This window comes from Bombus huntii, unplaced genomic scaffold (assembly GCF_024542735.1).
Source record: "Bombus huntii isolate Logan2020A unplaced genomic scaffold, iyBomHunt1.1 ctg00000095.1, whole genome shotgun sequence".
NCBI lineage: Eukaryota > Metazoa > Arthropoda > Insecta > Hymenoptera > Apidae > Bombus > Bombus huntii.
In genome coordinates, this window is record NW_026099350.1 from 204,154 (window position 1) to 276,242 (window position 72,089).

At 37.8% G+C, this 72,089-nt stretch overlaps 1 long non-coding RNA gene across 2 annotated transcripts; it reads right to left on the reverse strand.

The window, feature by feature from the left end:
* Positions 1-5,623: 5,623 nt before the first annotated feature.
* LOC126876804 (uncharacterized) lies at positions 5,624-31,943 on the reverse strand. Of its 2 annotated transcripts, none has more exons than XR_007694536.1 (3): positions 31,721-31,943; positions 18,757-19,369; positions 5,624-6,073 (listed from the first exon to the last, which is right to left on the reverse strand). It is a non-coding gene; the product is annotated as an uncharacterized LOC126876804 (long non-coding RNA). The 2 variants fall into 2 exon arrangements; XR_007694535.1 differs by lacking the exon at positions 5,624-6,073 and adding an exon at positions 18,510-18,656.
* Positions 31,944-72,089: the final 40,146 nt, after the last annotated feature.

Here is a 72,089-nt window from a genome sequence, read left to right on the forward strand (position 1 = left end):
ATCACGATATTACATATATATATTATTTATTTTTTTTTATATATATAATTTTCGTTTGGATCTGTTCCTTTGTACGAATACTGTATCCCTGTATATAATATAATATATATAATATGTTATAATTATGTTAGTTGTTATTTATTATATATATTTTCCTTAACTCTCTCCCCCTTTTCCTTGTTTTTTTTTTTTTTTTTTTTTTTTATTAGTACCTAACATTCCTATTATGATGCTGTATTGTATTGCATTGGCTGTTATTTGTATGTGCGCGCGACGAATTTTTCAACATGGTCGCTCGCGTGTCTCTTTGGTATGGCGTTGGTTTAATGTCAACAGTAACGTGTTGTTGAAATAACTAATTAATTGTTAATCACTATAATTTTATTTAGTAGTGTTTTGTAATATTGTTTTGTGTTTCATGATATTGTGTGTGTCAATACCGTGTGCTACTTTAATGTGATAGCATGGATTGTATTGTTACCGAATTTCAATAGTCATTGTTTTGATTATACGTGACTTGCATTTATGTAAGTCTCGTTTAATTTAGTTAATGTTTTGTGTATTGTGTTACCAGTTATTTCGTGTAGCATAACTTTATTCCTTCGCACCGAGGTCAGTTATGTCTTGTCGTTAATATTTAGTTAGTCTATCTTGATTAATATATATATTTAACAAATATTTAAGAAACAATGGCGAGTGTAGTGGAATCGTTGGACGAAGAAATGGTTTTGACATTGTCGGAAAAGCTTAAAGCATGGGATGCGAACTTTCGCGATATGAGTGCAAAACTCGCCGAATTACAAAGCGGCTTATTCGAACTTAAAACAAAACAAGAACCTAAAACACCCGTATCGCCGCCGACAACGCAACAAGAGACGGTCCAGCCGAGTGGACATACCCAGCCAATTAAGCTAAAAGATGCGATCGAATCGGTGCCAGTGTTTGACGGATATCGACCATCGGTATTCCACTTTTTAAGAGCTTGTGAGCGCGCGCGAAATATGATTTCCAGATATCAAGAACCTCAATTGGTAAAATTGTTAGTAAATAAGCTCCGTGGACACGCGCTCCTCGCCATCGAAGACACAGAATTAACGAGTCTAAACGATTTCGGAAACAAATTAAAGGATCTATTCGGCCCAAAGAAATCTCTTAACGAATATAAAGGGGAATTAGGAACGATATTTCAACGACCCGGGGAAGACATATTAGATTATATGGATCGCGTTAGAAATCTTAGATTGGCAATAATGGACGGAGAAAGAGGCGACTACGGCATCATATCCCCCGATATCCAAGATACTATAGATTGGGAAACGAAAGAAGCTTTCGTTAAAGGACTTCCGAACGAGGTATATGTGCGAGTAAAAATAGCAGGGTACCATACTTTAGAAGATGCGTATCGTCAAGCCGTCAAAGCAACACACGAATTGAAACAAATAACCGATAGAACGCGACCCCAACGACCGACACCCTCGAACTATTACAGACGCGACAACGCACATCCTTCGAACACTAACAACAATATCAGGAACAACCGCCAAGATCGAAGATCGCTACCTCCATCGCAGAATTTTTTGAATTCTACAAGACAAAATATCACGTGTAACTATTGCAAAAAACCCGGGCATCTAGTGAAAGACTGTTACAAATTTAAAGCCCGAGTAGATGCCGGATTAATCGTACCCTATGCTTCGAGACCATCGGGAAACCAAACACGTCCTTCGGGAGAATGGGGCGAGCCACGAAGGAACGATACGCCGAATCGCCCAAGAGTACAGGCGGCAACCAGGCGACCGGCGCCGACGGCAACAAACAGAACAAGGACAGCCACCCCCGCGAGATCGACTCCACCACCCATAACGAGAGACAGAGCGAACGCAATGCCGACCATAAGATCGAACGAACAACCACTAAATATTGTGGGGGAGTCATCCCACAACCAAACGAGGTCACAGACAGAGAATCCAGCATCTCAAGGCAAAAGGAAAAGAGTGAAGCACAAGCAACCGGCGAAGGAAAATCATCAGGAGTTGAATTCAGATTCGGAAGGCGACCTCTCCGAATTATTTCAATAAAATTTAACGATTCCCCAACGAACCCAACTGCACGAATAGTTTCCCCAGATCTAAAGACTAAGACGAGTTTATTATTAGACTCTGGATCGGAAATCAACATTATCAAGAAACCTGCTTTACTCGATTCAGCCATCATCGACGAAAAGGAATCAATCGAAGTGCGAGGAATTACGGCAACGAGCCTGGTCTGCCTAGGGCAGACGGTAATACAGGTTGCGGGCCATCCGGTTGGTTTTCATCACAGTCGATGATTCATTGCTAATCGATCAAGACGGAATCCTAGGATCCGAATTTTTTGCAGGTTGTAAGGCTCGTTTAGATTATGAGGGAAAACATATCAGATGGGGAAATATTTATATTCCCTTCGATAGTAAAGAAAAAATAATTATACCGAAGCGAAGTTCAATAACGTGTTCAGTTAATATCGCTAATCCAGAGATAAAAGAGGGATTTATTCCAAGAATCGAGCCGAACAAGGGAATCTATTTTGGTAATGCAGTTGTGAGGAATCATAAAGGAAAAGGTTACATAAGAGTAATAAATACTACTTCGAGAGATTACGTATTTACAACACCAACGATGGTAATTAAAGAATTTGAAAATCCCCCCCGCCCCCCACCCCGCTTCCTAGGACAGCGTGCAATACAGTTCTAAGATCGGAGGAAAGTAGATACGATAAAATAAATGAGTTACTACGACTCGAACATTTGAACGAAGAAGAAAAGGAAAATGCTAAAAAATTGATTCGTAATAATCAAGATAGGTTTCATATTCCAGGAGATACATTGGAAGCAACCGAAGTTCTGGAACATAGGATAATTACAACGGATAATATACCCATCAATACTAAACAGTATCGATATCCACCAATACATCGAGAAGAAATAAATCGACAGGTCCAAGAACTACTAGATACGGACGTAGTGGAACCATCAATATCTCCATATAACTCCCCGTTATGGATTGTGCTCAAAAACCCGATTCGCAAGGAAATAAGCGCTGGAGATTAGTCATCGATTATAGAAAATTGAACGATAAAACGATTGGCGATGCCTTCCCACTACCCAACATTACAGAAATATTGGATCAATTAGGAAGTGCAAAATATTTTTCCACGTTTGACTTGGCATCGGGCTTTCACCAGATCCGTATGTCACAGGAAGATGCCCACAAAACTGCATTTTCGACACCATACGGGCATTTTCAATTCAAAAGAATGCCCTTTGGATTAAAAGATGCCCCAGCAACATTTCAACGTTTGATGAATTCAATATTATCTGGTCTGCAAGGAATAGAACTATTCGTCTATCTGGATGACATAGTGATTTATTCCACGTCTCTCCAAGAACGCGAAATTAAATTTAATAAATTAATGGAAAGACTGAGGAAAGCTAAATTACGATTACAACCTGATAAGTGCGAATTTTTACGACACGAGGTGAATTATTTAGGACATATAATTAGTGAGGATGGCGTGAAACCCGACCCAAAGAAAGTCGAAGCCGTATCAAAATTTCCACGACCAAAGAGGGCGAAAAATATCAAACGATTTCTGGGACTAGCAGGATATTACAGAAGATTTATACCCGATTTCCCCAAGGTCGCGAAACCATTGACACAACTATTAAAGAAAGATACTCCCTTTAAATGGACAGAAAATCAAGAAAACGCATTCAATAATTTAAAGACAGCGTTAGTGACGAAACCCATCCTGCAATATCCAGACTTTTCTAAACCCTTTAACCTTACTACAGACGCATCAGGATATGCAATAAGCGGTGTACTGAGTCAAGGGCCAATCGGAAAGGATTTGCCGATTGCGTATGCCTCAAGGCTATTAAATCCCGCCGAACGAAACTACTCTACCATAGAAAAGGAGTGTCTGGCAATTGTTTACAGCGCAATGCACTTCCGACCGTATCTTTACGGAAGAAAGTTTACCATCGTAACCGATCATAAACCTTTAGCGTGGATGCATTCTATCAAAGATCCTACTTCAAGAATTTGGAAATGGAAATTAAAGTTATCGGACTTCGAATTTGATATTGTATACAAAGAAGGCAGGGCGAACGGAAACGCAGACGCATTATCTAGGAAACCTCCGGAAGTTTGTTTACCAATCAGAAAGAGAGAGGAAGTCTCACCGATTCGCTATCCTGTCTCAAAAAGATTCGAAATAGATACGTCAACCGAAGACTCTCCCATATTCGAAGCTAAACCACACGTCTTGCCTCAATCCAGTGATTCTAAAAATCAAGGAAAGGGTTTTACCCGAAAACATTTTACAATAGAAGAAACCCCCATAAAATATTTAGACCAAGCATTAGCAGAAATCGATGTAAGTACAGATAGAGAAATAACCAATCGAGAAAAAGAAGGCACGGATACAACAAGCGAAAAAGAGACCTCCACTGTAATTCCAGAACTAATTCAACAACGAGAAAAGGACACGAGACCTACGATAATTGCGGAACTAAGAATTTCAGAAACCCGAGACTCAATTGCGAGAGTAAATGACCATAAAGTAGTATTTATAGATATACATGGCAATCCGATAGATAAAGGAGCCTTAGAAATGAAGGAAACGGGAAAGTTACCTCGTTATGAAGATTTAATGTTAGAAAAAGCAAGATTGAATTACGATTCTGGAAAATACATTGTATTCCTACCGATAAAGGAAAATAGAAATATTCCAATAACACCAGAAAATTTATTAAACTCGCTAAGATCTCTATTAGACGCAGTAAATGAGAAACAATACCCTGGCGATATACAATCAGAAAATTAAAGGAAATATTTATGGAAAAAACCTTAACCATCACCATTTGCACTGGGGAAGTAATTACCCCATCTGTGGAAGCGCGGAACAACATAATACGAGAAAAACATGAATCAAGCGTAGCAGGACACAAAGGAATAACAAAAACTTATCAAAGAATACGACAACATTACTATTGGGAAAATATGAAAAAGGAAATTCAAGATTACGTAAGAACATGTAAGGAATGTCAATTGAAGAAACTCACAAGAATAAAAGCAAAGCAACCAATGGTACTTACAGACACACCAGGTAAAGCGTTCGATAAGGTTAGTATGGATATTATAGGTCCATTACCAAAAACCCAAAAGGGAAACGAATATATATTAACTATCCAAGACTTATTAACAAAATACTCAATTGGGATTCCACTAGGAGGAATCTCTTCAGCCTCTCGGCCTGTCTTAGCGGACGTTTTTGTAAAGCGATTTATTTGTCGTTTCGGGTCACCGAGAGCTATTCTCACTGATCAAGGAACGAACTTTACATCCTCACTAATGAAGAAAGTAGCAAAGAGATTCCGCATCAAACAATATACCACGACGGCATATCATCCACAAAGTAACGGTTCAATCGAAAGATCTCACCACGTGCTGATAGAATATCTCAAATTATACATTGAAAATTCCAAAAATTGGGACGAATGGGTAGAATTAGCTATGTTTTCCTATAATACCTCTGTACACGAAGGAACGAAATTCTCCCCGCACAAATTAGTTTTTGGACATCTAGCCAGAGAACCTACTGGTGAAGTAATAATCGAAGAGAACATGGAACCAACTTACGCAGAATATCTCGAAGATCTGTTCGATAAAATTAACACCGTACAACGAATGGCGAGAGAAAATTTGATAAAATCCAAACTAAGATCAAAAGAATATTACGACCGACGAATCAACCCCCAAGATTTTAAAATAGGAGATTCGATATATTTACTAAAAGAACCCAGTAAAGGAAAATTCTCCGATCAATATACTGGACCATACAAAGTGCTAGAAATCTTGCAGAACCAAAACGTCAAGATCGAAGTAAAAGGGATTCCGCGAACGGTGCATTTAAACAAGTTAAAACTAGCGCATAATCGAAATAAGCAATGAATAAAGCGATTTCAGTGGGCAACGTAGTGCGGTAGTATATGTTATAGTGCTGTTCGTCGAATAATACAGATATCGAACACCTAAAAGGAAAAAGGAAAATTATTATACGTGTTTCAATTATTGCTTAAATATAAAACGTGTTAACTTAATGAACAATTAACTAGTGAAAGTGAAAGTTACCTTGTGAACAAGTGATCAACATACAAGAAAGTGTACGTGCAAGTATAGGTTATGGATCGTTGTTCGTGGAACACAATGTATGACAGCTACCTAAAATAAGTGAATAAATTAGTTTCAATTGTCTCAGTGCAAAATACAAGGTTACTAAATGTTATAACTATATTATGGATAAATCAAAAGGAGGTGTAACACTGTCCGTCGAATAATACAGATAGCGAAAACCTAAAAAGAAAAAGGGAAAATTATTATGTGTACTCCAATTATTGTTTGAATATACAACGTGTCGATTCAATAAATAATTAAAAGAGGGGAAGTGAAAGTTACCTTGTAAACAAGTAATCATCAAACAAGAAGGTCTACATGCAAAATATGATATGGCTCCCTGCTTGCGGGACACCATGTACCAGCTGAAAATAAACGAACGAATTAACTTCAATTGCCTTAATGCAAAGAGCAGCATCGCTAAATGTTATAACGGTGCTGTGGAGGCGTGGCAGTGTTCGTCGAATGACACAGATAGCGGAAACTTGGAAAAAGAAAAGAAGTTTATTACGAGTGTTCCAATTACTGTTTGAATGTAAAACGTGTTAGTTCAACGAATAACGAAAACAGTGAAAGTGCAACTTACCTCGTGAACAATCAATCACCATACAAGGAAGTGTACATGCATGGATTTCGCAGATTAACAAGAAGAAATAAAATAGCTGATAAATATAGAAAGTGGTTAGAAAATAATTAAGATAGATTAATTGAGAGTTAGTAATAAATATAACCGGAGTAAAAGGATATTTTATTGTGTATTAATCTACGTAGTATTGTTATATTATTATATCTAACATGTAGAAGTGGATTTTGTACGCATATATGTATATAGTTACAATCCAAGTAGTATTCATAATATTTATTTTCACTGATAACAAGTACGTAAAACCTAAAATAAAACAAAGGTTTTAACAATAAAAAAAAAACAAAAAAAAGGGGGAAGAAGAAAAAAAAGAAGAAAAAAAAAGGAAAGAAAAAAAATATAATATATATAAATATAAAATTTTCTTTTTCTATAAAAGGTTATTCCTATTTCTGATAAACTCGAGAAACGAAAACATTATACCATGATACACTGACACAAAGATACACCACACAGAAGAAACTAATAGAGAACGCTTTAAGCTTGGCAAACTTACCGCCCGACGAATTTGCATACACCATAACCAAAACCCAGGACACATGGCTTTGATTGTTATTTAATAAGGTTTTGGGTTTATAAAATAACGATTCACTTAGATTCGTTTTCTCCAATATATTTCAGTCTTATAACACGTCTTACCACACAGGAATCTCCAAGTCAATAGAACAACGTGGTCGACTTCTAAGACAAAAGAGCGTCGTTAGAAGTCGTACCAACTTAGCTTGTAGTAAGCAGCGATCATACCAACTTAACATTTCTCAACACTCCCCTTTGATCGCTAGTTTCTACAAGCCCCATAGCTTTGGTAAATTGCTGGGTCTTAATCCTAGTTAGGCCTTTGGTGAGAATGTCAGCCACATTCTCAGGACTAGGTACATAAGTATAATCTAGTATCCCCCTCGATACGCAGTTCTTAACGTAAAAGTAGCGCACTTGGACGTGCTTAGAACTCTCAGCAAATATTTCGTCCTTTGACCATGAAATAGCTCCGATATTATCGCAGAATATCTTGCAGGGGCGATGGCAATATGACAGTTGACCCAATTCCTTTAACAGTAAAGAAATCCACACTGTTTCCCTTGCTGCTTCCTGCATTGCCACAAATTCCGCTTCGCACGTCGATTGAACCATAATCGGTTGTTTTTTGGATAGCCAGGATATCGCACCACCAGCGAGTATGAACACATACCCGCTCCTGGATTTCCTGTCTACCGTACAACCCGCAAAATCCGAGTCGCAAAACACCTTCAGAGGTTGCCCGGTCCTTTGGTATACTAACTTCAAGTCTTTGGTCTTTAGTAAATATCTGAATACCCGCTTCGCTGCTTTCCAATCGGATACAGTCGGATTCGCGCATCTTTGGCTTAGTTTCCCTATTGCACACGCAACATCAGGACGACTTACAGTAGCTACATACATTATGTGCCCCACAGCTTGTTCATATAATTTACTGTCGAGAGGCTCATCACGTTCAATATCAAAACCAGCCTCGCATTCTCTAGCTAGCGGTGTCGACACTCCCACCACCCCAACCTCACGAGTAATGTCAAACAGATCCAGCATTTGACCTATCTGTACAGATTGATCGAATACTACAATGGTGCTGTTTGGCTTACTCAGGTGGATGGACAGAAATTGAGTGTCTACGCCTAGCATTCTAACATCTAATTTGTCCTTAATCCTAGTTTTGAATATCTCAATCCACTCATTCGTCCCAAACACGAGGATGTCGTCCACATACACAGCTACAATAAATTTTTTAGACGCATATATACATATAAATATATTTCAATCAATCAATTTGGAGAGTTACATATAAGTATAAACATATATGCCGAACATGTAATAACCTAGTAAATATTAGAGACAGTGCTACCAATACTATGCAATAAATACAATATTATCAATTTATGAAATAAAAGTATACATGAAGTCAAAAACTAATAGTTTAAAGAATACATAAAACATACAATATTGTATTATTAAAGAAATGAAGGTTACATTGTCAGAAATATATATATGTGTGCGAATTCTATCAAATCGATAATCTAAGATACATACTTAAAACTAGCCTACATTCCGGTAAAGGATAAATAAATAATTGACATTTCATTTCGTATGAATACTACACTGCCAAGAGAAATATGCATATGAATACGTATATATATATATATATATATATATAATGTTTTGTAATTCTTCGATTGCGTTATTTATTGTTTTGAGTAGTTTATTTTATAGAGTATTCGATAATATAAAACATACGCGCACACATACATACATACATATATATATATATATGTATATATATACGTATTCATATGCATATTTCTCCTGGCAGTGTAGTATTCATACGAAATGAAATGTCAATTACTTATTAATCCTTTACCGGAATGTATGCTAGTTATAAGTATGTATCTTAGATTATCGATTTGAATCAATAATGTAGAATGCGCATACATTAATAATAGTTTAGTTTAGAATATAATTTATATATTTATATATAGACATGCATGTTCCGTAATATAGTTCTTATTTTATAATTCTTTACCGGAATGTAGGCTAGTTTTAAGTATGTATCTTAGATTATCAATTTGATAGAATGCGCACATATATATATATATATATATATATATATATATATATATATATATATATATATATATATATATATTCCTGGCGTTTCAATTATTTTCCCCTTTTGTAGTTATTCTTATTTCCTGGTTTATTTTGAATTGTGTGTATATGTATTTTGTTTATTGGTTGGATCCGTTAATCGCCCTCGTTTTGTTAATCCTTCCTTTCGTTTCGTAGTGCCGTGTGTTCGTTTGTGCATTCAAATCCTTATTCGCGTGTTTTGTATAGAATGGTTTTCTTGTTCTTGTTACGGCGTGTGCGGAGCGCGGGACGTGACACCCCCGCCCTTGAAGTTCAAATTTCCAAAGGAAATTTGACTGATGGTATCTCTGAGTTCGCTCAAGGCGGACGTAGATGTCGTTGGTAGTTGAGTGACTACCGGTGTTATCGATATCCCTTGAGGTTGTGCTGTTTGATCATCGATATTTCGTCTTCTTTTGAGGTATCGTAGCGGGTGGGTGACTGAGCCGCATATTGCTCCTAATAGGGCGATTCCACATTCGTAAGTTTCACGTAACTGGTATCCGTGTGCGGCTATATCTATTATTGTTTTGATTAGTTTAAATATTGCGAGTATTCCAAATATTGCTGCACTGACAGTTCCAAATTCCATAAAACCAGTCCATAAGCTTGATACGGTATTTTTCGCTATTGTCGTTAATGTGTTTTGTCCATCATTCCCAGGATGTTTACTGTTCCAGGGACGATTGTTTTTCCTGTTGCTCCTCTCGCCAATGCGTTCGAGACTGCAGATTTTCTGCCGGGAACATGACGTGGCTTCCGCTCGTGGCCAACGACGATGGTGCTGAATATCGCCACGTTTGGCGCACGTCCGGGTGGAGTTCCTGTGGTGCGATTCCTTTGCCAAACGGGTAGTTCCGAGTAGCATTTTGTTGTATGTCGTACCTTTACTTGTACCGGAATGCATTTGACTATATGGATCGCTTCTCCTGCGATCAGAGCCATGTGTCCTGGGTTTTGGTTATGGTGTATGCAAATTCGTCGGGCGGTAAGTTTGCCAAGCTTAAAGCGTTCTCTGTTAGTTTCTTCTGTGTGGTGTATCTTTGTGTCAGTGTATCATGGTATAATGTTTTCATTTCTCGAGTTTATCAGAAATAGTAATAACCTTTTATAGAAAAAGAAAATTTTATATTTATATATATTTGTTAAGGAAATTCGAGGATTTGGGAATACAAATTATTGCCTATATTTCCCACACAACAGTTATACATCTATATTACTCTCTGAAGAACGTCTTGCACGCACGCTGGTCGCCAACCGACTATCCTAGATTCTGCTAACATCTGGCAACAGTCTTTTGTCTCCACTAAGCCTTGACGCCCTCTGGCCCTTACACACACACTCTCATGTACAGTGTAAATGTATCACTTCCCTAACAATATTATATTTTTTTTCTTTCCTTTTTTTTCTTCTTTATTTTTCTTCTTCCCCTTTTTCTTTCTTTTTTTTTGTTTTTTTTTTTATTGTTAAAACCTTTGATTTATTTTAGGTTTTACGTACTTGTTATCAGTGAAAATAAATATTATGAATACTACTTGGCTTGTAATTATATACATGTCGGAGATGAAAGGAAAGCTGAAGCCTTTCCTTGGAAATTTTGGGAACATCCTCTAGTACCTTAGCCTAGATTTTATTATAGTTGTAATTGCTTAAGATTTGTAATAAGCGAGATTGGGTTCGAGGTGAGAATCGGTCGCTGAACGTAGCCACGGTCACGGGATGGATGTTTTATCTAACGGAGGTCTGGAGTGGTTGTATGTGTTTTCCGAGAAATGTGGTTGTGGCGGCATGCGGCCTCGAGAGCGGGCCTAGCCACGTGTGATGTTGCCTCGGAGGTGCCGATGCAATGGGACATACATTGTATTAGTAATCAAAACTCCAGGCAGAAACTGCCTAGCAACGGCGTTTGGAACTTTCTCGATGCTTCCAACGAGTGTGCCTAGCAACGGCGTTTGGAACCTTCTCGATGCTTCCAAACGGGTATAGAAAACAAAATGCAATCGTACAGGGAGAAAAATCACCACGAGGCTGGCATTCTTGCGATTGCCTTGGAGAGTGATACATCGAGCATTTTCGACGATCGCATTTGCGTCTAAGTTAGTTTCGCTTAGTAAGGAGTTATCCCGGTGACCGTGGATTCGTTTGAACTCAAACATTGCTAATAGTATTATTTAATTTAATTTAATTATTCGTAGATCGTATTATTCATTAGGCTTAGTGTTTGTTAGACTGATTATTAGTTGTACTTATTATTTGTTAAGCTTAGTGATAGACCTGTATATACGTGTAAATAAAATCTCGGCTTTGTGAAACGATGGCTAGTCCACACGAAGAGTCGTCGCGCGCCCAAAATTCGAATCGTGATCCGACATACATATATGCGTACGTATTGGTAAGTAGTATAAATGAGATTTGTTTTATTGTTATAAATATATAAGTATATATCATCAATAGGAATAAATATCACAAATGTACCTTGTCTTCGAGTATATATATATATATATATATATAGTGGTGAACATAAGTGAAAATTATATGCATAGTTATAAATATTGTTTGTTTACAGGTGGATAGCATCAGTATTTGGTTTCGTACAAATACTTTACAGTTCCACTGTGTGAATTGCTATTCATGTTGTTCCATCCGTCGTTCAGAAAATGGTTGATGAGTTCGCCATCAGTTCTGTACACACATATAAAAATAGTTAATGTATATATGTAGTATCGTGAGTGAGAGGCCTGGGAGTTGGCGGGTGATCCGCGTGGAATGTCGCGAGAGCCGAGGCGTTTGTTTTTGATCGCGTAGTTTTGGAAAGAGGAGACCTACGTGATCTTGGCCACGAGCGGTTGCCAAGGGACGGGAGAAAAGGAATCAACAAACAGAGTTTGCGAGTGGCGTTGCCGAGAGAGTGTTGATTGCATTTTGTGAAAGTCGAGTCGTTATCTAATTATTTAGTTGTGCTGTTTTCTGTACGTTTGGTGTGAATAGTTCAGGTTGAACAACAATCGTCTTTTTCTGTCCGATTAACATCTGTATCATCCATTCCTTGTAAATATATTATATCACGATATTACATATATATATTATTTATTTTTTTTTATATATATAATTTTCGTTTGGATCTGTTCCTTTGTACGAATACTGTATCCCTGTATATAATATAATATATATAATATGTTATAATTATGTTAGTTGTTATTTATTATATATATTTTCCTTAACTCTCTCCCCATTTTCCTTGTTTTTTTTTTTTTTTTTTTTTTTTTTTTTTATTAGTACCTAACATTGCTATTATGATGCTGTATTGTATTGCATTGGCTGTTATTTGTATGTGCGCGCGACGAATTTTTCAACATGGTCGCTCGCGTGTCTCTTTGGTATGGCGTTGGTTTAATGTCAACAGTAACGTGTTGTTGAAATAACTAATTAATTGTTAATCACTATAATTTTATTTAGTAGTGTTTTGTAATATTGTTTTGTGTTTCATGATATTGTGTGTGTCAATACCGTGTGCTACTTTAATGTGATAGCATGGATTGTATTGTTACCGAATTTCAATAGTCATTGTTTTGATTATACGTGACTTGCATTTATGTAAGTCTCGTTTAATTTAGTTAATGTTTTGTGTATTGTGTTACCAGTTATTTCGTGTAGCATAACTTTATTCCTTCGCACCGAGGTCAGTTATGTCTTGTCGTTAATATTTAGTTAGTCTATCTTGATTAATATATATATTTAACAAATATTTAAGAAACAATGGCGAGTGTTGTGGAATCGTTGGACGAAAAAATGGTTTTGACATTGTCGGAAAAGCTTAAAGCATGGGATGCGAACTTTCGCGATATGAGTGCAAAACTCGCCGAATTACAAAGCGGCTTATTCGAACTTAAAACAAAACAAGAACCTAAAACACCCGTATCGCCGCCGACAACGCAACAAGAGACGGTCCAGCCGAGTGGACATACCCAGCCAATTAAGCTAAAAGATGCGATCGAATCGGTGCCAGTGTTTGACGGATATCGACCATCGGTATTCCACTTTTTAAGAGCTTGTGAGCGCGCGCGAAATATGATTTCCAGATATCAAGAACCTCAATTGGTAAAATTGTTAGTAAATAAGCTCCGTGGACACGCGCCCCTCGCCATCGAAGACACAGAATTAACGAGTCTAAACGATTTCGGAAACAAATTAAAGGATCTATTCGGCCCAAAGAAATCTCTTAACGAATATAAAGGGGAATTAGGAACGATATTTCAACGACCCGGGGAAGACATATTAGATTATATGGATCGCGTTAGAAATCTTAGATTGGCAATAATGGACGGAGAAAGAGGCGACTACGGCATCATATCCCCCGATATCCAAGATACTATAGATTGGGAAACGAAAGAAGCTTTCGTTAAAGGACTTCCGAACGAGGTATATGTGCGAGTAAAAATAGCAGGGTACCATACTTTAGAAGATGCGTATCGTCAAGCCGTCAAAGCAACACACGAATTGAAACAAATAACCGATAGAACGCGACCCCAACGACCGACACCCTCGAACTATTACAGACGCGACAACGCACATCCTTCGAACACTAACAACAATATCAGGAACAACCGCCAAGATCGAAGATCGCTACCTCCATCGCAGAATTTTTTGAATTCTACAAGACAAAATATCACGTGTAACTATTGCAAAAAACCCGGGCATCTAGTGAAAGACTGTTACAAATTTAAAGCCCGAGTAGATGCCGGATTAATCGTACCCTATGCTTCGAGACCATCGGGAAACCAAACACGTCCTTCGGGAGAATGGGGCGAGCCACGAAGGAACGATACGCCGAATCGCCCAAGAGTACAGGCGGCAACCAGGCGACCGGCGCCGACGGCAACAAACAGAACAAGGACAGCCACCCCCGCGAGATCGACTCCACCACCCATAACGAGAGACAGAGCGAACGCAATGCCGACCATAAGATCGAACGAACAACCACTAAATATTGTGGGGGAGTCATCCCACAACCAAACGAGGTCACAGACAGAGAATCCAGCATCTCAAGGCAAAAGGAAAAGAGTGAAGCACAAGCAACCGGCGAAGGAAAATCATCAGGAGTTGAATTCAGATTCGGAAGGCGACCTCTCCGAATTATTTCAATAAAATTTAACGATTCCCCAACGAACCCAACTGCACGAATAGTTTCCCCAGATCTAAAGACTAAGACGAGTTTATTATTAGACTCTGGATCGGAAATCAACATTATCAAGAAACCTGCTTTACTCGATTCAGCCATCATCGACGAAAAGGAATCAATCGAAGTGCGAGGAATTACGGCAACGAGCCTGGTCTCCCTAGGGCAGACGGTAATACAGGTTGCGGGCCATCCGGTTGGTTTTCATCATAGTCGATGATTCATTGCTAATCGATCAAGACGGAATCCTAGGATCCGAATTTTTTGCAGGTTGTAAGGCTCGTTTAGATTATGAGGGAAAACATATCAGATGGGGAAATATTTATATTCCCTTCGATAGTAAAGAAAAAATAATTATACCGAAGCGAAGTTCAATAACGTGTTCAGTTAATATCGCTAATCCAGAGATAAAAGAGGGATTTATTCCAAGAATCGAGCCGAACAAGGGAATCTATTTTGGTAATGCAGTTGTGAGGAATCATAAAGGAAAAGGTTACATAAGAGTAATAAATACTACTTCGAGAGATTACGTATTTACAACACCAACGATGGTAATTAAAGAATTTGAAAATCCCCCCCGCCCCCCACCCCGCTTCCTAGGACAGCGTGCAATACAGTTCTAAGATCGGAGGAAAGTAGATACGATAAAATAAATGAGTTACTACGACTCGAACATTTGAACGAAGAAGAAAAGGAAAATGCTAAAAAATTGATTCGTAATAATCAAGATAGGTTTCATATTCCAGGAGATACATTGGAAGCAACCGAAGTTCTGGAACATAGGATAATTACAACGGATAATATACCCATCAATACTAAACAGTATCGATATCCACCAATACATCGAGAAGAAATAAATCGACAGGTCCAAGAACTACTAGATACGGACGTAGTGGAACCATCAATATCTCCATATAACTCCCCGTTATGGATTGTGCTCAAAAACCCGATTCGCAAGGAAATAAGCGCTGGAGATTAGTCATCGATTATAGAAAATTGAACGATAAAACGATTGGCGATGCCTTCCCACTACCCAACATTACAGAAATATTGGATCAATTAGGAAGTGCAAAATATTTTTCCACGTTTGACTTGGCATCGGGCTTTCACCAGATCCGTATGTCACAGGAAGATGCCCACAAAACTGCATTTTCGACACCATACGGGCATTTTCAATTCAAAAGAATGCCCTTTGGATTAAAAGATGCCCCAGCAACATTTCAACGTTTGATGAATTCAATATTATCTGGTCTGCAAGGAATAGAACTATTCGTCTATCTGGATGACATAGTGATTTATTCCACGTCTCTCCAAGAACGCGAAATTAAATTTAATAAATTAATGGAAAGACTGAGGAAAGCTAAATTACGATTACAACCTGATAAGTGCGAATTTTTACGACACGAGGTGAATTATTTAGGACATATAATTAGTGAGGATGGCGTGAAACCCGACCCAAAGAAAGTCGAAGCCGTATCAAAATTTCCACGACCAAAGAGGGCGAAAAATATCAAACGATTTCTGGGACTAGCAGGATATTACAGAAGATTTATACCCGATTTCCCCAAGGTCGCGAAACCATTGACACAACTATTAAAGAAAGATACTCCCTTTAAATGGACAGAAAATCAAGAAAACGCATTCAATAATTTAAAGACAGCGTTAGTGACGAAACCCATCCTGCAATATCCAGACTTTTCTAAACCCTTTAACCTTACTACAGACGCATCAGGATATGCAATAAGCGGTGTACTGAGTCAAGGGCCAATCGGAAAGGATTTGCCGATTGCGTATGCCTCAAGGCTATTAAATCCCGCCGAACGAAACTACTCTACCATAGAAAAGGAGTGTCTGGCAATTGTTTACAGCGCAATGCACTTCCGACCGTATCTTTACGGAAGAAAGTTTACCATCGTAACCGATCATAAACCTTTAGCGTGGATGCATTCTATCAAAGATCCTACTTCAAGAATTTGGAAATGGAAATTAAAGTTATCGGACTTCGAATTTGATATTGTATACAAAGAAGGCAGGGCGAACGGAAACGCAGACGCATTATCTAGGAAACCTCCGGAAGTTTGTTTACCAATCAGAAAGAGAGAGGAAGTCTCACCGATTCGCTATCCTGTCTCAAAAAGATTCGAAATAGATACGTCAACCGAAGACTCTCCCATATTCGAAGCTAAACCACACGTCTTGCCTCAATCCAGTGATTCTAAAAATCAAGGAAAGGGTTTTACCCGAAAACATTTTACAATAGAAGAAACCCCCATAAAATATTTAGACCAAGCATTAGCAGAAATCGATGTAAGTACAGATAGAGAAATAACCAATCGAGAAAAAGAAGGCACGGATACAACAAGCGAAAAAGAGACCTCCACTGTAATTCCAGAACTAATTCAACAACGAGAAAAGGACACGAGACCTACGATAATTGCGGAACTAAGAATTTCAGAAACCCGAGACTCAATTGCGAGAGTAAATGACCATAAAGTAGTATTTATAGATATACATGGCAATCCGATAGATAAAGGAGCCTTAGAAATGAAGGAAACGGGAAAGTTACCTCGTTATGAAGATTTAATGTTAGAAAAAGCAAGATTGAATTACGATTCTGGAAAATACATTGTATTCCTACCGATAAAGGAAAATAGAAATATTCCAATAACACCAGAAAATTTATTAAACTCGCTAAGATCTCTATTAGACGCAGTAAATGAGAAACAATACCCTGGCGATATACAATCAGAAAATTAAAGGAAATATTTATGGAAAAAACCTTAACCATCACCATTTGCACTGGGGAAGTAATTACCCCATCTGTGGAAGCGCGGAACAACATAATACGAGAAAAACATGAATCAAGCGTAGCAGGACACAAAGGAATAACAAAAACTTATCAAAGAATACGACAACATTACTATTGGGAAAATATGAAAAAGGAAATTCAAGATTACGTAAGAACATGTAAGGAATGTCAATTGAAGAAACTCACAAGAATAAAAGCAAAGCAACCAATGGTACTTACAGACACACCAGGTAAAGCGTTCGATAAGGTTAGTATGGATATTATAGGTCCATTACCAAAAACCCAAAAGGGAAACGAATATATATTAACTATCCAAGACTTATTAACAAAATACTCAATTGGGATTCCACTAGGAGGAATCTCTTCAGCCTCTCGGCCTATCTTAGCGGACGTTTTTGTAAAGCGATTTATTTGTCGTTTCGGGTCACCGAGAGCTATTCTCACTGATCAAGGAACGAACTTTACATCCTCACTAATGAAGAAAGTAGCAAAGAGATTCCGCATCAAACAATATACCACGACGGCATATCATCCACAAAGTAACGGTTCAATCGAAAGATCTCACCACGTGCTGATAGAATATCTCAAATTATACATTGAAAATTCCAAAAATTGGGACGAATGGGTAGAATTAGCTATGTTTTCCTATAATACCTCTGTACACGAAGGAACGAAATTCTCCCCGCACGAATTAGTTTTTGGACATCTAGCCAGAGAACCTACTGGTGAAGTAATAATCGAAGAGAACATGGAACCAACTTACGCAGAATATCTCGAAGATCTGTTCGATAAAATTAACACCGTACAACGAATGGCGAGAGAAAATTTGATAAAATCCAAACTAAGATCAAAAGAATATTACGACCGACGAATCAACCCCCAAGATTTTAAAATAGGAGATTCGATATATTTACTAAAAGAACCCAGTAAAGGAAAATTCTCCGATCAATATACTGGACCATACAAAGTGCTAGAAATCTTGCAGAACCAAAACGTCAAGATCGAAGTAAAAGGGATTCCGCGAACGGTGCATTTAAACAAGTTAAAACTAGCGCATAATCGAAATAAGCAATGAATAAAGCGATTTCAGTGGGCAACGTAGTGCGGTAGTATATGTTATAGTGCTGTTCGTCGAATAATACAGATATCGAACACCTAAAAGGAAAAAGGAAAATTATTATACGTGTTTCAATTATTGCTTAAATATAAAACGTGTTAACTTAATGAACAATTAACTAGTGAAAGTGAAAGTTACCTTGTGAACAAGTGATCAACATACAAGAAAGTGTACGTGCAAGTATAGGTTATGGATCGTTGTTCGTGGAACACAATGTATGACAGCTACCTAAAATAAGTGAATAAATTAGTTTCAATTGTCTCAGTGCAAAATACAAGGTTACTAAATGTTATAACTATATTATGGATAAATCAAAAGGAGGTGTAACACTGTCCGTCGAATAATACAGATAGCGAAAACCTAAAAAGAAAAAGGGAAAATTATTATGTGTACTCCAATTATTGTTTGAATATACAACGTGTCGATTCAATAAATAATTAAAAGAGGGGAAGTGAAAGTTACCTTGTAAACAAGTAATCATCAAACAAGAAGGTCTACATGCAAAATATGATATGGCTCCCTGCTTGCGGGACACCATGTACCAGCTGAAAATAAACGAACGAATTAACTTCAATTGCCTTAATGCAAAGAGCAGCATCGCTAAATGTTATAACGGTGCTGTGGAGGCGTGGCAGTGTTCGTCGAATGACACAGATAGCGGAAACTTGGAAAAAGAAAAGAAGTTTATTACGAGTGTTCCAATTACTGTGTTAGTTCAACGAATAACGAAAACAGTGAAAGTGCAACTTACCTCGTGAACAATCAATCATCATACAAGGAAGTGTACATGCATGGATTTCGCAGATTAACAAAAAGAAATAAAATAGCTGATAAATATAGAAAGTGGTTAGAAAATAATTAAGATAGATTAATTGAGAGTTAGTAATAAATATAACCGGAGTAAAAGGATATTTTATTGTGTATTAATCTACGTAGTATTGTTATATTATTATATCTAACATGTAGAAGTGGATTTTGTACGCATATATGTATATAGTTACAATCCAAGTAGTATTCATAATATTTATTTTCACTGATAACAAGTACGTAAAACCTAAAATAAAACAAAGGTTTTAACAATAAAAAAAAAACAAAAAAAAGGGGGAAGAAGAAAAAAAAAGAAGAAAAAAAAAGGAAAGAAAAAAAATATAATATATATAAATATAAAATTTTCTTTTTCTATAAAAGGTTATTCCTATTTCTGATAAACTCGAGAAACGAAAACATTATACCATGATACACTGACACAAAGATACACCACACAGAAGAAACTAATAGAGAACGCTTTAAGCTTGGCAAACTTACCGCCCGACGAATTAGCATACACCATAACCAAAACCCAGGACACATGGCTTTGATTGTTATTTAATAAGGTTTTGGGTTTATAAAATAACGATTCACTTAGATTCGTTTTCTCCAATATATTTCAGTCTTATAACACGTCTTACCACACAGGAATCTCCAAGTCAATAGAACAACGTGGTCGACTTCTAAGACAAAAGAGCGTCGTTAGAAGTCGTACCAACTTAGCTTGTAGTAAGCAGCGATCATACCAACTTAACATTTCTCAACACTCCCCTTTGATCGCTAGTTTCTACAAGCCCCATAGCTTTGGTAAATTGCTGGGTCTTAATCCTAGTTAGGCCTTTGGTGAGAATGTCAGCCACATTCTCAGGACTAGGTACATAAGTATAATCTAGTATCCCCCTCGATACGCAGTTCTTAACGTAAAAGTAGCGCACTTGGACGTGCTTAGAACTCTCAGCAACTATTTCGTCCTTTGACCATGAAATAGCTCCGATATTATCGCAGAATATCTTGCAGGGGCGATGGCAATATGACAGTTGACCCAATTCCTTTAACAGTAAAGAAATCCACACTGTTTCCCTTGCTGCTTCCTGCATTGCCACAAATTCCGCTTCGCACGTCGATTGAGCTATAATCGGTTGTTTTTTGGATAGCCAGGATATCGCACCACCAGCGAGTATGAACACATACCCGCTCCTGGATTTCCTGTCTACCGTACAACCCGCAAAATCCGAGTCGCAAAACACCTTCAGAGGTTGCCCGGTCCTTTGGTATACTAACTTCAAGTCTTTGGTCTTTAGTAAATATCTGAATACCCGCTTCGCTGCTTTCCAATCGGATACAGTCGGATTCGCGCATCTTTGGCTTAGTTTCCCTATTGCACACGCAACATCAGGACGACTTACAGTAGCTACATACATTATGTGCCCCACAGCTTGTTCATATAATTTACTGTCGAGAGGCTCATCACGTTCAATATCAAAACCAGCCTCGCATTCTCTAGCTAGCGGTGTCGACACTCCCACCACCCCAACCTCACGAGTAATGTCAAACAGATCCAGCATTTGACCTATCTGTACAGATTGATCGAATACTACAGTGGTGCTGTTTGGCTTACTCAGGTGGATGGACAGAAATTGAGTGTCTACGCCTAGCATTCTAACATCTAATTTGTCCTTAATCCTAGTTTTGAATATCTCAATCCACTCATTCGTCCCAAACACGAGGATGTCGTCCACATACACAGCTACAATAAATTTTTTAGACGCATATATATATATATATAAATATATTTCAATCAATCAATTTGGAGAGTTACATATAAGTATAAACATATATGCCGAACATGTAATAACCTAGTAAATATTAGAGACAGTGCTTCCAATACTATGCAATAAATACAATATTATCAATTGATGAAATAAAAGTATACATGAAGTCAAAAACTAATAGTTTAACGAATACATAAAACATACAATATTGTATTATTAAAGAAATGAAGGTTACATTGTCAGAAATATATATATGTGTGCGAATTCTATCAAATCGATAATCTAAGATACATACTTAAAACTAGCCTACATTCCGGTAAAGGATAAATAAATAATTGACATTTCATTTCGTATGAATACTACACTGCCTAGAGAAATATGCATATGAATACGTGTATATATATATATATATATATATATATATATATATATATATATATATATATATATATATATATATAATGTTTTGTAATTCTTCGATTGCGTTATTTATTGTTTTGAGTAGTTTATTTTATAGAGTATTCGATAATATAAAACATACGCGCACACATACATATATATATATATATATATATATATATATATATATATATATATATATATATATATATATATATATATATATATATATATATATATATATATATATATATATATATATATATATATATATTCCTGGCGTTTCAATTATTTTCCCCTTTTGTAGTTATTCTTATTTCCTGGTTTATTTTGAATTGTGTGTATATGTATTTTGTTTATTGGTTGGATCCGTTAATCGCCCTCGTTTTGTTAATCCTTCCTTTCGTTTCGTAGTGCCGTGTGTTCGTTTGTGCATTCAAATCCTTATTCGCGTGTTTTGTATAGAATGGTTTTCTTGTTCTTGTTACGGCGTGTGCGGAGCGCGGGACGTGACACCCCCGCCCTTGAAGTTCAAATTTCGAAAGGAAATTTGACTGATGGTATCTCTGAGTTCGCTCAAGGCGGACGTAGATGTCGTTGGTAGTTGAGTGACTACCGGTGTTATCGATATCCCTTGAGGTTGTGCTGTTTGATCATCGATATTTCGTCTTCTTTTGAGGTATCGTAGCGGGTGGGTGACTGAGCCGCATATTGCTCCTAATAGGGCGATTCCACATTCGTAAGTTTCACGTAACTGGTATCCGTGTGCGGCTATATCTATTATTGTTTTGATTAGTTTAAATATTGCGAGTATTCCAAATATTGCTGCACTGACAGTTCCAAATTCCATAAAACCAGTCCATAAGCTTGATACGGTATTTTTCGCTATTGTCGTTAATGTGTTTTGTCCATCATTCCCAGGATGTTTACTGTTCCAGGGACGATTGTTTTTCCTGTTGCTCCTCTCGCCAATGCGTTCGAGACTGCAGATTTTCTGCCGGGAACATGACGTGGCTTCCGCTCGTGGCCAACGACGATGGTGCTGAATATCGCCACGTTTGGCGCACGTCCGGGTGGAGTTCCTGTGGTGCGATTCCTTTGCCAAACGGGTAGTTCCGAGTAGCATTTTGTTGTATGTCGTACCTTTACTTGTACCGGAATGCATTTGACTATATGGATCGCTTCTCCTGCGATCAGAGCCATGTGTCCTGGGTTTTGGTTATGGTGTATGCAAATTCGTCGGGCGGTAAGTTTGCCAAGCTTAAAGCGTTCTCTGTTAGTTTCTTCTGTGTGGTGTATCTTTGTGTCAGTGTATCATGGTATAATGTTTTCATTTCTCGAGTTTATCAGAAATAGTAATAACCTTTTATAGAAAAAGAAAATTTTATATTTATATATATTTGTTAAGGAAATTCGAGGATTTGGGAATACAAATTATTGCCTATATTTCCCACACAACAGTTATACATCTATATTACTCTCTGAAGAACGTCTTGCACGCACGCTGGTCGCCAACCGACTATCCTAGATTCTGCTAACATCTGGCAACAGTCTTTTGTCTCCACTAAGCCTTGACGCCCTCTGGCCCTTACACACACACTCTCATGTACAGTGTAAATGTATCACTTCCCTAACAATATTATATTTTTTTTCTTTCCTTTTTTTTCTTCTTTATTTTTCTTCTTCCCCTTTTTCTTTCTTTTTTTTTGTTTTTTTTTTTATTGTTAAAACCTTTGATTTATTTTAGGTTTTACGTACTTGTTATCAGTGAAAATAAATATTATGAATACTACTTGGCTTGTAATTATATACATGTCGGAGATGAAAGGAAAGCCGAAGCCTTTCCTTGGAAATTTTGGGAACATCCTCTAGTACCTTAGCCTAGATTTTATTATAGTTGTAATTGCTTAAGATTTGTAATAAGCGAGATTGGGTTCGAGGTGAGAATCGGTCGCTGAACGTAGCCACGGTCACGGGATGGATGTTTTATCTAACGGAGGTCTGGAGTGGTTGTATGTGTTTTCCGAGAAATGTGGTTGTGGCGGCATGCGGCCTCGAGAGCGGGCCTAGCCACGTGTGATGTTGCCTCGGAGGTGCCGATGCAATGGGACATACATTGTATTAGTAATCAAAACTCCAGGCAGAAACTGCCTAGCAACGGCGTTTGGAACTTTCTCGATGCTTCCAACGAGTGTGCCTAGCAACGGCGTTTGGAACCTTCTCGATGCTTCCAAACGGGTATAGAAAACAAAATGCAATCGTACAGGGAGAAAAATCACCACGAGGCTGGCATTCTTGCGATTGCCTTGGAGAGTGATACATCGAGCATTTTCGACGATCGCATTTGCGTCTAAGTTAGTTTCGCTTAGTAAGGAGTTATCCCGGTGACCGTGGATTCGTTTGAACTCAAACATTGCTAATAGTATTATTTAATTTAATTTAATTATTCGTAGATCGTATTATTCATTAGTCTTAGTGTTTGTTAGACTTATTATTAGTTGTACTTATTATTTGTTAAGCTTAGTGATAGACCTGTATATACGTGTAAATAAAATCTCGGCTTTGTGAAACGATGGCTAGTCCACATGAAGAGTCGTCGCGCGCCCAAAATTCGAATCGTGATCCGACATACATATATGCGTACGTATTGGTAAGTAGTATAAATGAGATTTGTTTTATTGTTATAAATATATAAGTATATATCATCAATAGGAATAAATATCACAAATGTACCTTGTCTTCGAGTATATATATATATATATATATAGTGGTGAACATAAGTGAAAATTATATGCATAGTTATAAATATTGTTTGTTTACAGGTGGATAGCATCAGTATTTGGTTTCGTACAAATACTTTACAGTTCCACTGTGTGAATTGCTATTCATGTTGTTCCATCCGTCGTTCAGAAAATGGTTGATGAGTTCGCCATCAGTTCTGTACACACATATAAAAATAGTTAATGTATATATGTAGTATCGTGAGTGAGAGGCCTGGGAGTTGGCGGGTGATCCGCGTGGAATGTCGCGAGAGCCGAGGCGTTTGTTTTTGATCGCGTAGTTTTGGAAAGAGGAGACCTACGTGATCTTGGCCACGAGCGGTTGCCAAGGGACGGGAGAAAAGGAATCAACAAACAGAGTTTGCGAGTGGCGTTGCCGAGAGAGTGTTGATTGCATTTTGTGAAAGTCGAGTCGTTATCTAATTATTTAGTTGTGCTGTTTTCTGTACGTTTGGTGTGAATAGTTCAGGTTGAACAACAATCGTCTTTTTCTGTCCGATTAACATCTGTATCATCCATTCCTTGTAAATATATTATATCACGATATTACATATATATATTATTTATTTTTTTTTATATATATAATTTTCGTTTGGATCTGTTCCTTTGTACGAATACTGTATCCCTGTATATAATATAATATATATAATATGTTATAATTATGTTAGTTGTTATTTATTATATATATTTTCCTTAACTCTCTCCCCATTTTCCTTGTTTTTTTTTTTTTTTTTTTTTTTTTTTTTTATTAGTACCTAACATTGCTATTATGATGCTGTATTGTATTGCATTGGCTGTTATTTGTATGTGCGCGCGACGAATTTTTCAACATGGTCGCTCGCGTGTCTCTTTGGTATGGCGTTGGTTTAATGTCAACAGTAACGTGTTGTTGAAATAACTAATTAATTGTTAATCACTATAATTTTATTTAGTAGTGTTTTGTAATATTGTTTTGTGTTTCATGATATTGTGTGTGTCAATACCGTGTGCTACTTTAATGTGATAGCATGGATTGTATTGTTACCGAATTTCAATAGTCATTGTTTTGATTATACGTGACTTGCATTTATGTAAGTCTCGTTTAATTTAGTTAATGTTTTGTGTATTGTGTTACCAGTTATTTCGTGTAGCATAACTTTATTCCTTCGCACCGAGGTCAGTTATGTCTTGTCGTTAATATTTAGTTAGTCTATCTTGATTAATATATATATTTAACAAATATTTAAGAAACAATGGCGAGTGTTGTGGAATCGTTGGACGAAAAAATGGTTTTGACATTGTCGGAAAAGCTTAAAGCATGGGATGCGAACTTTCGCGATATGAGTGCAAAACTCGCCGAATTACAAAGCGGCTTATTCGAACTTAAAACAAAACAAGAACCTAAAACACCCGTATCGCCGCCGACAACGCAACAAGAGACGGTCCAGCCGAGTGGACATACCCAGCCAATTAAGCTAAAAGATGCGATCGAATCGGTGCCAGTGTTTGACGGATATCGACCATCGGTATTCCACTTTTTAAGAGCTTGTGAGCGCGCGCGAAATATGATTTCCAGATATCAAGAACCTCAATTGGTAAAATTGTTAGTAAATAAGCTCCGTGGACACGCGCCCCTCGCCATCGAAGACACAGAATTAACGAGTCTAAACGATTTCGGAAACAAATTAAAGGATCTATTCGGCCCAAAGAAATCTCTTAACGAATATAAAGGGGAATTAGGAACGATATTTCAACGACCCGGGGAAGACATATTAGATTATATGGATCGCGTTAGAAATCTTAGATTGGCAATAATGGACGGAGAAAGAGGCGACTACGGCATCATATCCCCCGATATCCAAGATACTATAGATTGGGAAACGAAAGAAGCTTTCGTTAAAGGACTTCCGAACGAGGTATATGTGCGAGTAAAAATAGCAGGGTACCATACTTTAGAAGATGCGTATCGTCAAGCCGTCAAAGCAACACACGAATTGAAACAAATAACCGATAGAACGCGACCCCAACGACCGACACCCTCGAACTATTACAGACGCGACAACGCACATCCTTCGAACACTAACAACAATATCAGGAACAACCGCCAAGATCGAAGATCGCTACCTCCATCGCAGAATTTTTTGAATTCTACAAGACAAAATATCACGTGTAACTATTGCAAAAAACCCGGGCATCTAGTGAAAGACTGTTACAAATTTAAAGCCCGAGTAGATGCCGGATTAATCGTACCCTATGCTTCGAGACCATCGGGAAACCAAACACGTCCTTCGGGAGAATGGGGCGAGCCACGAAGGAACGATACGCCGAATCGCCCAAGAGTACAGGCGGCAACCAGGCGACCGGCGCCGACGGCAACAAACAGAACAAGGACAGCCACCCCCGCGAGATCGACTCCACCACCCATAACGAGAGACAGAGCGAACGCAATGCCGACCATAAGATCGAACGAACAACCACTAAATATTGTGGGGGAGTCATCCCACAACCAAACGAGGTCACAGACAGAGAATCCAGAATCTCAAGGCAAAAGGAAAAGAGTGAAGCACAAGCAACCGGCGAAGGAAAATCATCAGGAGTTGAATTCAGATTCGGAAGGCGACCTCTCCGAATTATTTCAATAAAATTTAACGATTCCCCAACGAACCCAACTGCACGAATAGTTTCCCCAGATCTAAAGACTAAGACGAGTTTATTATTAGACTCTGGATCGGAAATCAACATTATCAAGAAACCTGCTTTACTCGATTCAGCCATCATCGACGAAAAGGAATCAATCGAAGTGCGAGGAATTACGGCAACGAGCCTGGTCTCCCTAGGGCAGACGGTAATACAGGTTGCGGGCCATCCGGTTGGTTTTCATCATAGTCGATGATTCATTGCTAATCGATCAAGACGGAATCCTAGGATCCGAATTTTTTGCAGGTTGTAAGGCTCGTTTAGATTATGAGGGAAAACATATCAGATGGGGAAATATTTATATTCCCTTCGATAGTAAAGAAAAAATAATTATACCGAAGCGAAGTTCAATAACGTGTTCAGTTAATATCGCTAATCCAGAGATAAAAGAGGGATTTATTCCAAGAATCGAGCCGAACAAGGGAATCTATTTTGGTAATGCAGTTGTGAGGAATCATAAAGGAAAAGGTTACATAAGAGTAATAAATACTACTTCGAGAGATTACGTATTTACAACACCAACGATGGTAATTAAAGAATTTGAAAATCCCCCCCGCCCCCCACCCCGCTTCCTAGGACAGCGTGCAATACAGTTCTAAGATCGGAGGAAAGTAGATACGATAAAATAAATGAGTTACTACGACTCGAACATTTGAACGAAGAAGAAAAGGAAAATGCTAAAAAATTGATTCGTAATAATCAAGATAGGTTTCATATTCCAGGAGATACATTGGAAGCAACCGAAGTTCTGGAACATAGGATAATTACAACGGATAATATACCCATCAATACTAAACAGTATCGATATCCACCAATACATCGAGAAGAAATAAATCGACAGGTCCAAGAACTACTAGATACGGACGTAGTGGAACCATCAATATCTCCATATAACTCCCCGTTATGGATTGTGCTCAAAAACCCGATTCGCAAGGAAATAAGCGCTGGAGATTAGTCATCGATTATAGAAAATTGAACGATAAAACGATTGGCGATGCCTTCCCACTACCCAACATTACAGAAATATTGGATCAATTAGGAAGTGCAAAATATTTTTCCACGTTTGACTTGGCATCGGGCTTTCACCAGATCCGTATGTCACAGGAAGATGCCCACAAAACTGCATTTTCGACACCATACGGGCATTTTCAATTCAAAAGAATGCCCTTTGGATTAAAAGATGCCCCAGCAACATTTCAACGTTTGATGAATTCAATATTATCTGGTCTGCAAGGAATAGAACTATTCGTCTATCTGGATGACATAGTGATTTATTCCACGTCTCTCCAAGAACGCGAAATTAAATTTAATAAATTAATGGAAAGACTGAGGAAAGCTAAATTACGATTACAACCTGATAAGTGCGAATTTTTACGACACGAGGTGAATTATTTAGGACATATAATTAGTGAGGATGGCGTGAAACCCGACCCAAAGAAAGTCGAAGCCGTATCAAAATTTCCACGACCAAAGAGGGCGAAAAATATCAAACGATTTCTGGGACTAGCAGGATATTACAGAAGATTTATACCCGATTTCCCCAAGGTCGCGAAACCATTGACACAACTATTAAAGAAAGATACTCCCTTTAAATGGACAGAAAATCAAGAAAACGCATTCAATAATTTAAAGACAGCGTTAGTGACGAAACCCATCCTGCAATATCCAGACTTTTCTAAACCCTTTAACCTTACTACAGACGCATCAGGATATGCAATAAGCGGTGTACTGAGTCAAGGGCCAATCGGAAAGGATTTGCCGATTGCGTATGCCTCAAGGCTATTAAATCCCGCCGAACGAAACTACTCTACCATAGAAAAGGAGTGTCTGGCAATTGTTTACAGCGCAATGCACTTCCGACCGTATCTTTACGGAAGAAAGTTTACCATCGTAACCGATCATAAACCTTTAGCGTGGATGCATTCTATCAAAGATCCTACTTCAAGAATTTGGAAATGGAAATTAAAGTTATCGGACTTCGAATTTGATATTGTATACAAAGAAGGCAGGGCGAACGCAAACGCAGACGCATTATCTAGGAACCCTCCGGAAGTTTGTTTACCAATCAGAAAGAGAGAGGAAGTCTCACCGATTCGCTATCCTGTCTCAAAAAGATTCGAAATAGATACGTCAACCGAAGACTCTCCCATATTCGAAGCTAAACCACACGTCTTGCCTCAATCCAGTGATTCTAAAAATCAAGGAAAGGGTTTTACCCGAAAACATTTTACAATAGAAGAAACCCCCATAAAATATTTAGACCAAGCATTAGCAGAAATCGATGTAAGTACAGATAGAGCAATAACCAATCGAGAAAAAGAAGGCACGGATACAACAAGCGAAAAAGAGACCTCCACTGTAATTCCAGAACTAATTCAACAACGAGAAAAGGACACGAGACCTACGATAATTGCGGAACTAAGAATTTCAGAAACCCGAGACTCAATTGCGAGAGTAAATGACCATAAAGTAGTATTTATAGATATACATGGCAATCCGATAGATAAAGGAGCCTTAGAAATGAAGGAAACGGGAAAGTTACCTCGTTATGAAGATTTAATGTTAGAAAAAGCAAGATTGAATTACGATTCTGGAAAATACATTGTATTCCTACCGATAAAGGAAAATAGAAATATTCCAATAACACCAGAAAATTTATTAAACTCGCTAAGATCTCTATTAGACGCAGTAAATGAGAAACAATACCCTGGCGATATACAATCAGAAAATTAAAGGAAATATTTATGGAAAAAACCTTAACCATCACCATTTGCACTGGGGAAGTAATTACCCCATCTGTGGAAGCGCGGAACAACATAATACGAGAAAAACATGAATCAAGCGTAGCAGGACACAAAGGAATAACAAAAACTTATCAAAGAATACGACAACATTACTATTGGGAAAATATGAAAAAGGAAATTCAAGATTACGTAAGAACATGTAAGGAATGTCAATTGAAGAAACTCACAAGAATAAAAGCAAAGCAACCAATGGTACTTACAGACACACCAGGTAAAGCGTTCGATAAGGTTAGTATGGATATTATAGGTCCATTACCAAAAACCCAAAAGGGAAACGAATATATATTAACTATCCAAGACTTATTAACAAAATACTCAATTGGGATTCCACTAGGAGGAATCTCTTCAGCCTCTCGGCCTATCTTAGCGGACGTTTTTGTAAAGCGATTTATTTGTCGTTTCGGGTCACCGAGAGCTATTCTCACTGATCAAGGAACGAACTTTACATCCTCACTAATGAAGAAAGTAGCAAAGAGATTCCGCATCAAACAATATACCACGACGGCATATCATCCACAAAGTAACGGTTCAATCGAAAGATCTCACCACGTGCTGATAGAATATCTCAAATTATACATTGAAAATTCCAAAAATTGGGACGAATGGGTAGAATTAGCTATGTTTTCCTATAATACCTCTGTACACGAAGGAACGAAATTCTCCCCGCACGAATTAGTTTTTGGACATCTAGCCAGAGAACCTACTGGTGAAGTAATAATCGAAGAGAACATGGAACCAACTTACGCAGAATATCTCGAAGATCTGTTCGATAAAATTAACACCGTACAACGAATGGCGAGAGAAAATTTGATAAAATCCAAACTAAGATCAAAAGAATATTACGACCGACGAATCAACCCCCAAGATTTTAAAATAGGAGATTCGATATATTTACTAAAAGAACCCAGTAAAGGAAAATTCTCCGATCAATATACTGGACCATACAAAGTGCTAGAAATCTTGCAGAACCAAAACGTCAAGATCGAAGTAAAAGGGATTCCGCGAACGGTGCATTTAAACAAGTTAAAACTAGCGCATAATCGAAATAAGCAATGAATAAAGCGATTTCAGTGGGCAACGTAGTGCGGTAGTATATGTTATAGTGCTGTTCGTCGAATAATACAGATATCGAACACCTAAAAGGAAAAAGGAAAATTATTATACGTGTTTCAATTATTGCTTAAATATAAAACGTGTTAACTTAATGAACAATTAACTAGTGAAAGTGAAAGTTACCTTGTGAACAAGTGATCAACATACAAGAAAGTGTACGTGCAAGTATAGGTTATGGATCGTTGTTCGTGGAACACAACGTATGACAGCTACCTAAAATAAGTGAATAAATTAGTTTCAATTGTCTCAGTGCAAAATACAAGGTTACTAAATGTTATAACTATATTATGGATAAATCAAAAGGAGGTGTAACACTGTCCGTCGAATAATACAGATAGCGAAAACCTAAAAAGAAAAAGGGAAAATTATTATGTGTACTCCAATTATTGTTTGAATATACAACGTGTCGATTCAATAAATAATTAAAAGAGGGGAAGTGAAAGTTACCTTGTAAACAAGTAATCATCAAACAAGAAGGTCTACATGCAAAATATGATATGGCTCCCTGCTTGCGGGACACCATGTACCAGCTGAAAATAAACGAACGAATTAACTTCAATTGTCTTAATGCAAAGAGCAGCATCGCTAAATGTTATAACGGTGCTGTGGAGGCGTGGCAGTGTTCGTCGAATGACACAGATAGCGGAAACTTGGAAAAAGAAAAGAAGTTTATTACGAGTGTTCCAATTACTGTTTGAATGTAAAACGTGTTAGTTCAACGAATAACGAAAACAGTGAAAGTGCAACTTACCTCGTGAACAATCAATCACCATACAAGGAAGTGTACATGCATGGATTTCGCAGATTAACAAGAAGAAATAAAATAGCTGATAAATATAGAAAGTGGTTAGAAAATAATTAAGATAGATTAATTGAGAGTTAGTAATAAATATAACCGGAGTAAAAGGATATTTTATTGTGTATTAATCTACGTAGTATTGTTATATTATTATATCTAACATGTAGAAGTGGATTTTGTACGCATATATGTATATAGTTACAATCCAAGTAGTATTCATAATATTTATTTTCACTGATAACAAGTACGTAAAACCTAAAATAAAACAAAGGTTTTAACAATAAAAAAAAAAACAAAAAAAAGGGGGAAGAAGAAAAAAAAAGAAGAAAAAAAAGGAAAGAAAAAAAATATAATATATATAAATATAAAATTTTCTTTTTCTATAAAAGGTTATTCCTATTTCTGATAAACTCGAGAAACGAAAACATTATACCATGATACACTGACACAAAGATACACCACACAGAAGAAACTAATAGAGAACGCTTTAAGCTTGGCAAACTTACCGCCCGACGAATTTGCATACACCATAACCAAAACCCAGGACACATGGCTTTGATTGTTATTTAATAAGGTTTGGGTTTATAAAATAACGATTCACTTAGATTCGTTTTCTCCAATATATTTCAGTCTTATAACACGTCTTACCACACAGGAATCTCCAAGTCAATAGAACAACGTGGTCGACTTCTAAGACAAAAGAGCGTCGTTAGAAGTCGTACCAACTTAGCTTGTAGTAAGCAGCGATCATACCAACTTAACATTTCTCAACACTCCCCTTTGATCGCTAGTTTCTACAAGCCCCATAGCTTTGGTAAATTGCTGGGTCTTAATCCTAGTTAGGCCTTTGGTGAGAATGTCAGCCACATTCTCAGGACTAGGTACATAAGTATAATCTAGTATCCCCCTCGATACGCAGTTCTTAACGTAAAAGTAGCGCACTTGGACGTGCTTAGAACTCTCAGCAACTATTTCGTCCTTTGACCATGAAATAGCTCCGATATTATCGCAGAATATCTTGCAGAGGCGATGGCAATATGACAGTTGACCCAATTCCTTTAACAGTAAAGAAATCCACACTGTTTCCCTTGCTGCTTCCTGCATTGCCACAAATTCCGCTTCGCACGTCGATTGAGCTATAATCGGTTGTTTTTTGGATAGCCAGGATATCGCACCACCAGCGAGTATGAACACATACCCGCTCCTGGATTTCCTGTCTACCGTACAACCCGCAAAATCCGAGTCGCAAAACACCTTCAGAGGTTGCCCGGTCCTTTGGTATACTAACTTCAAGTCTTTGGTCTTTAGTAAATATCTGAATACCCGCTTCGCTGCTTTCCAATCGGATACAGTCGGATTCGCGCATCTTTGGCTTAGTTTCCCTATTGCACACGCAACATCAGGACGACTTACAGTAGCTACATACATTATGTGCCCCACAGCTTGTTCATATAATTTACTGTCGAGAGGCTCATCACGTTCAATATCAAAACCAGCCTCGCATTCTCTAGCTAGCGGTGTCGACACTCCCACCACCCCAACCTCACGAGTAATGTCAAACAGATCCAGCATTTGACCTATCTGTACAGATTGATCGAATACTACAGTGGTGCTGTTTGGCTTACTCAGGTGGATGGACAGAAATTGAGTGTCTACGCCTAGCATTCTAACATCTAATTTGTCCTTAATCCTAGTTTTGAATATCTCAATCCACTCATTCGTCCCAAACACGAGGATGTCGTCCACATACACAGCTACAATAAATTTTTTAGACGCATATATATATATATATATATATATATATATATATATATATTTCAATCAATCAATTTGGACAGTTACATATAAGTATAAACATATATGCCGAACATGTAATAACCTAGTAAATATTAGAGACAGTGCTTCCAATACTATGCAATAAATACAATATTATCAATTTATGAAATAAAAGTATACATGAAGTCAAAAACTAATAGTTTAACGAATACATAAAACATACAATATTGTATTATTAAAGAAATGAAGGTTACATTGTCAGAAATATATATATGTGTGCGAATTCTATCAAATCGATAATCTAAGATACATACTTAAAACTAGCCTACATTCCGGTAAAGGATAAATAAATAATTGACATTTCATTTCGTATGAATACTACACTGCCTAGAGAAATATGCATATGAATACGTGTATATATATATATATATATAATGTTTTGTAATTCTTCGATTGCGTTATTTATTGTTTTGAGTAGTTTATTTTATAGAGTATTCGATAATATAAAACATACGCGCACACATACATACATATATATATATATTCCTGGCGTTTCAATTATTTTCCCCTTTTGTAGTTATTCTTATTTCCTGGTTTATTTTGAATTGTGTGTATATGTATTTTGTTTATTGGTTGGATCCGTTAATCGCCCTCGTTTTGTTAATCCTTCCTTTCGTTTCGTAGTGCCGTGTGTTCGTTTGTGCATTCAAATCCTTATTCGCGTGTTTTGTATAGAATGGTTTTCTTGTTCTTGTTACGGCGTGTGCGGAGCGCGGGACGTGACACCCCCGCCCTTGAAGTTCAAATTTCGAAAATTTGACTGATGGTATCTCTGAGTTCGCTCAAGGCGGACGTAGATGTCGTTGGTAGTTGAGTGACTACCGGTGTTATCGATATCCCTTGAGGTTGTGCTGTTTGATCATCGATATTTCGTCTTCTTTTGAGGTATCGTAGCGGGTGGGTGACTGAGCCGCATATTGCTCCTAATAGGGCGATTCCACATTCGTAAGTTTCACGTAACTGGTATCCGTGTGCGGCTATATCTATTATTGTTTTGATTAGTTTAAATATTGCGAGTATTCCAAATATTGCTGCACTGACAGTTCCAAATTCCATAAAACCAGTCCATAAGCTTGATACGGTATTTTTCGCTATTGTCGTTAATGTGTTTTGTCCATCATTCCCAGGATGTTTACTGTTCCAGGGACGATTGTTTTTCCTGTTGCTCCTCTCGCCAATGCGTTCGAGACTGCAGATTTTCTGCCGGGAACATGACGTGGCTTCCGCTCGTGGCCAACGACGATGGTGCTGAATATCGCCACGTTTGGCGCACGTCCGGGTGGAGTTCCTGTGGTGCGATTCCTTTGCCAAACGGGTAGTTCCGAGTAGCATTTTGTTGTATGTCGTACCTTTACTTGTACCGGAATGCATTTGACTATATGGATCGCTTCTCCTGCGATCAGAGCCATGTGTCCTGGGTTTTGGTTATGGTGTATGCAAATTCGTCGGGCGGTAAGTTTGCCAAGCTTAAAGCGTTCTCTGTTAGTTTCTTCTGTGTGGTGTATCTTTGTGTCAGTGTATCATGGTATAATGTTTTCATTTCTCGAGTTTATCAGAAATAGTAATAACCTTTTATAGAAAAAGAAAATTTTATATTTATATATATTTGTTAAGGAAATTCGAGGATTTGGGAATACAAATTATTGCCTATATTTCCCACACAACAGTTATACATCTATATTACTCTCTGAAGAACGTCTTGCACGCACGCTGGTCGCCAACCGACTATCCTAGATTCTGCTAACATCTGGCAACAGTCTTTTGTCTCCACTAAGCCTTGACGCCCTCTGGCCCTTACACACACACTCTCATGTACAGTGTAAATGTATCACTTCCCTAACAATATTATATTTTTTTTCTTTCCTTTTTTTTCTTCTTTATTTTTCTTCTTCCCCTTTTTCTTTCTTTTTTTTTGTTTTTTTTTTTATTGTTAAAACCTTTGATTTATTTTAGGTTTTACGTACTTGTTATCAGTGAAAATAAATATTATGAATACTACTTGGCTTGTAATTATATACATGTCGGAGATGAAAGGAAAGCCGAAGCCTTTCCTTGGAAATTTTGGGAACATCCTCTAGTACCTTAGCCTAGATTTTATTATAGTTGTAATTGCTTAAGATTTGTAATAAGCGAGATTGGGTTCGAGGTGAGAATCGGTCGCTGAACGTAGCCACGGTCACGGGATGGATGTTTTATCTAACGGAGGTCTGGAGTGGTTGTATGTGTTTTCCGAGAAATGTGGTTGTGGCGGCATGCGGCCTCGAGAGCGGGCCTAGCCACGTGTGATGTTGCCTCGGAGGTGCCGATGCAATGGGACATACATTGTATTAGTAATCAAAACTCCAGGCAGAAACTGCCTAGCAACGGCGTTTGGAACTTTCTCGATGCTTCCAACGAGTGTGCCTAGCAACGGCGTTTGGAACCTTCTCGATGCTTCCAAACGGGTATAGAAAACAAAATGCAATCGTACAGGGAGAAAAATCACCACGAGGCTGGCATTCTTGCGATTGCCTTGGAGAGTGATACATCGAGCATTTTCGACGATCGCATTTGCGTCTAAGTTAGTTTCGCTTAGTAAGGAGTTATCCCGGTGACCGTGGATTCGTTTGAACTCAAACATTGCTAATAGTATTATTTAATTTAATTTAATTATTCGTAGATCGTATTATTCATTAGTCTTAGTGTTTGTTAGACTTATTATTAGTTGTACTTATTATTTGTTAAGCTTAGTGATAGACCTGTATATACGTGTAAATAAAATCTCGGCTTTGTGAAACGATGGCTAGTCCACATGAAGAGTCGTCGCGCGCCCAAAATTCGAATCGTGATCCGACATACATATATGCGTACGTATTGGTAAGTAGTATAAATGAGATTTGTTTTATTGTTATAAATATATAAGTATATATCATCAATAGGAATAAATATCACAAATGTACCTTGTCTTCGAGTATATATATATATATATATATATATATATATATATATATATATATATATAGTGGTGAACATAAGTGAAAATTATATGCATAGTTATAAATATTGTTTGTTTACAGGTGGATAGCATCAGTATTTGGTTTCGTACAAATACTTTACAGTTCCACTGTGTGAATTGCTATTCATGTTGTTCCATCCGTCGTTCAGAAAATGGTTGATGAGTTCGCCATCAGTTCTGTACACACATATAAAAATAGTTAATGTATATATGTAGTATCGTGAGTGAGAGGCCTGGGAGTTGGCGGGTGATCCGCGTGGAATGTCGCGAGAGCCGAGGCGTTTGTTTTTGATCGCGTAGTTTTGGAAAGAGGAGACCTACGTGATCTTGGCCACGAGCGGTTGCCAAGGGACGGGAGAAAAGGAATCAACAAACAGAGTTTGCGAGTGGCGTTGCCGAGAGAGTGTTGATTGCATTTTGTGAAAGTCGAGTCGTTATCTAATTATTTAGTTGTGCTGTTTTCTGTACGTTTGGTGTGAATAGTTCAGGTTGAACAACAATCGTCTTTTTCTGTCCGATTAACATCTGTATCATCCATTCCTTGTAAATATATTATATCACGATATTACATATATATATTATTTATTTTTTTTTATATATATAATTTTCGTTTGGATCTGTTCCTTTGTACGAATACTGTATCCCTGTATATAATATAATATATATAATATGTTATAATTATGTTAGTTGTTATTTATTATATATATTTTCCTTAACTCTCTCCCCATTTTCCTTGTTTTTTTTTTTTTTTTTTTTTTTTTTTTTTTTATTAGTACCTAACATTGCTATTATGATGCTGTATTGTATTGCATTGGCTGTTATTTGTATGTGCGCGCGACGAATTTTTCAACATGGTCGCTCGCGTGTCTCTTTGGTATGGCGTTGGTTTAATGTCAACAGTAACGTGTTGTTGAAATAACTAATTAATTGTTAATCACTATAATTTTATTTAGTAGTGTTTTGTAATATTGTTTTGTGTTTCATGATATTGTGTGTGTCAATACCGTGTGCTACTTTAATGTGATAGCATGGATTGTATTGTTACCGAATTTCAATAGTCATTGTTTTGATTATACGTGACTTGCATTTATGTAAGTCTCGTTTAATTTAGTTAATGTTTTGTGTATTGTGTTACCAGTTATTTCGTGTAGCATAACTTTATTCCTTCGCACCGAGGTCAGTTATGTCTTGTCGTTAATATTTAGTTAGTCTATCTTGATTAATATATATATTTAACAAATATTTAAGAAACAATGGCGAGTGTTGTGGAATCGTTGGACGAAAAAATGGTTTTGACATTGTCGGAAAAGCTTAAAGCATGGGATGCGAACTTTCGCGATATGAGTGCAAAACTCGCCGAATTACAAAGCGGCTTATTCGAACTTAAAACAAAACAAGAACCTAAAACACCCGTATCGCCGCCGACAACGCAACAAGAGACGGTCCAGCCGAGTGGACATACCCAGCCAATTAAGCTAAAAGATGCGATCGAATCGGTGCCAGTGTTTGACGGATATCGACCATCGGTATTCCACTTTTTAAGAGCTTGTGAGCGCGCGCGAAATATGATTTCCAGATATCAAGAACCTCAATTGGTAAAATTGTTAGTAAATAAGCTCCGTGGACACGCGCCCCTCGCCATCGAAGACACAGAATTAACGAGTCTAAACGATTTCGGAAACAAATTAAAGGATCTATTCGGCCCAAAGAAATCTCTTAACGAATATAAAGGGGAATTAGGAACGATATTTCAACGACCCGGGGAAGACATATTAGATTATATGGATCGCGTTAGAAATCTTAGATTGGCAATAATGGACGGAGAAAGAGGCGACTACGGCATCATATCCCCCGATATCCAAGATACTATAGATTGGGAAACGAAAGAAGCTTTCGTTAAAGGACTTCCGAACGAGGTATATGTGCGAGTAAAAATAGCAGGGTACCATACTTTAGAAGATGCGTATCGTCAAGCCGTCAAAGCAACACACGAATTGAAACAAATAACCGATAGAACGCGACCCCAACGACCGACACCCTCGAACTATTACAGACGCGACAACGCACATCCTTCGAACACTAACAACAATATCAGGAACAACCGCCAAGATCGAAGATCGCTACCTCCATCGCAGAATTTTTTGAATTCTACAAGACAAAATATCACGTGTAACTATTGCAAAAAACCCGGGCATCTAGTGAAAGACTGTTACAAATTTAAAGCCCGAGTAGATGCCGGATTAATCGTACCCTATGCTTCGAGACCATCGGGAAACCAAACACGTCCTTCGGGAGAATGGGGCGAGCCACGAAGGAACGATACGCCGAATCGCCCAAGAGTACAGGCGGCAACCAGGCGACTGGCGCCGACGGCAACAAACAGAACAAGGACAGCCACACCCGCGAGATCGACTACACCACCCATAACGAGAGACAGAGCGAACGCAATGCCGACCATAAGATCGAACGAACAACCACTAAATATTGTGGGGGAGTCATCCCACAACCAAACGAGGTCACAGACAGAGAATCCAGAATCTCAAGGCAAAAGGAAAAGAGTGAAGCACAAGCAACCGGCGAAGGAAAATCATCAGGAGTTGAATTCAGATTCGGAAGGCGACCTCTCCGAATTATTTCAATAAAATTTAACGATTCCCCAACGAACCCAACTGCACGAATAGTTTCCCCAGATCTAAAGACTAAGACGAGTTTATTATTAGACTCTGGATCGGAAATCAACATTATCAAGAAACCTGCTTTACTCGATTCAGCCATCATCGACGAAAAGGAATCAATCGAAGTGCGAGGAATTACGGCAACGAGCCTGGTCTCCCTAGGGCAGACGGTAATACAGGTTGCGGGCCATCCGGTTGGTTTTCATCACAGTCGATGATTCATTGCTAATCGATCAAGACGGAATCCTAGGATCCGAATTTTTTGCAGGTTGTAAGGCTCGTTTAGATTATGAGGGAAAACATATCAGATGGGGAAATATTTATATTCCCTTCGATAGTAAAGAAAAAATAATTATACCGAAGCGAAGTTCAATAACGTGTTCAGTTAATATCGCTAATCCAGAGATAAAAGAGGGATTTATTCCAAGAATCGAGCCGAACAAGGGAATCTATTTTGGTAATGCAGTTGTGAGGAATCATAAAGGAAAAGGTTACATAAGAGTAATAAATACTACTTCGGGAGATTACGTATTTACAACACCAACGATGGTAATTAAAGAATTTGAAAATCCCCCCCGCCCCCCACCCCGCTTCCTAGGACAGCGTGCAATACAGTTCTAAGATCGGAGGAAAGTAGATACGATAAAATAAATGAGTTACTACGACTCGAACATTTGAACGAAGAAGAAAAGGAAAATGCTAAAAAATTGATTCGTAATAATCAAGATAGGTTTCATATTCCAGGAGATACATTGGAAGCAACCGAAGTTCTGGAACATAGGATAATTACAACGGATAATATACCCATCAATACTAAACAGTATCGATATCCACCAATACATCGAGAAGAAATAAATCGACAGGTCCAAGAACTACTAGATACGGACGTAGTGGAACCATCAATATCTCCATATAACTCCCCGTTATGGATTGTGCTCAAAAACCCGATTCGCAAGGAAATAAGCGCTGGAGATTAGTCATCGATTATAGAAAATTGAACGATAAAACGATTGGCGATGCCTTCCCACTACCCAACATTACAGAAATATTGGATCAATTAGGAAGTGCAAAATATTTTTCCACGTTTGACTTGGCATCGGGCTTTCACCAGATCCGTATGTCACAGGAAGATGCCCACAAAACTGCATTTTCGACACCATACGGGCATTTTCAATTCAAAAGAATGCCCTTTGGATTAAAAGATGCCCTAGCAACATTTCAACGTTTGATGAATTCAATATTATCTGGTCTGCAAGGAATAGAACTATTCGTCTATCTGGATGACATAGTGATTTATTCCACGTCTCTCCAAGAACGCGAAATTAAATTTAATAAATTAATGGAAAGACTGAGGAAAGCTAAATTACGATTACAACCTGATAAGTGCGAATTTTTACGACACGAGGTGAATTATTTAGGACATATAATTAGTGAGGATGGCGTGAAACCCGACCCAAAGAAAGTCGAAGCCGTATCAAAATTTCCACGACCAAAGAGGGCGAAAAATATCAAACGATTTCTGGGACTAGCAGGATATTACAGAAGATTTATACCCGATTTCCCCAAGGTCGCGAAACCATTGACACAACTATTAAAGAAAGATACTCCCTTTAAATGGACAGAAAATCAAGAAAACGCATTCAATAATTTAAAGACAGCGTTAGTGACGAAACCCATCCTGCAATATCCAGACTTTTCTAAACCCTTTAACCTTACTACAGACGCATCAGGATATGCAATAAGCGGTGTACTGAGTCAAGGGCCAATCGGAAAGGATTTGCCGATTGCGTATGCCTCAAGGCTATTAAATCCCGCCGAACGAAACTACTCTACCATAGAAAAGGAGTGTCTGGCAATTGTTTACAGCGCAATGCACTTCCGACCGTATCTTTACGGAAGAAAGTTTACCATCGTAACCGATCATAAACCTTTAGCGTGGATGCATTCTATCAAAGATCCTACTTCAAGAATTTGGAAATGGAAATTAAAGTTATCGGACTTCGAATTTGATATTGTATACAAAGAAGGCAGGGCGAACGCAAACGCAGACGCATTATCTAGGAACCCTCCGGAAGTTTGTTTACCAATCAGAAAGAGAGAGGAAGTCTCACCGATTCGCTATCCTGTCTCAAAAAGATTCGAAATAGATACGTCAACCGAAGACTCTCCCATATTCGAAGCTAAACCACACGTCTTGCCTCAATCCAGTGATTCTAAAAATCAAGGAAAGGGTTTTACCCGAAAACATTTTACAATAGAAGAAACCCCCATAAAATATTTAGACCAAGCATTAGCAGAAATCGATGTAAGTACAGATAGAGCAATAACCAATCGAGAAAAAGAAGGCACGGATACAACAAGCGAAAAAGAGACCTCCACTGTAATTCCAGAACTAATTCAACAACGAGAAAAGGACACGAGACCTACGATAATTGCGGAACTAAGAATTTCAGAAACCCGAGACTCAATTGCGAGAGTAAATGACCATAAAGTAGTATTTATAGATATACATGGCAATCCGATAGATAAAGGAGCCTTAGAAATGAAGGAAACGGGAAAGTTACCTCGTTATGAAGATTTAATGTTAGAAAAAGCAAGATTGAATTACGATTCTGGAAAATACATTGTATTCCTACCGATAAAGGAAAATAGAAATATTCCAATAACACCAGAAAATTTATTAAACTCGCTAAGATCTCTATTAGACGCAGTAAATGAGAAACAATACCCTGGCGATATACAATCAGAAAATTAAAGGAAATATTTATGGAAAAAACCTTAACCATCACCATTTGCACTGGGGAAGTAATTACCCCATCTGTGGAAGCGCGGAACAACATAATACGAGAAAAACATGAATCAAGCGTAGCAGGACACAAAGGAATAACAAAAACTTATCAAAGAATACGACAACATTACTATTGGGAAAATATGAAAAAGGAAATTCAAGATTACGTAAGAACATGTAAGGAATGTCAATTGAAGAAACTCACAAGAATAAAAGCAAAGCAACCAATGGTACTTACAGACACACCAGGTAAAGCGTTCGATAAGGTTAGTATGGATATTATAGGTCCATTACCAAAAACCCAAAAGGGAAACGAATATATATTAACTATCCAAGACTTATTAACAAAATACTCAATTGGGATTCCACTAGGAGGAATCTCTTCAGCCTCTCGGCCTATCTTAGCGGACGTTTTTGTAAAGCGATTTATTTGTCGTTTCGGGTCACCGAGAGCTATTCTCACTGATCAAGGAACGAACTTTACATCCTCACTAATGAAGAAAGTAGCAAAGAGATTCCGCATCAAACAATATACCACGACGGCATATCATCCACAAAGTAACGGTTCAATCGAAAGATCTCACCACGTGCTGATAGAATATCTCAAATTATACATTGAAAATTCCAAAAATTGGGACGAATGGGTAGAATTAGCTATGTTTTCCTATAATACCTCTGTACACGAAGGAACGAAATTCTCCCCGCACGAATTAGTTTTTGGACATCTAGCCAGAGAACCTACTGGTGAAGTAATAATCGAAGAGAACATGGAACCAACTTACGCAGAATATCTCGAAGATCTGTTCGATAAAATTAACACCGTACAACGAATGGCGAGAGAAAATTTGATAAAATCCAAACTAAGATCAAAAGAATATTACGACCGACGAATCAACCCCCAAGATTTTAAAATAGGAGATTCGATATATTTACTAAAAGAACCCAGTAAAGGAAAATTCTCCGATCAATATACTGGACCATACAAAGTGCTAGAAATCTTGCAGAACCAAAACGTCAAGATCGAAGTAAAAGGGATTCCGCGAACGGTGCATTTAAACAAGTTAAAACTAGCGCATAATCGAAATAAGCAATGAATAAAGCGATTTCAGTGGGCAACGTAGTGCGGTAGTATATGTTATAGTGCTGTTCGTCGAATAATACAGATATCGAACACCTAAAAGGAAAAAGGAAAATTATTATACGTGTTTCAATTATTGCTTAAATATAAAACGTGTTAACTTAATGAACAATTAACTAGTGAAAGTGAAAGTTACCTTGTGAACAAGTGATCAACATACAAGAAAGTGTACGTGCAAGTATAGGTTATGGATCGTTGTTCGTGGAACACAATGTATGACAGCTACCTAAAATAAGTGAATAAATTAGTTTCAATTGTCTCAGTGCAAAATACAAGGTTACTAAATGTTATAACTATATTATGGATAAATCAAAAGGAGGTGTAACACTGTCCGTCGAATAATACAGATAGCGAAAACCTAAAAAGAAAAAGGGAAAATTATTATGTGTACTCCAATTATTGTTTGAATATACAACGTGTCGATTCAATAAATAATTAAAAGAGGGGAAGTGAAAGTTACCTTGTAAACAAGTAATCATCAAACAAGAAGGTCTACATGCAAAATATGATATGGCTCCCTGCTTGCGGGACACCATGTACCAGCTGAAAATAAACGAACGAATTAACTTCAATTGCCTTAATGCAAAGAGCAGCATCGCTAAATGTTATAACGGTGCTGTGGAGGCGTGGCAGTGTTCGTCGAATGACACAGATAGCGGAAACTTGGAAAAAGAAAAGAAGTTTATTACGAGTGTTCCAATTACTGTGTTAGTTCAACGAATAACGAAAACAGTGAAAGTGCAACTTACCTCGTGAACAATCAATCATCATACAAGGAAGTGTACATGCATGGATTTCGCAGATTAACAAAAAGAAATAAAATAGCTGATAAATATAGAAAGTGGTTAGAAAATAATTAAGATAGATTAATTGAGAGTTAGTAATAAATATAACCGGAGTAAAAGGATATTTTATTGTGTATTAATCTACGTAGTATTGTTATATTATTATATCTAACATGTAGAAGTGGATTTTGTACGCATATATGTATATAGTTACAATCCAAGTAGTATTCATAATATTTATTTTCACTGATAACAAGTACGTAAAACCTAAAATAAAACAAAGGTTTTAACAATAAAAAAAAAACAAAAAAAAGGGGGAAGAAGAAAAAAAAAGAAGAAAAAAAAAGGAAAGAAAAAAAATATAATATATATAAATATAAAATTTTCTTTTTCTATAAAAGGTTATTCCTATTTCTGATAAACTCGAGAAACGAAAACATTATACCATGATACACTGACACAAAGATACACCACACAGAAGAAACTAATAGAGAACGCTTTAAGCTTGGCAAACTTACCGCCCGACGAATTAGCATACACCATAACCAAAACCCAGGACACATGGCTTTGATTGTTATTTAATAAGGTTTTGGGTTTATAAAATAACGATTCACTTAGATTCGTTTTCTCCAATATATTTCAGTCTTATAACACGTCTTACCACACAGGAATCTCCAAGTCAATAGAACAACGTGGTCGACTTCTAAGACAAAAGAGCGTCGTTAGAAGTCGTACCAACTTAGCTTGTAGTAAGCAGCGATCATACCAACTTAACATTTCTCAACACTCCCCTTTGATCGCTAGTTTCTACAAGCCCCATAGCTTTGGTAAATTGCTGGGTCTTAATCCTAGTTAGGCCTTTGGTGAGAATGTCAGCCACATTCTCAGGACTAGGTACATAAGTATAATCTAGTATCCCCCTCGATACGCAGTTCTTAACGTAAAAGTAGCGCACTTGGACGTGCTTAGAACTCTCAGCAACTATTTCGTCCTTTGACCATGAAATAGCTCCGATATTATCGCAGAATATCTTGCAGGGGCGATGGCAATATGACAGTTGACCCAATTCCTTTAACAGTAAAGAAATCCACACTGTTTCCCTTGCTGCTTCCTGCATTGCCACAAATTCCGCTTCGCACGTCGATTGAGCTATAATCGGTTGTTTTTTGGATAGCCAGGATATCGCACCACCAGCGAGTATGAACACATACCCGCTCCTGGATTTCCTGTCTACCGTACAACCCGCAAAATCCGAGTCGCAAAACACCTTCAGAGGTTGCCCGGTCCTTTGGTATACTAACTTCAAGTCTTTGGTCTTTAGTAAATATCTGAATACCCGCTTCGCTGCTTTCCAATCGGATACAGTCGGATTCGCGCATCTTTGGCTTAGTTTCCCTATTGCACACGCAACATCAGGACGACTTACAGTAGCTACATACATTATGTGCCCCACAGCTTGTTCATATAATTTACTGTCGAGAGGCTCATCACGTTCAATATCAAAACCAGCCTCGCATTCTCTAGCTAGCGGTGTCGACACTCCCACCACCCCAACCTCACGAGTAATGTCAAACAGATCCAGCATTTGACCTATCTGTACAGATTGATCGAATACTACAGTGGTGCTGTTTGGCTTACTCAGGTGGATGGACAGAAATTGAGTGTCTACGCCTAGCATTCTAACATCTAATTTGTCCTTAATCCTAGTTTTGAATATCTCAATCCACTCATTCGTCCCAAACACGAGGATGTCGTCCACATACACAGCTACAATAAATTTTTTAGACGCATATATATATATATATATATAAATATATTTCAATCAATCAATTTGGACAGTTACATATAAGTATAAACATATATGCCGAACATGTAATAACCTAGTAAATATTAGAGACAGTGCTTCCAATACTATGCAATAAATACAATATTATCAATTTATGAAATAAAAGTATACATGAAGTCAAAAACTAATAGTTTAACGAATACATAAAACATACAATATTGTATTATTAAAGAAATGAAGGTTACATTGTCAGAAATATATATATGTGTGCGAATTCTATCAAATCGATAATCTAAGATACATACTTAAAACTAGCCTACATTCCGGTAAAGGATAAATAAATAATTGACATTTCATTTCGTATGAATACTACACTGCCTAGAGAAATATGCATATGAATACGTGTATATATATATATATATATATATATATATATATATATATATTCCTGGCGTTTCAATTATTTTCCCCTTTTGTAGTTATTCTTATTTCCTGGTTTATTTTGAATTGTGTGTATATGTATTTTGTTTATTGGTTGGATCCGTTAATCGCCCTCGTTTTGTTAATCCTTCCTTTCATTTCGTAGTGCCGTGTGTTCGTTTGTGCATTCAAATCCTTATTCGCGTGTTTTGTATAGAATGGTTTTCTTGTTCTTGTTACGGCGTGTGCGGAGCGCGGGACGTGACACCCCCGCCCTTGAAGTTCAAATTTCCAAAGGAAATTTGACTGATGGTATCTCTGAGTTCGCTCAAGGCGGACGTAGATGTCGTTGGTAGTTGAGTGACTACCGGTGTTATCGATATCCCTTGAGGTTGTGCTGTTTGATCATCGATATTTCGTCTTCTTTTGAGGTATCGTAGCGGGTGGGTGACTGAGCCGCATATTGCTCCTAATAGGGCGATTCCACATTCGTAAGTTTCACGTAACTGGTATCCGTGTGCGGCTATATCTATTATTGTTTTGATTAGTTTAAATATTGCGAGTATTCCAAATATTGCTGCACTGACAGTTCCAAATTCCATAAAACCAGTCCATAAGCTTGATACGGTATTTTTCGCTATTGTCGTTAATGTGTTTTGTCCATCATTCCCAGGATGTTTACTGTTCCAGGGACGATTGTTTTTCCTGTTGCTCCTCTCGCCAATGCGTTCGAGACTGCAGATTTTCTGCCGGGAACATGACGTGGCTTCCGCTCGTGGCCAACGACGATGGTGCTGAATATCGCCACGTTTGGCGCACGTCCGGGTGGAGTTCCTGTGGTGCGATTCCTTTGCCAAACGGGTAGTTCCGAGTAGCATTTTGTTGTATGTCGTACCTTTACTTGTACCGGAATGCATTTGACTATATGGATCGCTTCTCCTGCGATCAGAGCCATGTGTCCTGGGTTTTGGTTATGGTGTATGCAAATTCGTCGGGCGGTAAGTTTGCCAAGCTTAAAGCGTTCTCTGTTAGTTTCTTCTGTGTGGTGTATCTTTGTGTCAGTGTATCATGGTATAATGTTTTCATTTCTCGAGTTTATCAGAAATAGTAATAACCTTTTATAGAAAAAGAAAATTTTATATTTATATATATTTGTTAAGGAAATTCGAGGATTTGGGAATACAAATTATTGCCTATATTTCCCACACAACAGTTATACATCTATATTACTCTCTGAAGAACGTCTTGCACGCACGCTGGTCGCCAACCGACTATCCTAGATTCTGCTAACATCTGGCAACAGTCTTTTGTCTCCACTAAGCCTTGACGCCCTCTGGCCCTTACACACACACTCTCATGTACAGTGTAAATGTATCACTTCCCTAACAATATTATATTTTTTTTCTTTCCTTTTTTTTCTTCTTTATTTTTCTTCTTCCCCTTTTTCTTTCTTTTTTTTGTTTTTTTTTTATTGTTAAAACCTTTGATTTATTTTAGGTTTTACGTACTTGTTATCAGTGAAAATAAATATTATGAATACTACTTGGCTTGTAATTATATACATGTCGGAGATGAAAGGAAAGCCGAAGCCTTTCCTTGGAAATTTTGGGAACATCCTCTAGTACCTTAGCCTAGATTTTATTATAGTTGTAATTGCTTAAGATTTGTAATAAGCGAGATTGGGTTCGAGGTGAGAATCGGTCGCTGAACGTAGCCACGGTCACGGGATGGATGTTTTATCTAACGGAGGTCTGGAGTGGTTGTATGTGTTTTCCGAGAAATGTGGTTGTGGCGGCATGCGGCCTCGAGAGCGGGCCTAGCCACGTGTGATGTTGCCTCGGAGGTGCCGATGCAATGGGACATACATTGTATTAGTAATCAAAACTCCAGGCAGAAACTGCCTAGCAACGGCGTTTGGAACTTTCTCGATGCTTCCAACGAGTGTGCCTAGCAACGGCGTTTGGAACCTTCTCGATGCTTCCAAACGGGTATAGAAAACAAAATGCAATCGTACAGGGAGAAAAATCACCACGAGGCTGGCATTCTTGCGATTGCCTTGGAGAGTGATACATCGAGCATTTTCGACGATCGCATTTGCGTCTAAGTTAGTTTCGCTTAGTAAGGAGTTATCCCGGTGACCGTGGATTCGTTTGAACTCAAACATTGCTAATAGTATTATTTAATTTAATTTAATTATTCGTAGATCGTATTATTCATTAGGCTTAGTGTTTGTTAGACTGATTATTAGTTGTACTTATTATTTGTTAAGCTTAGTGATAGACCTGTATATACGTGTAAATAAAATCTCGGCTTTGTGAAACGATGGCTAGTCCACACGAAGAGTCGTCGCGCGCCCAAAATTCGAATCGTGATCCGACATACATATATGCGTACGTATTGGTAAGTAGTATAAATGAGATTTGTTTTATTGTTATAAATATATAAGTATATATCATCAATAGGAATAAATATCACAAATGTACCTTGTCTTCGAGTATATATATATATATATATATATATATATATATATATATATATATATATATATATATAGTGGTGAACATAAGTGAAAATTATATGCATAGTTATAAATATTGTTTGTTTACAGGTGGATAGCATCAGTATTTGGTTTCGTACAAATACTTTACAGTTCCACTGTGTGAATTGCTATTCATGTTGTTCCATCCGTCGTTCAGAAAATGGTTGATGAGTTCGCCATCAGTTCTGTACACACATATAAAAATAGTTAATGTATATATGTAGTATCGTGAGTGAGAGGCCTGGGAGTTGGCGGGTGATCCGCGTGGAATGTCGCGAGAGCCGAGGCGTTTGTTTTTGATCGCGTAGTTTTGGAAAGAGGAGACCTACGTGATCTTGGCCACGAGCGGTTGCCAAGGGACGGGAGAAAAGGAATCAACAAACAGAGTTTGCGAGTGGCGTTGCCGAGAGAGTGTTGATTGCATTTTGTGAAAGTCGAGTCGTTATCTAATTATTTAGTTGTGCTGTTTTCTGTACGTTTGGTGTGAATAGTTCAGGTTGAACAACAATCGTCTTTTTCTGTCCGATTAACATCTGTATCATCCATTCCTTGTAAATATATTATATCACGATATTACATATATATATTATTTATTTTTTTTTATATATATAATTTTCGTTTGGATCTGTTCCTTTGTACGAATACTGTATCCCTGTATATAATATAATATATATAATATGTTATAATTATGTTAGTTGTTATTTATTATATATATTTTCCTTAACTCTCTCCCCATTTTCCTTGTTTTTTTTTTTTTTTTTTTTTTTTTTTTTTTTTATTAGTACCTAACATTGCTATTATGATGCTGTATTGTATTGCATTGGCTGTTATTTGTATGTGCGCGCGACGAATTTTTCAACATGGTCGCTCGCGTGTCTCTTTGGTATGGCGTTGGTTTAATGTCAACAGTAACGTGTTGTTGAAATAACTAATTAATTGTTAATCACTATAATTTTATTTAGTAGTGTTTTGTAATATTGTTTTGTGTTTCATGATATTGTGTGTGTCAATACCGTGTGCTACTTTAATGTGATAGCATGGATTGTATTGTTACCGAATTTCAATAGTCATTGTTTTGATTATACGTGACTTGCATTTATGTAAGTCTCGTTTAATTTAGTTAATGTTTTGTGTATTGTGTTACCAGTTATTTCGTGTAGCATAACTTTATTCCTTCGCACCGAGGTCAGTTATGTCTTGTCGTTAATATTTAGTTAGTCTATCTTGATTAATATATATATTTAACAAATATTTAAGAAACAATGGCGAGTGTAGTGGAATCGTTGGACGAAGAAATGGTTTTGACATTGTCGGAAAAGCTTAAAGCATGGGATGCGAACTTTCGCGATATGAGTGCAAAACTCGCCGAATTACAAAGCGGCTTATTCGAACTTAAAACAAAACAAGAACCTAAAACACCCGTATCGCCGCCGACAACGCAACAAGAGACGGTCCAGCCGAGTGGACATACCCAGCCAATTAAGCTAAAAGATGCGATCGAATCGGTGCCAGTGTTTGACGGATATCGACCATCGGTATTCCACTTTTTAAGAGCTTGTGAGCGCGCGCGAAATATGATTTCCAGATATCAAGAACCTCAATTGGTAAAATTGTTAGTAAATAAGCTCCGTGGACACGCGCTCCTCGCCATCGAAGACACAGAATTAACGAGTCTAAACGATTTCGGAAACAAATTAAAGGATCTATTCGGCCCAAAGAAATCTCTTAACGAATATAAAGGGGAATTAGGAACGATATTTCAACGACCCGGGGAAGACATATTAGATTATATGGATCGCGTTAGAAATCTTAGATTGGCAATAATGGACGGAGAAAGAGGCGACTACGGCATCATATCCCCCGATATCCAAGATACTATAGATTGGGAAACGAAAGAAGCTTTCGTTAAAGGACTTCCGAACGAGGTATATGTGCGAGTAAAAATAGCAGGGTACCATACTTTAGAAGATGCGTATCGTCAAGCCGTCAAAGCAACACACGAATTGAAACAAATAACCGATAGAACGCGACCCCAACGACCGACACCCTCGAACTATTACAGACGCGACAACGCACATCCTTCGAACACTAACAACAATATCAGGAACAACCGCCAAGATCGAAGATCGCTACCTCCATCGCAGAATTTTTTGAATTCTACAAGACAAAATATCACGTGTAACTATTGCAAAAAACCCGGGCATCTAGTGAAAGACTGTTACAAATTTAAAGCCCGAGTAGATGCCGGATTAATCGTACCCTATGCTTCGAGACCATCGGGAAACCAAACACGTCCTTCGGGAGAATGGGGCGAGCCACGAAGGAACGATACGCCGAATCGCCCAAGAGTACAGGCGGCAACCAGGCGACCGGCGCCGACGGCAACAAACAGAACAAGGACAGCCACCCCCGCGAGATCGACTACACCACCCATAACGAGAGACAGAGCGAACGCAATGCCGACCATAAGATCGAACGAACAACCACTAAATATTGTGGGGGAGTCATCCCACAACCAAACGAGGTCACAGACAGAGAATCCAGCATCTCAAGGCAAAAGGAAAAGAGTGAAGCACAAGCAACCGGCGAAGGAAAATCATCAGGAGTTGAATTCAGATTCGGAAGGCGACCTCTCCGAATTATTTCAATAAAATTTAACGATTCCCCAACGAACCCAACTGCACGAATAGTTTCCCCAGATCTAAAGACTAAGACGAGTTTATTATTAGACTCTGGATCGGAAATCAACATTATCAAGAAACCTGCTTTACTCGATTCAGCCATCATCGACGAAAAGGAATCAATCGAAGTGCGAGGAATTACGGCAACGAGCCTGGTCTCCCTAGGGCAGACGGTAATACAGGTTGCGGGCCATCCGGTTGGTTTTCATCATAGTCGATGATTCATTGCTAATCGATCAAGACGGAATCCTAGGATCCGAATTTTTTGCAGGTTGTAAGGCTCGTTTAGATTATGAGGGAAAACATATCAGATGGGGAAATATTTATATTCCCTTCGATAGTAAAGAAAAAATAATTATACCGAAGCGAAGTTCAATAACGTGTTCAGTTAATATCGCTAATCCAGAGATAAAAGAGGGATTTATTCCAAGAATCGAGCCGAACAAGGGAATCTATTTTGGTAATGCAGTTGTGAGGAATCATAAAGGAAAAGGTTACATAAGAGTAATAAATACTACTTCGAGAGATTACGTATTTACAACACCAACGATGGTAATTAAAGAATTTGAAAATCCCCCCCGCCCCCCACCCCGCTTCCTAGGACAGCGTGCAATACAGTTCTAAGATCGGAGGAAAGTAGATACGATAAAATAAATGAGTTACTACGACTCGAACATTTGAACGAAGAAGAAAAGGAAAATGCTAAAAAATTGATTCGTAATAATCAAGATAGGTTTCATATTCCAGGAGATACATTGGAAGCAACCGAAGTTCTGGAACATAGGATAATTACAACGGATAATATACCCATCAATACTAAACAGTATCGATATCCACCAATACATCGAGAAGAAATAAATCGACAGGTCCAAGAACTACTAGATACGGACGTAGTGGAACCATCAATATCTCCATATAACTCCCCGTTATGGATTGTGCTCAAAAACCCGATTCGCAAGGAAATAAGCGCTGGAGATTAGTCATCGATTATAGAAAATTGAACGATAAAACGATTGGCGATGCCTTCCCACTACCCAACATTACAGAAATATTGGATCAATTAGGAAGTGCAAAATATTTTTCCACGTTTGACTTGGCATCGGGCTTTCACCAGATCCGTATGTCACAGGAAGATGCCCACAAAACTGCATTTTCGACACCATACGGGCATTTTCAATTCAAAAGAATGCCCTTTGGATTAAAAGATGCCCCAGCAACATTTCAACGTTTGATGAATTCAATATTATCTGGTCTGCAAGGAATAGAACTATTCGTCTATCTGGATGACATAGTGATTTATTCCACGTCTCTCCAAGAACGCGAAATTAAATTTAATAAATTAATGGAAAGACTGAGGAAAGCTAAATTACGATTACAACCTGATAAGTGCGAATTTTTACGACACGAGGTGAATTATTTAGGACATATAATTAGTGAGGATGGCGTGAAACCCGACCCAAAGAAAGTCGAAGCCGTATCAAAATTTCCACGACCAAAGAGGGCGAAAAATATCAAACGATTTCTGGGACTAGCAGGATATTACAGAAGATTTATACCCGATTTCCCCAAGGTCGCGAAACCATTGACACAACTATTAAAGAAAGATACTCCCTTTAAATGGACAGAAAATCAAGAAAACGCATTCAATAATTTAAAGACAGCGTTAGTGACGAAACCCATCCTGCAATATCCAGACTTTTCTAAACCCTTTAACCTTACTACAGACGCATCAGGATATGCAATAAGCGGTGTACTGAGTCAAGGGCCAATCGGAAAGGATTTGCCGATTGCGTATGCCTCAAGGCTATTAAATCCCGCCGAACGAAACTACTCTACCATAGAAAAGGAGTGTCTGGCAATTGTTTACAGCGCAATGCACTTCCGACCGTATCTTTACGGAAGAAAGTTTACCATCGTAACCGATCATAAACCTTTAGCGTGGATGCATTCTATCAAAGATCCTACTTCAAGAATTTGGAAATGGAAATTAAAGTTATCGGACTTCGAATTTGATATTGTATACAAAGAAGGCAGGGCGAACGCAAACGCAGACGCATTATCTAGGAACCCTCCGGAAGTTTGTTTACCAATCAGAAAGAGAGAGGAAGTCTCACCGATTCGCTATCCTGTCTCAAAAAGATTCGAAATAGATACGTCAACCGAAGACTCTCCCATATTCGAAGCTAAACCACACGTCTTGCCTCAATCCAGTGATTCTAAAAATCAAGGAAAGGGTTTTACCCGAAAACATTTTACAATAGAAGAAACCCCCATAAAATATTTAGACCAAGCATTAGCAGAAATCGATGTAAGTACAGATAGAGCAATAACCAATCGAGAAAAAGAAGGCACGGATACAACAAGCGAAAAAGAGACCTCCACTGTAATTCCAGAACTAATTCAACAACGAGAAAAGGACACGAGACCTACGATAATTGCGGAACTAAGAATTTCAGAAACCCGAGACTCAATTGCGAGAGTAAATGACCATAAAGTAGTATTTATAGATATACATGGCAATCCGATAGATAAAGGAGCCTTAGAAATGAAGGAAACGGGAAAGTTACCTCGTTATGAAGATTTAATGTTAGAAAAAGCAAGATTGAATTACGATTCTGGAAAATACATTGTATTCCTACCGATAAAGGAAAATAGAAATATTCCAATAACACCAGAAAATTTATTAAACTCGCTAAGATCTCTATTAGACGCAGTAAATGAGAAACAATACCCTGGCGATATACAATCAGAAAATTAAAGGAAATATTTATGGAAAAAACCTTAACCATCACCATTTGCACTGGGGAAGTAATTACCCCATCTGTGGAAGCGCGGAACAACATAATACGAGAAAAACATGAATCAAGCGTAGCAGGACACAAAGGAATAACAAAAACTTATCAAAGAATACGACAACATTACTATTGGGAAAATATGAAAAAGGAAATTCAAGATTACGTAAGAACATGTAAGGAATGTCAATTGAAGAAACTCACAAGAATAAAAGCAAAGCAACCAATGGTACTTACAGACACACCAGGTAAAGCGTTCGATAAGGTTAGTATGGATATTATAGGTCCATTACCAAAAACCCAAAAGGGAAACGAATATATATTAACTATCCAAGACTTATTAACAAAATACTCAATTGGGATTCCACTAGGAGGAATCTCTTCAGCCTCTCGGCCTATCTTAGCGGACGTTTTTGTAAAGCGATTTATTTGTCGTTTCGGGTCACCGAGAGCTATTCTCACTGATCAAGGAACGAACTTTACATCCTCACTAATGAAGAAAGTAGCAAAGAGATTCCGCATCAAACAATATACCACGACGGCATATCATCCACAAAGTAACGGTTCAATCGAAAGATCTCACCACGTGCTGATAGAATATCTCAAATTATACATTGAAAATTCCAAAAATTGGGACGAATGGGTAGAATTAGCTATGTTTTCCTATAATACCTCTGTACACGAAGGAACGAAATTCTCCCCGCACGAATTAGTTTTTGGACATCTAGCCAGAGAACCTACTGGTGAAGTAATAATCGAAGAGAACATGGAACCAACTTACGCAGAATATCTCGAAGATCTGTTCGATAAAATTAACACCGTACAACGAATGGCGAGAGAAAATTTGATAAAATCCAAACTAAGATCAAAAGAATATTACGACCGACGAATCAACCCCCAAGATTTTAAAATAGGAGATTCGATATATTTACTAAAAGAACCCAGTAAAGGAAAATTCTCCGATCAATATACTGGACCATACAAAGTGCTAGAAATCTTGCAGAACCAAAACGTCAAGATCGAAGTAAAAGGGATTCCGCGAACGGTGCATTTAAACAAGTTAAAACTAGCGCATAATCGAAATAAGCAATGAATAAAGCGATTTCAGTGGGCAACGTAGTGCGGTAGTATATGTTATAGTGCTGTTCGTCGAATAATACAGATATCGAACACCTAAAAGGAAAAAGGAAAATTATTATACGTGTTTCAATTATTGCTTAAATATAAAACGTGTTAACTTAATGAACAATTAACTAGTGAAAGTGAAAGTTACCTTGTGAACAAGTGATCAACATACAAGAAAGTGTACGTGCAAGTATAGGTTATGGATCGTTGTTCGTGGAACACAATGTATGACAGCTACCTAAAATAAGTGAATAAATTAGTTTCAATTGTCTCAGTGCAAAATACAAGGTTACTAAATGTTATAACTATATTATGGATAAATCAAAAGGAGGTGTAACACTGTCCGTCGAATAATACAGATAGCGAAAACCTAAAAAGAAAAAGGGAAAATTATTATGTGTACTCCAATTATTGTTTGAATATACAACGTGTCGATTCAATAAATAATTAAAAGAGGGGAAGTGAAAGTTACCTTGTAAACAAGTAATCATCAAACAAGAAGGTCTACATGCAAAATATGATATGGCTCCCTGCTTGCGGGACACCATGTACCAGCTGAAAATAAACGAACGAATTAACTTCAATTGCCTTAATGCAAAGAGCAGCATCGCTAAATGTTATAACGGTGCTGTGGAGGCGTGGCAGTGTTCGTCGAATGACACAGATAGCGGAAACTTGGAAAAAGAAAAGAAGTTTATTACGAGTGTTCCAATTACTGTTTGAATGTAAAACGTGTTAGTTCAACGAATAACGAAAACAGTGAAAGTGCAACTTACCTCGTGAACAATCAATCGCCATACAAGGAAGTGTACATGCATGGATTTCGCAGATTAACAAAAAGAAATAAAATAGCTGATAAATATAGAAAGTGGTTAGAAAATAATTAAGATAGATTAATTGAGAGTTAGTAATAAATATAACCGGAGTAAAAGGATATTTTATTGTGTATTAATCTACGTAGTATTGTTATATTATTATATCTAACATGTAGAAGTGGATTTTGTACGCATATATGTATATAGTTACAATCCAAGTAGTATTCATAATATTTATTTTCACTGATAACAAGTACGTAAAACCTAAAATAAAACAAAGGTTTTAACAATAAAAAAAAAACAAAAAAAAGGGGGAAGAAGAAAAAAAAGAAGAAAAAAAAAAGGAAAGAAAAAAAATATAATATATATAAATATAAAATTTTCTTTTTCTATAAAAGGTTATTCCTATTTCTGATAAACTCGAGAAACGAAAACATTATACCATGATACACTGACACAAAGATACACCACACAGAAGAAACTAATAGAGAACGCTTTAAGCTTGGCAAACTTACCGCCCGACGAATTTGCATACACCATAACCAAAACCCAGGACACATGGCTTTGATTGTTATTTAATAAGGTTTTGGGTTTATAAAATAACGATTCACTTAGATTCGTTTTCTCCAATATATTTCAGTCTTATAACACGTCTTACCACACAGGAATCTCCAAGTCAATAGAACAACGTGGTCGACTTCTAAGACAAAAGAGCGTCGTTAGAAGTCGTACCAACTTAGCTTGTAGTAAGCAGCGATCATACCAACTTAACATTTCTCAACACTCCCCTTTGATCGCTAGTTTCTACAAGCCCCATAGCTTTGGTAAATTGCTGGGTCTTAATCCTATTTAGGCCTTTGGTGAGAATGTCAGCCACATTCTCAGGACTAGGTACATAAGTATAATCTAGTATCCCCCTCGATACGCAGTTCTTAACGTAAAAGTAGCGCACTTGGACGTGCTTAGAACTCTCAGCAACTATTTCGTCCTTTGACCATGAAATAGCTCCGATATTATCGCAGAATATCTTGCAGAGGCGATGGCAATATGACAGTTGACCCAATTCCTTTAACAGTAAAGAAATCCACACTGTTTCCCTTGCTGCTTCCTGCATTGCCACAAATTCCGCTTCGCACGTCGATTGAGCTATAATCGGTTGTTTTTTGGATAGCCAGGATATCGCACCACCAGCGAGTATGAACACATACCCGCTCCTGGATTTCCTGTCTACCGTACAACCCGCAAAATCCGAGTCGCAAAACACCTTCAGAGGTTGCCCGGTCCTTTGGTATACTAACTTCAAGTCTTTGGTCTTTAGTAAATATCTGAATACCCGCTTCGCTGCTTTCCAATCGGATACAGTCGGATTCGCGCATCTTTGGCTTAGTTTCCCTATTGCACACGCAACATCAGGACGACTTACAGTAGCTACATACATTATGTGCCCCACAGCTTGTTCATATAATTTACTGTCGAGAGGCTCATCACGTTCAATATCAAAACCAGCCTCGCATTCTCTAGCTAGCGGTGTCGACACTCCCACCACCCCAACCTCACGAGTAATGTCAAACAGATCCAGCATTTGACCTATCTGTACAGATTGATCGAATACTACAGTGGTGCTGTTTGGCTTACTCAGGTGGATGGACAGAAATTGAGTGTCTACGCCTAGCATTCTAACATCTAATTTGTCCTTAATCCTAGTTTTGAATATCTCAATCCACTCATTCGTCCCAAACACGAGGATGTCGTCCACATACACAGCTACAATAAATTTTTTAGACGCATATATATATATATATATAAATATATTTCAATCAATCAATTTGGACAGTTACATATAAGTATAAACATATATGCCGAACATGTAATAACCTAGTAAATATTAGAGACAGTGCTTCCAATACTATGCAATAAATACAATATTATCAATTTATGAAATAAAAGTATACATGAAGTCAAAAACTAATAGTTTAACTAATAGTTTAATATATATATATATATATATATATATATATATATATATATATATATATATATATATATATATATATATATATTCCTGGCGTTTCAATTATTTTCCCCTTTTGTAGTTATTCTTATTTCCTGGTTTATTTTGAATTGTGTGTATATGTATTTTGTTTATTGGTTGGATCCGTTAATCGCCCTCGTTTTGTTAATCCTTCCTTTCGTTTCGTAGTGCCGTGTGTTCGTTTGTGCATTCAAATCCTTATTCGCGTGTTTTGTATAGAATGGTTTTCTTGTTCTTGTTACGGCGTGTGCGGAGCGCGGGACGTGACACCCCCGCCCTTGAAGTTCAAATTTCGAAAGGAAATTTGACTGATGGTATCTCTGAGTTCGCTCAAGGCGGACGTAGATGTCGTTGGTAGTTGAGTGACTACCGGTGTTATCGATATCCCTTGAGGTTGTGCTGTTTGATCATCGATATTTCGTCTTCTTTTGAGGTATCGTAGCGGGTGGGTGACTGAGCCGCATATTGCTCCTAATAGGGCGATTCCACATTCGTAAGTTTCACGTAACTGGTATCCGTGTGCGGCTATATCTATTATTGTTTTGATTAGTTTAAATATTGCGAGTATTCCAAATATTGCTGCACTGACAGTTCCAAATTCCATAAAACCAGTCCATAAGCTTGATACGGTATTTTTCGCTATTGTCGTTAATGTGTTTTGTCCATCATTCCCAGGATGTTTACTGTTCCAGGGACGATTGTTTTTCCTGTTGCTCCTCTCGCCAATGCGTTCGAGACTGCAGATTTTCTGCCGGGAACATGACGTGGCTTCCGCTCGTGGCCAACGACGATGGTGCTGAATATCGCCACGTTTGGCGCACGTCCGGGTGGAGTTCCTGTGGTGCGATTCCTTTGCCAAACGGGTAGTTCCGAGTAGCATTTTGTTGTATGTCGTACCTTTACTTGTACCGGAATGCATTTGACTATATGGATCGCTTCTCCTGCGATCAGAGCCATGTGTCCTGGGTTTTGGTTATGGTGTATGCAAATTCGTCGGGCGGTAAGTTTGCCAAGCTTAAAGCGTTCTCTGTTAGTTTCTTCTGTGTGGTGTATCTTTGTGTCAGTGTATCATGGTATAATGTTTTCATTTCTCGAGTTTATCAGAAATAGTAATAACCTTTTATAGAAAAAGAAAATTTTATATTTATATATATTTGTTAAGGAAATTCGAGGATTTGGGAATACAAATTATTGCCTATATTTCCCACACAACAGTTATACATCTATATTACTCTCTGAAGAACGTCTTGCACGCACGCTGGTCGCCAACCGACTATCCTAGATTCTGCTAACATCTGGCAACAGTCTTTTGTCTCCACTAAGCCTTGACGCCCTCTGGCCCTTACACACACACTCTCATGTACAGTGTAAATGTATCACTTCCCTAACAATATTATATTTTTTTTCTTTCCTTTTTTTTCTTCTTTATTTTTCTTCTTCCCCTTTTTCTTTCTTTTTTTTTGTTTTTTTTTTTATTGTTAAAACCTTTGATTTATTTTAGGTTTTACGTACTTGTTATCAGTGAAAATAAATATTATGAATACTACTTGGCTTGTAATTATATACATGTCGGAGATGAAAGGAAAGCCGAAGCCTTTCCTTGGAAATTTTGGGAACATCCTCTAGTACCTTAGCCTAGATTTTATTATAGTTGTAATTGCTTAAGATTTGTAATAAGCGAGATTGGGTTCGAGGTGAGAATCGGTCGCTGAACGTAGCCACGGTCACGGGATGGATGTTTTATCTAACGGAGGTCTGGAGTGGTTGTATGTGTTTTCCGAGAAATGTGGTTGTGGCGGCATGCGGCCTCGAGAGCGGGCCTAGCCACGTGTGATGTTGCCTCGGAGGTGCCGATGCAATGGGACATACATTGTATTAGTAATCAAAACTCCAGGCAGAAACTGCCTAGCAACGGCGTTTGGAACTTTCTCGATGCTTCCAACGAGTGTGCCTAGCAACGGCGTTTGGAACCTTCTCGATGCTTCCAAACGGGTATAGAAAACAAAATGCAATCGTACAGGGAGAAAAATCACCACGAGGCTGGCATTCTTGCGATTGCCTTGGAGAGTGATACATCGAGCATTTTCGACGATCGCATTTGCGTCTAAGTTAGTTTCGCTTAGTAAGGAGTTATCCCGGTGACCGTGGATTCGTTTGAACTCAAACATTGCTAATAGTATTATTTAATTTAATTTAATTATTCGTAGATCGTATTATTCATTAGTCTTAGTGTTTGTTAGACTTATTATTAGTTGTACTTATTATTTGTTAAGCTTAGTGATAGACCTGTATATACGTGTAAATAAAATCTCGGCTTTGTGAAACGATGGCTAGTCCACATGAAGAGTCGTCGCGCGCCCAAAATTCGAATCGTGATCCGACATACATATATGCGTACGTATTGGTAAGTAGTATAAATGAGATTTGTTTTATTGTTATAAATATATAAGTATATATCATCAATAGGAATAAATATCACAAATGTACCTTGTCTTCGAGTATATATATATATATATATATATATATATATATATATATATATATATATATATATATATATATATATATATATATATATATATATATATAGTGGTGAACATAAGTGAAAATTATATGCATAGTTATAAATATTGTTTGTTTACAGGTGGATAGCATCAGTATTTGGTTTCGTACAAATACTTTACAGTTCCACTGTGTGAATTGCTATTCATGTTGTTCCATCCGTCGTTCAGAAAATGGTTGATGAGTTCGCCATCAGTTCTGTACACACATATAAAAATAGTTAATGTATATATGTAGTATCGTGAGTGAGAGGCCTGGGAGTTGGCGGGTGATCCGCGTGGAATGTCGCGAGAGCCGAGGCGTTTGTTTTTGATCGCGTAGTTTTGGAAAGAGGAGACCTACGTGATCTTGGCCACGAGCGGTTGCCAAGGGACGGGAGAAAAGGAATCAACAAACAGAGTTTGCGAGTGGCGTTGCCGAGAGAGTGTTGATTGCATTTTGTGAAAGTCGAGTCGTTATCTAATTATTTAGTTGTGCTGTTTTCTGTACGTTTGGTGTGAATAGTTCAGGTTGAACAACAATCGTCTTTTTCTGTCCGATTAACATCTGTATCATCCATTCCTTGTAAATATATTATATCACGATATTACATATATATATTATTTATTTTTTTTTATATATATAATTTTCGTTTGGATCTGTTCCTTTGTACGAATACTGTATCCCTGTATATAATATAATATATATAATATGTTATAATTATGTTAGTTGTTATTTATTATATATATTTTCCTTAACTCTCTCCCCATTTTCCTTGTTTTTTTTTTTTTTTTTTTTTTTTTTTTTTATTAGTACCTAACATTGCTATTATGATGCTGTATTGTATTGCATTGGCTGTTATTTGTATGTGCGCGCGACGAATTTTTCAACATGGTCGCTCGCGTGTCTCTTTGGTATGGCGTTGGTTTAATGTCAACAGTAACGTGTTGTTGAAATAACTAATTAATTGTTAATCACTATAATTTTATTTAGTAGTGTTTTGTAATATTGTTTTGTGTTTCATGATATTGTGTGTGTCAATACCGTGTGCTACTTTAATGTGATAGCATGGATTGTATTGTTACCGAATTTCAATAGTCATTGTTTTGATTATACGTGACTTGCATTTATGTAAGTCTCGTTTAATTTAGTTAATGTTTTGTGTATTGTGTTACCAGTTATTTCGTGTAGCATAACTTTATTCCTTCGCACCGAGGTCAGTTATGTCTTGTCGTTAATATTTAGTTAGTCTATCTTGATTAATATATATATTTAACAAATATTTAAGAAACAATGGCGAGTGTTGTGGAATCGTTGGACGAAAAAATGGTTTTGACATTGTCGGAAAAGCTTAAAGCATGGGATGCGAACTTTCGCGATATGAGTGCAAAACTCGCCGAATTACAAAGCGGCTTATTCGAACTTAAAACAAAACAAGAACCTAAAACACCCGTATCGCCGCCGACAACGCAACAAGAGACGGTCCAGCCGAGTGGACATACCCAGCCAATTAAGCTAAAAGATGCGATCGAATCGGTGCCAGTGTTTGACGGATATCGACCATCGGTATTCCACTTTTTAAGAGCTTGTGAGCGCGCGCGAAATATGATTTCCAGATATCAAGAACCTCAATTGGTAAAATTGTTAGTAAATAAGCTCCGTGGACACGCGCCCCACGCCATCGAAGACACAGAATTAACGAGTCTAAACGATTTCGGAAACAAATTAAAGGATCTATTCGGCCCAAAGAAATCTCTTAACGAATATAAAGGGGAATTAGGAACGATATTTCAACGACCCGGGGAAGACATATTAGATTATATGGATCGCGTTAGAAATCTTAGATTGGCAATAATGGACGGAGAAAGAGGCGACTACGGCATCATATCCCCCGATATCCAAGATACTATAGATTGGGAAACGAAAGAAGCTTTCGTTAAAGGACTTCCGAACGAGGTATATGTGCGAGTAAAAATAGCAGGGTACCATACTTTAGAAGATGCGTATCGTCAAGCCGTCAAAGCAACACACGAATTGAAACAAATAACCGATAGAACGCGACCCCAACGACCGACACCCTCGAACTATTACAGACGCGACAACGCACATCCTTCGAACACTAACAACAATATCAGGAACAACCGCCAAGATCGAAGATCGCTACCTCCATCGCAGAATTTTTTGAATTCTACAAGACAAAATATCACGTGTAACTATTGCAAAAAACCCGGGCATCTAGTGAAAGACTGTTACAAATTTAAAGCCCGAGTAGATGCCGGATTAATCGTACCCTATGCTTCGAGACCATCGGGAAACCAAACACGTCCTTCGGGAGAATGGGGCGAGCCACGAAGGAACGATACGCCGAATCGCCCAAGAGTACAGGCGGCAACCAGGCGACCGGCGCCGACGGCAACAAACAGAACAAGGACAGCCACCCCCGCGAGATCGACTCCACCACCCATAACGAGAGACAGAGCGAACGCAATGCCGACCATAAGATCGAACGAACAACCACTAAATATTGTGGGGGAGTCATCCCACAACCAAACGAGGTCACAGACAGAGAATCCAGCATCTCAAGGCAAAAGGAAAAGAGTGAAGCACAAGCAACCGGCGAAGGAAAATCATCAGGAGTTGAATTCAGATTCGGAAGGCGACCTCTCCGAATTATTTCAATAAAATTTAACGATTCCCCAACGAACCCAACTGCACGAATAGTTTCCCCAGATCTAAAGACTAAGACGAGTTTATTATTAGACTCTGGATCGGAAATCAACATTATCAAGAAACCTGCTTTACTCGATTCAGCCATCATCGACGAAAAGGAATCAATCGAAGTGCGAGGAATTACGGCAACGAGCCTGGTCTCCCTAGGGCAGACGGTAATACAGGTTGCGGGCCATCCGGTTGGTTTTCATCATAGTCGATGATTCATTGCTAATCGATCAAGACGGAATCCTAGGATCCGAATTTTTTGCAGGTTGTAAGGCTCGTTTAGATTATGAGGGAAAACATATCAGATGGGGAAATATTTATATTCCCTTCGATAGTAAAGAAAAAATAATTATACCGAAGCGAAGTTCAATAACGTGTTCAGTTAATATCGCTAATCCAGAGATAAAAGAGGGATTTATTCCAAGAATCGAGCCGAACAAGGGAATCTATTTTGGTAATGCAGTTGTGAGGAATCATAAAGGAAAAGGTTACATAAGAGTAATAAATACTACTTCGAGAGATTACGTATTTACAACACCAACGATGGTAATTAAAGAATTTGAAAATCCCCCCCGCCCCCCACCCCGCTTCCTAGGACAGCGTGCAATACAGTTCTAAGATCGGAGGAAAGTAGATACGATAAAATAAATGAGTTACTACGACTCGAACATTTGAACGAAGAAGAAAAGGAAAATGCTAAAAAATTGATTCGTAATAATCAAGATAGGTTTCATATTCCAGGAGATACATTGGAAGCAACCGAAGTTCTGGAACATAGGATAATTACAACGGATAATATACCCATCAATACTAAACAGTATCGATATCCACCAATACATCGAGAAGAAATAAATCGACAGGTCCAAGAACTACTAGATACGGACGTAGTGGAACCATCAATATCTCCATATAACTCCCCGTTATGGATTGTGCTCAAAAACCCGATTCGCAAGGAAATAAGCGCTGGAGATTAGTCATCGATTATAGAAAATTGAACGATAAAACGATTGGCGATGCCTTCCCACTACCCAACATTACAGAAATATTGGATCAATTAGGAAGTGCAAAATATTTTTCCACGTTTGACTTGGCATCGGGCTTTCACCAGATCCGTATGTCACAGGAAGATGCCCACAAAACTGCATTTTCGACACCATACGGGCATTTTCAATTCAAAAGAATGCCCTTTGGATTAAAAGATGCCCCAGCAACATTTCAACGTTTGATGAATTCAATATTATCTGGTCTGCAAGGAATAGAACTATTCGTCTATCTGGATGACATAGTGATTTATTCCACGTCTCTCCAAGAACGCGAAATTAAATTTAATAAATTAATGGAAAGACTGAGGAAAGCTAAATTACGATTACAACCTGATAAGTGCGAATTTTTACGACACGAGGTGAATTATTTAGGACATATAATTAGTGAGGATGGCGTGAAACCCGACCCAAAGAAAGTCGAAGCCGTATCAAAATTTCCACGACCAAAGAGGGCGAAAAATATCAAACGATTTCTGGGACTAGCAGGATATTACAGAAGATTTATACCCGATTTCCCCAAGGTCGCGAAACCATTGACACAACTATTAAAGAAAGATACTCCCTTTAAATGGACAGAAAATCAAGAAAACGCATTCAATAATTTAAAGACAGCGTTAGTGACGAAACCCATCCTGCAATATCCAGACTTTTCTAAACCCTTTAACCTTACTACAGACGCATCAGGATATGCAATAAGCGGTGTACTGAGTCAAGGGCCAATCGGAAAGGATTTGCCGATTGCGTATGCCTCAAGGCTATTAAATCCCGCCGAACGAAACTACTCTACCATAGAAAAGGAGTGTCTGGCAATTGTTTACAGCGCAATGCACTTCCGACCGTATCTTTACGGAAGAAAGTTTACCATCGTAACCGATCATAAACCTTTAGCGTGGATGCATTCTATCAAAGATCCTACTTCAAGAATTTGGAAATGGAAATTAAAGTTATCGGACTTCGAATTTGATATTGTATACAAAGAAGGCAGGGCGAACGCAAACGCAGACGCATTATCTAGGAACCCTCCGGAAGTTTGTTTACCAATCAGAAAGAGAGAGGAAGTCTCACCGATTCGCTATCCTGTCTCAAAAAGATTCGAAATAGATACGTCAACCGAAGACTCTCCCATATTCGAAGCTAAACCACACGTCTTGCCTCAATCCAGTGATTCTAAAAATCAAGGAAAGGGTTTTACCCGAAAACATTTTACAATAGAAGAAACCCCCATAAAATATTTAGACCAAGCATTAGCAGAAATCGATGTAAGTACAGATAGAGCAATAACCAATCGAGAAAAAGAAGGCACGGATACAACAAGCGAAAAAGAGACCTCCACTGTAATTCCAGAACTAATTCAACAACGAGAAAAGGACACGAGACCTACGATAATTGCGGAACTAAGAATTTCAGAAACCCGAGACTCAATTGCGAGAGTAAATGACCATAAAGTAGTATTTATAGATATACATGGCAATCCGATAGATAAAGGAGCCTTAGAAATGAAGGAAACGGGAAAGTTACCTCGTTATGAAGATTTAATGTTAGAAAAAGCAAGATTGAATTACGATTCTGGAAAATACATTGTATTCCTACCGATAAAGGAAAATAGAAATATTCCAATAACACCAGAAAATTTATTAAACTCGCTAAGATCTCTATTAGACGCAGTAAATGAGAAACAATACCCTGGCGATATACAATCAGAAAATTAAAGGAAATATTTATGGAAAAAACCTTAACCATCACCATTTGCACTGGGGAAGTAATTACCCCATCTGTGGAAGCGCGGAACAACATAATACGAGAAAAACATGAATCAAGCGTAGCAGGACACAAAGGAATAACAAAAACTTATCAAAGAATACGACAACATTACTATTGGGAAAATATGAAAAAGGAAATTCAAGATTACGTAAGAACATGTAAGGAATGTCAATTGAAGAAACTCACAAGAATAAAAGCAAAGCAACCAATGGTACTTACAGACACACCAGGTAAAGCGTTCGATAAGGTTAGTATGGATATTATAGGTCCATTACCAAAAACCCAAAAGGGAAACGAATATATATTAACTATCCAAGACTTATTAACAAAATACTCAATTGGGATTCCACTAGGAGGAATCTCTTCAGCCTCTCGGCCTATCTTAGCGGACGTTTTTGTAAAGCGATTTATTTGTCGTTTCGGGTCACCGAGAGCTATTCTCACTGATCAAGGAACGAACTTTACATCCTCACTAATGAAGAAAGTAGCAAAGAGATTCCGCATCAAACAATATACCACGACGGCATATCATCCACAAAGTAACGGTTCAATCGAAAGATCTCACCACGTGCTGATAGAATATCTCAAATTATACATTGAAAATTCCAAAAATTGGGACGAATGGGTAGAATTAGCTATGTTTTCCTATAATACCTCTGTACACGAAGGAACGAAATTCTCCCCGCACGAATTAGTTTTTGGACATCTAGCCAGAGAACCTACTGGTGAAGTAATAATCGAAGAGAACATGGAACCAACTTACGCAGAATATCTCGAAGATCTGTTCGATAAAATTAACACCGTACAACGAATGGCGAGAGAAAATTTGATAAAATCCAAACTAAGATCAAAAGAATATTACGACCGACGAATCAACCCCCAAGATTTTAAAATAGGAGATTCGATATATTTACTAAAAGAACCCAGTAAAGGAAAATTCTCCGATCAATATACTGGACCATACAAAGTGCTAGAAATCTTGCAGAACCAAAACGTCAAGATCGAAGTAAAAGGGATTCCGCGAACGGTGCATTTAAACAAGTTAAAACTAGCGCATAATCGAAATAAGCAATGAATAAAGCGATTTCAGTGGGCAACGTAGTGCGGTAGTATATGTTATAGTGCTGTTCGTCGAATAATACAGATATCGAACACCTAAAAGGAAAAAGGAAAATTATTATACGTGTTTCAATTATTGCTTAAATATAAAACGTGTTAACTTAATGAACAATTAACTAGTGAAAGTGAAAGTTACCTTGTGAACAAGTGATCAACATACAAGAAAGTGTACGTGCAAGTATAGGTTATGGATCGTTGTTCGTGGAACACAATGTATGACAGCTACCTAAAATAAGTGAATAAATTAGTTTCAATTGTCTCAGTGCAAAATACAAGGTTACTAAATGTTATAACTATATTATGGATAAATCAAAAGGAGGTGTAACACTGTCCGTCGAATAATACAGATAGCGAAAACCTAAAAAGAAAAAGGGAAAATTATTATGTGTACTCCAATTATTGTTTGAATATACAACGTGTCGATTCAATAAATAATTAAAAGAGGGGAAGTGAAAGTTACCTTGTAAACAAGTAATCATCAAACAAGAAGGTCTACATGCAAAATATGATATGGCTCCCTGCTTGCGGGACACCATGTACCAGCTGAAAATAAACGAACGAATTAACTTCAATTGCCTTAATGCAAAGAGCAGCATCGCTAAATGTTATAACGGTGCTGTGGAGGCGTGGCAGTGTTCGTCGAATGACACAGATAGCGGAAACTTGGAAAAAGAAAAGAAGTTTATTACGAGTGTTCCAATTACTGTTTGAATGTAAAACGTGTTAGTTCAACGAATAACGAAAACAGTGAAAGTGCAACTTACCTCGTGAACAATCAATCGCCATACAAGGAAGTGTACATGCATGGATTTCGCAGATTAACAAAAAGAAATAAAATAGCTGATAAATATAGAAAGTGGTTAGAAAATAATTAAGATAGATTAATTGAGAGTTAGTAATAAATATAACCGGAGTAAAAGGATATTTTATTGTGTATTAATCTACGTAGTATTGTTATATTATTATATCTAACATGTAGAAGTGGATTTTGTACGCATATATGTATATAGTTACAATCCAAGTAGTATTCATAATATTTATTTTCACTGATAACAAGTACGTAAAACCTAAAATAAAACAAAGGTTTTAACAATAAAAAAAAAACAAAAAAAAGGGGGAAGAAGAAAAAAAAGAAGAAAAAAAAAAGGAAAGAAAAAAAATATAATATATATAAATATAAAATTTTCTTTTTCTATAAAAGGTTATTCCTATTTCTGATAAACTCGAGAAACGAAAACATTATACCATGATACACTGACACAAAGATACACCACACAGAAGAAACTAATAGAGAACGCTTTAAGCTTGGCAAACTTACCGCCCGACGAATTTGCATACACCATAACCAAAACCCAGGACACATGGCTTTGATTGTTATTTAATAAGGTTTTGGGTTTATAAAATAACGATTCACTTAGATTCGTTTTCTCCAATATATTTCAGTCTTATAACACGTCTTACCACACAGGAATCTCCAAGTCAATAGAACAACGTGGTCGACTTCTAAGACAAAAGAGCGTCGTTAGAAGTCGTACCAACTTAGCTTGTAGTAAGCAGCGATCATACCAACTTAACATTTCTCAACACTCCCCTTTGATCGCTAGTTTCTACAAGCCCCATAGCTTTGGTAAATTGCTGGGTCTTAATCCTATTTAGGCCTTTGGTGAGAATGTCAGCCACATTCTCAGGACTAGGTACATAAGTATAATCTAGTATCCCCCTCGATACGCAGTTCTTAACGTAAAAGTAGCGCACTTGGACGTGCTTAGAACTCTCAGCAACTATTTCGTCCTTTGACCATGAAATAGCTCCGATATTATCGCAGAATATCTTGCAGAGGCGATGGCAATATGACAGTTGACCCAATTCCTTTAACAGTAAAGAAATCCACACTGTTTCCCTTGCTGCTTCCTGCATTGCCACAAATTCCGCTTCGCACGTCGATTGAGCTATAATCGGTTGTTTTTTGGATAGCCAGGATATCGCACCACCAGCGAGTATGAACACATACCCGCTCCTGGATTTCCTGTCTACCGTACAACCCGCAAAATCCGAGTCGCAAAACACCTTCAGAGGTTGCCCGGTCCTTTGGTATACTAACTTCAAGTCTTTGGTCTTTAGTAAATATCTGAATACCCGCTTCGCTGCTTTCCAATCGGATACAGTCGGATTCGCGCATCTTTGGCTTAGTTTCCCTATTGCACACGCAACATCAGGACGACTTACAGTAGCTACATACATTATGTGCCCCACAGCTTGTTCATATAATTTACTGTCGAGAGGCTCATCACGTTCAATATCAAAACCAGCCTCGCATTCTCTAGCTAGCGGTGTCGACACTCCCACCACCCCAACCTCACGAGTAATGTCAAACAGATCCAGCATTTGACCTATCTGTACAGATTGATCGAATACTACAGTGGTGCTGTTTGGCTTACTCAGGTGGATGGACAGAAATTGAGTGTCTACGCCTAGCATTCTAACATCTAATTTGTCCTTAATCCTAGTTTTGAATATCTCAATCCACTCATTCGTCCCAAACACGAGGATGTCGTCCACATACACAGCTACAATAAATTTTTTAGACGCATATATATATATATATATAAATATATTTCAATCAATCAATTTGGACAGTTACATATAAGTATAAACATATATGCCGAACATGTAATAACCTAGTAAATATTAGAGACAGTGCTTCCAATACTATGCAATAAATACAATATTATCAATTTATGAAATAAAAGTATACATGAAGTCAAAAACTAATAGTTTAACTAATAGTTTAATATATATATATATATATATATATATATATATATATATATATATATATATATATATATTCCTGGCGTTTCAATTATTTTCCCCTTTTGTAGTTATTCTTATTTCCTGGTTTATTTTGAATTGTGTGTATATGTATTTTGTTTATTGGTTGGATCCGTTAATCGCCCTCGTTTTGTTAATCCTTCCTTTCATTTCGTAGTGCCGTGTGTTCGTTTGTGCATTCAAATCCTTATTCGCGTGTTTTGTATAGAATGGTTTTCTTGTTCTTGTTACGGCGTGTGCGGAGCGCGGGACGTGACACCCCCGCCCTTGAAGTTCAAATTTCCAAAGGAAATTTGACTGATGGTATCTCTGAGTTCGCTCAAGGCGGACGTAGATGTCGTTGGTAGTTGAGTGACTACCGGTGTTATCGATATCCCTTGAGGTTGTGCTGTTTGATCATCGATATTTCGTCTTCTTTTGAGGTATCGTAGCGGGTGGGTGACTGAGCCGCATATTGCTCCTAATAGGGCGATTCCACATTCGTAAGTTTCACGTAACTGGTATCCGTGTGCGGCTATATCTATTATTGTTTTGATTAGTTTAAATATTGCGAGTATTCCAAATATTGCTGCACTGACAGTTCCAAATTCCATAAAACCAGTCCATAAGCTTGATACGGTATTTTTCGCTATTGTCGTTAATGTGTTTTGTCCATCATTCCCAGGATGTTTACTGTTCCAGGGACGATTGTTTTTCCTGTTGCTCCTCTCGCCAATGCGTTCGAGACTGCAGATTTTCTGCCGGGAACATGACGTGGCTTCCGCTCGTGGCCAACGACGATGGTGCTGAATATCGCCACGTTTGGCGCACGTCCGGGTGGAGTTCCTGTGGTGCGATTCCTTTGCCAAACGGGTAGTTCCGAGTAGCATTTTGTTGTATGTCGTACCTTTACTTGTACCGGAATGCATTTGACTATATGGATCGCTTCTCCTGCGATCAGAGCCATGTGTCCTGGGTTTTGGTTATGGTGTATGCAAATTCGTCGGGCGGTAAGTTTGCCAAGCTTAAAGCGTTCTCTGTTAGTTTCTTCTGTGTGGTGTATCTTTGTGTCAGTGTATCATGGTATAATGTTTTCATTTCTCGAGTTTATCAGAAATAGTAATAACCTTTTATAGAAAAAGAAAATTTTATATTTATATATATTTGTTAAGGAAATTCGAGGATTTGGGAATACAAATTATTGCCTATATTTCCCACACAACAGTTATACATCTATATTACTCTCTGAAGAACGTCTTGCACGCACGCTGGTCGCCAACCGACTATCCTAGATTCTGCTAACATCTGGCAACAGTCTTTTGTCTCCACTAAGCCTTGACGCCCTCTGGCCCTTACACACACACTCTCATGTACAGTGTAAATGTATCACTTCCCTAACAATATTATATTTTTTTTCTTTCCTTTTTTTTCTTCTTTATTTTTCTTCTTCCCCTTTTTCTTTCTTTTTTTTGTTTTTTTTTTATTGTTAAAACCTTTGATTTATTTTAGGTTTTACGTACTTGTTATCAGTGAAAATAAATATTATGAATACTACTTGGCTTGTAATTATATACATGTCGGAGATGAAAGGAAAGCCGAAGCCTTTCCTTGGAAATTTTGGGAACATCCTCTAGTACCTTAGCCTAGATTTTATTATAGTTGTAATTGCTTAAGATTTGTAATAAGCGAGATTGGGTTCGAGGTGAGAATCGGTCGCTGAACGTAGCCACGGTCACGGGATGGATGTTTTATCTAACGGAGGTCTGGAGTGGTTGTATGTGTTTTCCGAGAAATGTGGTTGTGGCGGCATGCGGCCTCGAGAGCGGGCCTAGCCACGTGTGATGTTGCCTCGGAGGTGCCGATGCAATGGGACATACATTGTATTAGTAATCAAAACTCCAGGCAGAAACTGCCTAGCAAC